Below are 70,537 nucleotides of genomic sequence, written 5' to 3' on the forward strand. Positions count from 1 at the left end.
TACGAGCTCCGAGCCAATCGCAGCGTAGTCTTGGCATAATAAATTTAACACAAATTGCCAACTTTAATTGGGTTCATGATCTGTGGACTGGAGTGTCAGGAGACTCCAGTAAAAAAGAAAAGAAAAGGGGCCTGACAAATGGGACACACAGATTTTCCAGCACCGTTTAATGCCGTGATAAAGCTTGAGGAAATATTGGAGGTGTCTGCCCGAAAGAGACAGAGTTGATGCCCGGCTTGGTAGCACCTGGATGGGGAAGTCCAGGAACTGTGGACCAGGGACTTCATCCACACAGTCTAAAAACGTAACTATTCTCTAATATTTAACTATGCCATTACAACAAAGCCATCACTGCCTTTGCTGTGATACAGTACCTTAGATTCTCATGAACACAGACTCTCCTGCTGAAGTTCTTGCGTTCTGATTATCTTCATACAACAAACGACTATGGATCTCGGTGAGAGACCGGCCTTGAACGTACATACTGTAGCACTATGTTAAAATTGCATGGGAAAATAATGAAAAAGAATTTACAACCTGTACAATAGCAAGTCCAAACCAAGGCAAGTCTACAGTTAAAAGCCGCAGAGTCTCGTTGAAAAGATGTCCACACGCTTCCATTGTAGGCAAACCCTGGGCAGATTATACATTACATTCTTAAAATGTATGAAAAAATGTCAGCACTTTATCCTCGACGAGTCTGCACCTTTGAATGAAAGTGCTCTTACATTCTCTGTGGGAAAAAAGGAAGGATGAGAATTTTTTTTTAAAGGACTCTGACTGCCTGGACGAGGTAACAGGAGGACAATCACACAACATCTGGAGAGTCATGAGGGAAATACAGTAGCATGTACTCCTACGCTCAGATCCAGCAGGCAGACTGTGATGCAGACACACACAAACCAGAGCTGCTGGCGACGAATAAACTAGCAGTGCGCACAGCTGGCTGCACACAAAAGGTCAAGCCAATTGTAGAAAAGTTGTGAAAAAGACCTTGAGACTTGCTCTCTGCGTCTTTAATTAAGAATGTAAAAATTCATACGGCACTTCAATAACGTCAAGGTCCGAGGATTTGACAGAAGAAAAAGATTCAAAAAGATTTCTTTCCAACGCTTTGAGCAGCGCAAATACAATTCCATACAATTCATTGTGTTGGGATGTTCAAAAAACATCCTCTGTTCAAAAACTTTTGAGTCTCAAGACACCAGGGATGAGATGAGTGAAAAAAAAATGCAAAATGATTGTCTGGGAAAATTTCACATGAACAATATTGGTTCATACCATTATTGATAGCGTGAAAGCTCAGAAATATCAACCTCCTGCTGGGAAAAAAAAATTATAATACGAATTATTTGCCTTCTATTGATCATGACAAAAATGTCACTTTGAAAAAAGATATTGATGAGCAAAATAAACGTCCCCCCAGTGTGTAAAGACCACTGTATCACAATCAAAGTCAACACTTAGCACTGTGTCTACACAGTCATTCAATTTAAACACTGTGAGAGAGAGAGAGCAGACTTTGCAATAATGATTTGATTAGTTATCATTTCTCATTGCAGAGGACATCGTGTCTGTTTTCCGAAGCCAGTCAGACTCCCACAAAATACGTGGGTCAGCAGAGACTCCCATCTTTGATCGACACTCATAAAAACTTGATCCCCCAAAAAGGACAGACTCACGTGCGACCAGCGGACGTCCTTTGCCCCGAGGGAGCAGCTCAATGTCAGTTTTACTCAACAACAAACACATATACACCTGCGCACACACACACACACACACACAAACACACAAAGTCTGGATGGGGGTCCTTGGGGGGGAAGAAGGATGTGATATGGAAATCCCTGTCCACTGATATCTCCCTCTGATAACGATGTGTGAAGGTCATTTGTCCCCTGGTTTGGCACGACGGTACATAAATCACTGTGGAATTGGCATGATGGGTATTCGTGGAGGCAGCTCCTGCCTCCTGGTCTTTCCCACCCAACACCCCCCGCCCCCATCTTCTCCTTGTACCCCGTAACCCAAGTAGATGTGTAAAATAAATAATGACACGTGGACAATTTCATCTATTACAGTACACTCGGAGCAGACATGCCATGGCCAACATCCCACCGGATGGGATCTCCATTCTTTTCTCTGACTTCCAGTATCTTGACATTTTGGTTTATTACAGTACCAGCTGATTTCAGAAAAAGTTTGAAAAATATCCGAAATAGAGAAATTGCATGTTTATTAGCATTGAAGGCCTCAAGGAGACCAAAAAATATACTCTATAGTAGGCCACATAAAAAAAAAATATCATAACAATTTAGATTTAATATTTCTACATCATTGATACAATGGGGTTACATTTCTTTTCATTTAATATTTACTAAGAATTGCATGAATTGTGACAATCTGACATCTGTTATCGCTGGTGGCTCATTAGTTACCAGAGGTTTGACATCTTTGTGTCCTAGTGTCTTAAAAAAAAGTAGAGTGGTAAGAACACCACGGTTCTTGATCATAAAAATTCATATCAAACACTGTAGCTCTGAACACATTCGGAAGGTTTATCCATCTTCGAACTGTTTAAAAAAAGAAATTTGCATCGATCACAATTGTTGTCGAATAACCTAGAATTTTAAATCAGCCCTTTATTCAACCTCTGGACCAGGAGGCTTCTGCCTTGTTTCCCCACACAACAGGAAGACACACCGATGGAATGCAGCCATGCTGAACCAAAATGGTTTTCTTATATTCTCATGCAGATGGCAGGCTGTTGTGTATGTTGTTCATGCACACGTGCACACATCTGTCTCTGTGCGTGCGTGCGTGCGTGTATGTGTGTGTGTGTGTGTGTGTGTGTGTGTGTGTGTGTGTGTGCGCGCGCGTGCAGTGGGGGGTGGTACCTTTGAGAGCGGCAGGTTTGGCCCCCGAGGCGATGACAAAGCGATCAAACTCTACGTGTCACATATAAATTGCTTTGACCTTTTTTTTTTTCCCTCTCAGACTCATGGCTCGATGGCAACAAGGGACATTTTACCCAACTGGAAAGAGTGCTCATGTCCGCAAAAAAAACAGAGGAAATGGCAAGCGAGGAAATTAACGGTGGTAAGTGTTTGTCCTCTACGGGGTCGAAACGCACTTTGTTCCCTCGTGATTCTGCTTTGCCAATTTCCCAGAAGACATCTAAAAAACCTTGAGCGTTTATTTGAACGCCGTGTGTTCCGCAAAGAAAATTAAATTTGCTCTACGGTATCGGAAAGTGGGATTGTTCAAACAAAAATGTTGCCCTGTATCACAAATTCTTGCTGTAACAAGCAGACGGGTCAGCAGTGTTAATCCATGTGCAACCGGGCTGCCCACTCATGTGGCATTTACCATTAACCCTATTAAGTAGAGTGGCCGTTTTGTTTTGGAGCTCTCCGTTGTCACACTCGTGACCACTCTAATACATTTCGATTCTTGACGGCTGCATAAGTAGACTTCACAAAATGAACCTGTTGTCTGTGGCGGCCATCTGGCCAGAAGTCATGTATATAAATGGACCTCTAGACACTTGACTGCTGTAGCTATCGGCCGTGATTACTCTCTTGGCCTAATACAATATTCATGCATTAGAGTAGGCATGCATTACCTTCTTTCTCCCCCTCGTGCTGCCGTCGGTAATTGAAATTTCTGAAGTGCGGCGTGTTTAATAATGGAATTAATTTCCCATGGAAAGTGTATATGATTGACCATGCACAGGGAGCAGGGGGAACAGCCTCCATTTCCAAAGCGAGGAGAAAAATAACAGGTTGTGAGCCATATTGTGAGATTCATGAATTGATGACAGAAATAATTGGTAATAACATTATTTAGGATGATACTTATCATGACCTTTTATTTGTATTGTTCTGTATGTACTGCATGGTACATTTGATGGCTATAATACTGCAACAAAGTCTTCCTCGCCGTGAACTGTGGCAATTTCTTCAAAACATACAGATATTTTTTGGAAGGAAGGAAAATGTTGTAATGGGGATTGCGAGGGCGGGCACAGAAATATGCAAAGCCCTTCAGAGGTGGGAGGAAGACTGAGCTCCATGTGAGGGCTAATAATCAAGCCGGTTTCACTTCTCAGGCGGTTAATGCGGAACGGACTGTTCCTGGCAAGCCAAGTCCAGATGACATCAGATCACAGGACATCACAGAACAAAGGGGCGGCTCTCACAAGAACACCATTCACCATGTTTAACGAAAAGCAGTAAATACATATGTCCAAAAGCCTATGTCTTTTTCGGCCAAAGTGAACCTTTGACTTGCAAACCTGTTAAGAACCAGTCTGCCTTTCCATATAGAGCCACGTCCTTACGTGACTGCATGTGTAAGCGGTTCTTTCTTCTTGACCAGCAAAGAGTTGTGGTGCTTCTCAGGGAAACAGTTCTCTGGCTGATCGAAACACAAGGAACTAGAGATTGAGACCATAAACTCCTCATTAAAAAATGTCTAACTGAACTTCTTTTTGCAACCAGTGAGTCGCCCTCTGCTGGTCATTCCAGAGCATACAGGTTTTAGGCACTTACGCATTGGCTTCACTTTCCGGACCCCGTGACTACGTCCATTTACTATATACAGTCTATGATTCCCACCTACTTGTCCCATAGCCATGTCATACTTGTTCATTTGATACTTCTCATATTCATTTTAAACCGGAAAGGGACGACTGACCTTAGTGCATCATGTCCAAAATCAGAAAAATGTAACATAAATTGAAACGTGAGATCAAAATCCAGATCAAACGCCAATCTATGACTAAGTCTCATAAAGGTGAATTTGTCAAGCAAGCACGGAACCAACAATTAATTTTGCGGCTTTTCAGTTGACAACACGGGGTGAGGTTATCATGAGGGGAGGGGTTAGCGCAATGGGAGTGTGATGAAAACACCGGGCTCAGCACAATAACAGTGTATGTCCCAGCCAAGACATATTAGCCTAATGAAATGTTCACAGCCTGTAATTGTGGTAATGAGTGGATAGACTCTGAAGAAGGATGGGAGTGATACAGCTGCAATCAGACGTCAGAGGGAGGACATTACTGTACACTGCAAAAGATAACTACCATCTCAGGTGAACATTTCAAGAATTTCATCTTATTTTAGTATTTGTCATGCAGACTCTTTCTACTTTTTATTTTTACTTCTATTCATCTACAGATTTTGAACACACCCCAGGTTCTGCACAGTTCTGTTCATAAAATAGACAAACAGCCAGGTTTAGCAAGAAGAAGCTTCAGTCTCGTAATTTCCAATAAATAGCCCCGAATCCTTTCAACTATAAAAGGTGCCACCCGCATACTCTCTGACAATTCCGCTGTTCAGAAATGAACACAGATCAAGAACAACACTAACGGATCATAAAATGCAAGGATGCGGCAAAGGAGCCAAACAATTCACAACGGGAATGAGTGGGTGGCTACGGGGAGAGAGCGAGGGAGAAATTAAGTGAACAGGAGAAAAAAACACAGAAAGAGGTGAGAACGCATCAGAGACTGACAAGAGAGGGAGTTACAGAGAGACATTTACGGAAGAACTGAGTTGAATTCAAATACCCAATGATTACATCTCTTAACGTGTCAAGTACATTTCCATTTAAAGTGCTTGCTTAAACACCCATGAAGAGGTGTTCTGCGGCGACTATGCACACAGTAATGACTGGGGAGTCTCCTAAGACCCTCAAGCCGTGCAATTGTCACCTTGTTCCTCAGTGCATTGGCTCATCAGCCCCAGCTACACCGTGGTAGATGCCGGTGCATCCAGGACCCAAGGACGCCGGCATGCATGGGCTCAAGCAACACAGCCGACTGCGGTTTCCAGCGGACATGAACTCTTTGCTGTTCACATTGGAAGAATTGCAGCAGACGATTGTCCGAGAACATTTACGGGACATTCAGGCGGCAACGCCCTCTTGACCCCCTTGAATATTGAAGAGATATTCCTGCTGTATTCCCACATGAGCTCAATCAGAAATTTTACTATAGGGGGCTCGGAGGGAAAAATTACATTTCCATTTACACTCTCACATACAGCCTCTCTAGAAAAGTTCAGCAAAATGTCCGGACTTCAGTGCATGTCTGAAAGCAGCTATATCGTGAAATGAATTTTTTCTCAGTAAAAGCAAGGCCAATGAGAGTTCTAAGAATGTACAAGGGCAGTAAAGTTGTCCTGCAGGTCCTGAAACCCCAAAAAATTGAGCCGTTAAAAATGCTCCATAGAACAAAAGGGAACTGGAGAGAACTGTCGGGTGATAACTCTCTAGTGTGGCGTTGTCTTTATGAGTGACCCATTTGTCATTTGATCCATTTATGAGATTAATTATTCATTATTATATTAATTAGTGCAGCTTTGGCGCGACACAGCTAGTGCTCGAACAGTGGTTGATGTAGTCACAAGTGATAATTACAGGGTAACGATAAGTGCTAAATGTGGAGTAGCACAAATACAGTAGAGAAGAGTCACTAGGTCACTGAACTGACTGTTAGTCAGAGAAAGCCACTGCAGGAAAAGCAGCAGCTGCAAAGCTGACCGGTGTATTGATTTGGGCAAGCATGTCTTTTATATTATGTTGTTTATGTATTTTAATGTGTAAAAGTATGAATATCCTATTTTGTCCCAAAGTCAAAAATACAGAAACTTGAAAATCAGCCAACAATCCCACTTACGTGTCATTTTGAGAAATATGACATGTTAGAGACAACGTCCTCATTCTGAACCACCTTGGAAGCAGCATTCCTACTAACTACGTCCAGCATTGACAATCCTGTCACTCCCAGCAGGTCCATGTATTAAAATGCAGTGCTGTCGTTTGCCTTTGTGAAAGGCCTTTATTATTAAAGTGCCCTCACCATGCTTACACATTGCTGCCCGTAAACAACATGAATGATGTGCTGAGGCGCCGCAGCCGAACACACATTTATTAAATTACACTTTTCAGCCACACATCAGCTTTCTCCTTTGATTCATTTCCTTTAATGAGTTTGCTGATGTAGACTGGCATGCTGTAATGAAAAGGTAAAGACAAGCAAGCAGGAGAGGCATAAATAAGTCTCCGAGCATGAGGAATAATGACAGGAGTTTAGTGTCCAATTAGATTAAAAGGCTCTCTGACACAAAAGCAGGATGCTGAGTGCACTGCTCAATGAGCCCGTGAGCGACATTGATTAAAGCTAAACGGATCTATTACTCTCATCCGAGGTACTGATCAACAGTTCTACCTACCACCTCTCCAACACTGTGTGTGGGGTTGCACTGCATATCTATTAATGCGAATGTGTCTACCCATTAAGTGGGTTATAGATTAACATGGCTGGTAACTAATGTTCATTAATCTCAAACGAATTTGTGTATTTCTCAAGGACCTTCAGAATATTTGGGGTTTCCACCCCGTTTTGCTTATTAATTCAATTTGTAGAGAAAAGTCAAATCTGCAATATCTGATATATTTGATTCATAAAAGCAAAAGCCCTCCACATTCTCATCTTTTAGCATAAAAAAGGATATGATAGTGGGACGACATGTCGGTCCGCCACTAGACTCAAGTCATGGGCCTCAGCTTTGCATCTTCCGTCTGAGCTGAATATTAGCGATGGGCTGCGGAGGTGTTTAAATCCGCTTTGCTGCAGGGGAGGGAAACTACCTTTCTGTTGTGACGCCTCATTATTCTGCTGACAGAGCTTTGTGGCTCTTCACTGTGTGTGAGGAGAGATAGATGGGATGATGAGAGACGTCCTCCTGTGGAGGAGCACGTCAACACGTTTGACATATAACACAGCCCACATAACATTAACCACCGAGATCAAAGAGGCAATATTATGTAACAGACTCTATTGTATGTGCATAATTTGTAGTCTTTTTTACTTCTAAACTTGAGGTCTGAGCCCCCCCCCCCTGAAATCTGTGCACTATTTATTGCAGGCCAGAATCCATGTGTGACTCATTAATAACACACACAAGAAAATGTTAGTTGTCTGCGGTCAGACTTTTCTTATTTTATTACAATGCAAATGTGCTCTCCATCTTTTAAGAGTGACACGATCGTCATTGTTCTCAGGCTGGTTTCTCGAATTAATGCAGCATGCGTCATGTGTCATTTTCACAATTCATGCGGGGAATAATTTCTCCCCCAACACTGTAACAGCAAAACAGCAGGAAGGAAAAATTGCATTATGCTTTTTTTTTCTGCCAAATGCAAAAAGACAAGGTCTTGAACTAGAGTGGCACACTGATTCATAATGGGAGAACTGAACTGAGACAGCGGAAAGATTACAAAGAATAAGATCAAGTCACTGTTAGTGTAGTCTTACTGTCATAGCCCTCCTCTCCCAAGAAAATAAAAGAGACTGGAGTAGAGTCCCTCCCTCAACTGCCCGGCTTATGGGTGGCCCTCTATAGCCCCTAGTTGTTTTGTATAAGGTAAGTCATCCCACAGTGAACTCGCAGCCTTATTTACAAATGGTATCCAGATACCACACTAAATACATGCTTATATTAATGCCCAATGTCAATATGGTTAAAAAATATACTTGCCATTGTTTGCAATTTAAAGAGAACTACACCAGGAATTATTGAGTATTTAATAGAGACAATAAGAGACAGATCTGAAAAATGATGGAACTGATGTGGATGATTAAGGTAAGTCTGACCTTCCTTTGTCACGCACGAGGGCATAAAAAGGAGTGTAGCAAGGAAGTCTGAGTAACCCACAAGGTATTGATAATTTGACATTTCGTGTGTTTATGGTGTCATTTGTGCGTCCCTCGCATGTCTTCTGGGAGATGCCGCAGGAGCACTGCAGGCGGTATTGCACTGATTCGGTGTCTTTCTTATACTGTAACAAGAGCTGTGTCCATACCTACGAGAGGCTCATTTCAAATGGATGTTGCCCAAGGTTATCCTTTTTTCCGCTTTTCTGGTTATGATTTTCACAGACAGAATATTATTTCAACAAAAATCTACCCTGATGCCCAACATGCCTGCCATATTTATTTTGGATTCCACAATTTGCGCCTCATAAGGCTGCATTAATTGATTTTTGGCATCCAAAGTAAGCAGACACAGATACCCAACCTCACGACATACAATCGTCCGAGTTGTGTGGACTTCATATTACGGTCTTTTTGTTTGCCATTGCTGCTGAGCAGGTAGCATTACGAGGATTTATCAGAGCTTATTTTCTGGAAACGGTTGCTTCCTGCTGTCAATAAAGGGGTTGATGGGTGCAGTGAAAGCATTGAGTCACGAAGGGGAAAAAAGAGGCTGAATAGCATCATGGCGCTGCAGAAGTCAGTGATGATTCTGTATGTAAATATATCCATGTTGTTTCCTCTTTTTTTGGACAAATGCCTCCGAACAAGCATGAACACTTGGATGCACTTTTTACACATTTCACCGGCACACATTTTTTACAAATGTTTCATGTCAGAGTCGTTTTATCTGGGCGAAACATCAAATTCTGGGGAGGTTTTGAGTAAGCCAATGGAAAAAACCTCTGTGAATTCCTTGAAAGTAAATATATTTCAGGGTATTAATTTTTTTCCACATAAAGAAACCCCACAACCATATTGCAGATTTATGACTTCTAGATGCCCTAAAAAAAACACATGGTTTGCAAGGTCATGCCTCTTACCTTGTGGAGTCTAAATATTGAGCAATATGAAAAAAAAACCACACAGATACTTCTGCTGATGTGCAAAAATAATGCGGTATTAGCACTGTTGTTTCATGTGAATTTTTCAACATAGGTTTGAATAGATTTGTGTTTTCACTCATCAGTGCCTCGCCAAGCCAATGTTATTGTTTAATTTATTTCTTGGCAGTGGATAAAGTCACACACACACACCCACACAATGGTATATCTGGATCTTCCCTTCCACCTCTTCACAGCCTTCAAACTCCATATCACCAAGACAACTCCACTGCAAAGTTCATGCGCTCAGCAAAGTTTCTTCGGAGACTTTTTCCTTTTACTTTACTGTAACTTTTTCCGAGAGACTAATTTCTGGATGGCGAGACCCTGTTCTATTCGTGGCATATCATCTTGTCATTTCAACTCAAGTAAGAGTAAGAGCGATAAATAAATAAATGTTACAGGTTGGTGATGTATTCTATAAAAACAAGGCATCGCATACAGAAGAAGTAATGTCTATCAAACCACTCGGTGCCAGAAGAGAATGGGCTTTGTGCAGCAGTTAAATTACAAGTTACATCGTTGTTATGGCAGAAAAAACTTAATTAACTAGGTGAGCCCCAGGGGCTCTTACAAAAAGCCTCCCCAAGCAACAGCATAGAGCAAGAATGACCCCCAGCTACCACAGACCTGCTTACTGATACAGAAAATATGATTGCTTTTCATATTCCAGTGAATTTCCAACGTTTTACATTTTACCTCAGGACACAGACTCTCGGCGTGCACCAGAACGGGCGCATTGCAGGAAAAGGGGCAGTGCATGTGGGCGTTATTAGCTAAATTAATTTTAATAAATAACACTGGAACATAATGAAACATAAGACAATGTGAAAGATGAAATTAAATGCTTGTTGGAGTATGCAAGGCAGATAATGGGATACTGTAATGAAACAGATGAGTTTAAGGAGGTGCGTAACACTGCATGTTCAATTTATATGTAAATCAATCCACCTAATAGAATGACCTCGACCAGGTGCCAGAGGATAGGAAAACGATCCCACCCAAAAGCGTTTTTGAATTTTGAAATCTCATGAGCTTTTTACGGGAAACACGGTGTCTGCCTGGTGCTACAATAACCCATTAGAGAACAGGTTAATGAGGTGATTTATTCGAGTTACGCCCAGAATAGCGCACAGCACCCACAACAGTCTACACATGTCGGAGTCAGTCTGCACAGGGTGGCCACAAACAGGTACCTGCAGCAGGGGAGCAAGCTGCCCTTTAAACCCATGTGCCGTGAGTGTGAGGCGGATGGATGGGTGAGAAACATGCCATCACTATCTTCCACCGCTCCATGTCACCTTTTTGTCCTGAAACGGATGCACTGTACGTCTGCCACACTGATCCTCCTTGTTACAGAGACAGCAGAGGATAATCAGAGGAGAAAAAATGATGTGCTGCGAATGCCCTGCTATGTGACCTTTGACCATGTACGTATACTGTACACATGGGAGCCTGTCTATCTGAGGTCCGTGACTGTGACATGCTACAACTACTGTTTGGATGATAAGTAGATGGTATACAATCAGAAAATTGTACTGTACTTGTTATTTTTCTGTAAAAAATCCATATGTGGGCGTCGCAATAGTCGCAATAGTTCCACTGTCTATCAGTCACTAATGGTGCGGAGCAGTGGGAGGCCAGGACACCTGCGTCTGCTGCCTGATAATGAATATGATGAAGATGGATAATACTTTGCCCTGTCTGAAACCGTGCTCTCAGCTAGGGAGTGATTACTGCGGTAATTGGGGTCCATGGTGGCGGCCGCTGGAGATACTGATCATCGGGCCGCCTCGACTGGAATGTAGATAACATTGACATTACTCATAATGGACCCGAGAGTTACAACTTCACAAATCTCCTGTGACAAACCTCAAAGTCAAGTCTGTGGCCTCGTAGTCTGTTTCCCTGGAGTTTCATGTAAATTTGTGCCGTGGAATGATTTTTTGTGATTTGCCGAACAGAAGAAAGCCGACCCCCTACAAACTGACCCCGTCCTCATGTGTCCTCGACCACACCTGTCTGGACAACAGCGCAGTCTCGGACACAATTACTATGCCAGTCATGTAAAAGACTGTGGGACAAAAGCCCTTAACTGGGAAAGGAAACAGAGCAGCAAAGCACCGATGATATAAATCACTTTTTTGGGGAGGGTAGGGTCGTGTCACCCCTATGTTGTGTCACAGGGTTTGACATATTGATTATGTCTGCTTCATGTGCCATCTCCATACTCCATGCTGCTAGTTTGAAACATTTTCAAAAGGAGATTTATGAAGACCCCAGAGTGATCATTACCAGGAGGCCTTGTCGGGCACCGCTTCTTCTTCTTCTATTCGCGGGATTCTCGGGGATTCCTGAGGGACGACGGGTGTCCTCTAGGTAGTGTCCTAGTGCATAGAGGGTGTCAGGACTCTAGAGCGGGGGTGCTGTTAATGACCATCTGCTCAGAGAGCAATCTTTTTAATGAAGACGGATGTTTGGAGCATCTTACCAGGGGGGCTTTCAGGCAGGGGTCTAATGACACACCCTCCTATGTCTGGACCTCCAAGGTTTCTTTTACACGCCTCACCACCAAACTGACACCGAGAAATTCAGACAGGCCTCCTGAAGTTGTACCAGTCCTATCAAGTTCTCAAACACACCCACAAGCCCGTTCCGCACTATATAAGTGTAAATGCAAATGTGGAGGAAAGTCACTCTAAGCTGTTTTGAAGTCTTGCTAAACTATTTGACAAAAAATGTAAAACTGTTATAATGAAGCAAGAGGTGTAACTCAGTAAAATTCAATACAGTAATCAATGTTTTCAAATAACAGATGTCATTCAGCAAACTTCAGTTTTAAATGCAAAGCCGCTACAGTATTAAAACCTTCTGTCATTTCTTTGATGCCACATTTTGGGACCTTCAGATGAGTCAGTATACTTGCGTCGCCACATGAGGAAGTTTGTGGTCGTGTGCATAAATGTTTAACATGCTCTGCTCTGCAAACATATACTAAGCTGGGTCATTATTATTCCCTTATGCTTTGTCATTGAGCCACATCATTTTATGGTTGAATAACCCAGATTTAATTGGATTCCGGTTACTTAAATTAAATTTCCTTTCAGTCTTGATCCACATCTATTGTTGTCCAAGCTTCTTTTCACTCTTTGTGTTTATACTGACGTCTTGGGAAATGTGTCTGTTGATTTGGCAGGCTCAGAGTTAAGTCCTGTGATTCTGCTCCAGTGCTCAGGCCTCATCAGCCTCCTAGATGTGATTCCAGAGACGCAGTGTTCATAATATCCAAAAAGGAAAGAGCGAGCTTAGAGCACGCACGCCCTTAGGCTTCACCCCAAATGTGCGCTTAAATTAAAAACAAGCCTGTGGCCTAACAGCGGCTTTAAACATGGGGGCTGTTGTGTCAGCAAACTTTTATTAGAGTCATGCTGTTCGAAAACACAGCGGGGAAGGGAACAAGACAGAGCCTTGCTCGACAAGACATGGGCGCCTGTGTTCGCCGCTTTTTTTCATTTTTTTTTTTTTCATAAGCCATCACTTCTCTCTAAAGGTTATTAGAAAAGTCGACTGGGATTGATGGATGGAGAGCGAAGACCCTCACAATCCCATTTCTCTCACACTCATCTTCATCTGGGTTTTGGTTCTGACAGCAGAGGGGCAGAGGAGGAGCTGGATGGATGGATGGATGGGTCTTTTCTGTACTTTATGTACAAAGGATAGTGCTGCATTCCTACAAGAGTTTAGACATCTTTATAAAACATTCATTTAACACCATTGGCTTCCAAACAAAATGAGTTTTTTTAATGTTTATGAGAAACTTTTGATGCGCTGTCAGATACGGCCGTGTATAGAACTGCATTTATCTATTAATATGCTGAGAGTAACTATGTGAGGTGCTGCAGGCTAATAGGAGCCGTTATAATGAGGGATGATACCAATAAATTGATATCTCCGACACTCACCACAGTCGTCTCTATACAGCTGCAGTTAAAAGGACTGACTCAGCCTTCACTAACCTTGTATTTGACTTGAACTGTCATTAGAAAATCAAAGGTAGATTAATTAATCACAGGTCCACGGGGGTGTGCATTACTTTAAGTGACTATTGTAATATAACTTAGAGAGAAAGCACCCATGATTTCTCATCTTGACACCGGAATGAATGCTTTTCCTCTTCCAGGAGTGCTGATGCTGTCATCAACAGGCGGAAAATGGATTCTGTAAGTGCTGGAGAGTCTATTAGAGCATTAATTCTACTACAAATGGAGCTTTTCACAAGTGGTCAACGCTCATATGTCGTCTAGTCTTCTATTCCCCTCTGCTGCACCAATTATACTTAGTTCAAAACAAATTCTTTAACACCTACAGTGCTTCTGTTTGGAGGAGGAGGACACGTTGTAGTGAAATGTTGTCTCAGTTCGACCAAGAGGTTTGCAGGGTGTAAATGTTATCTAGCATGACCATAGACATGGAAACACTGCTGCGTGCGTCAGTGTTCGTCGCAAGCAGAAGAAGAAGAGCAAGTGGTTACATATGTGTTGTTGTTCTGCCTCAAGCTCAGACACTTTACCATCCTGTTACACTGTGACATTTGGAAACACACTGTGACTCACTCAGTCCAGGGAAGGAGACGCCAAATGGCCACAGTGGGGCCAGCGGATCGCTGCTGGAAGCGAGGAAGATCCAGGGAAGTTGTTGAATATTTCTTTTTCCTTTCTTATGCATTTGCAAGCCCATTTTTCTCATCCTTTTTTTTTTTTTTTGTACCTTGAAATTTGTGCACCCTCTGTAACATAAAGATTGCAACCAACCCCATTGGTGTACTAATACTATCCCCTGCTGGCAAAAGAGGGAACATTTGTCACACAGATGGGTATAGAAAACTCATCTGTTCTGGAGAACATCACTGCTTTTGAAAAGGCAATAATGAGATGTTTTTTAATGAAATAAGATTATAGAAATATTAAAGTGAAAACGAAGATTGTGATGATCTTGGGTTACTGAAAAAACTGCCTGAATGTACTATAGGCCAACAAGCATTCCCAGTGTGGGAGCATGGTAACTAATTGTTACCTCTGTGGAGCCACCAGAGGTCACTACGACTTAATATTCAATGTTTTCATTAGTTTTGTTGTTAAAAAAGTAAAGGTTTTGATTCAGCAAATACACTGACTGGTGTCTTAAAAAGAAAAAAAAGCGCAGTGAGAGACAGATCTCCCTGATTGACGCATATGTCAGTGAGAGGCCCGGCTGCAGAATCCCACCTGCTCTTCACTAAAACATTAGTAAGCAAGTAACTAAATGTACACACGTTTACATTTAGTGGATACTGTCTGTCAAACTGTCAAGTTCATCATTATTATGGATTGTAGAGAAGAGCCCCTCCTCCTCCCCTCCTCCTCGTCCCTGTTCCCATGGAACCGCTACCTTCCCTCCTCCTGTAAACATGCTGGTTTCCATGGCAACCTGGAGTAGGATCCGCAGAGCAAACACTCCAGCAGCGAGAGGAGAAAAAGTGCCTAACAATGGGGTCTGAGCTGAGGTGGACGGTTAGAGGAGGAGAACTGGGAGGAGGGAAGTCTTAGCGGGAAACAGAGTAGGTAGTAGCTTCGTGCAACATAAGAATAAAAATAAAAATCACAAGCCAGGTTCAAATAATGAATTGAAAGGAAGTGTGGTGCAAAAAAAAAAAAAAAATCTTTTATCAAACCAACTTGTCATGTTTTGCAAGAGTTTGTCAAAATAATAAAATAGAAGTTATAAAATGTCTGCAATTTAGGATTTGGACTATGAGCTGCCATACTTCCATTGAATAGAATTTGTTATCTTTTTCTGAGAAACAAAAATGTTCATCAATACCACTAATCAAAGAACACTGTAAATGTGTGCATGTTACTTAGCCTAAAGCTGGGTCACATGGCAGAAGGGTCAGACTCATTTAGTTCATTCATACTGTGTATGCATATGCAACATGTTGAATATATATGTTGTGGACATTTGTTGTTTGATACCAAAAACGCTTTCACCTTGCAGTACAGAGTTCCCTGAAGTCATAAGAATATGATTTATGTATGTTGTTTTTTTTAACTTCCGCAGAATTGTACTTTTAAATAAAAAGGGTGTTAAAAATGACATAAATGTTTGGTTTCGATATGTAAGTTAACTACTGATAAAAAATAAAATATCAATATGCAGATCTATCAATATGCAACTAAAAATGTTTTAATTATTTACTGCTAAGGTTCAATTCACTTTGAAAGTCCACAATGAGCAGTGTCAAGGGCGAAAGGGCGATCGAGGGAAAGAAAAGAAGAAAAAAAAAGAAAGAAAAAAGTTCCTGGTAACAGAGTGGTGAGTGAGAGGGACGTGAGAGATTCCTCTGAGGCTTGACTTCTCCGCTCAGGGAACACCCATCACAAACTCTGAGACGAACACGACAGCTGATCCCCCCGGTGTTACCCGGATCACATTCACAGCTCGGCGGACTGGAGCAGCCACTTTCATCCTGACGTGCCACTTTGGGAGAAGTGTTTGCGACAACAGCAACAACAGGTAAGTGAACGCATCGCAGAAGTGAAATGAAAAACTTGACTGCCAAGGTCAGATCTACTTTATACTTACTGTTTGACAGTCGGCTTCTCTTGTGGAAACCTTTTTCTTCTTCTTCTAACTAAACCCAAAACATAAGCTTGAGTCATTCTTGTATAGGCAAATAGTTGCAATTCATATTTTATAGCCAAAAGTTAAGATTTAGGTAGAGTTTTTAAAAAAGTTGCCTAAATTACAGAACATGTGTACCTCTGTCATCCTAATAATATTTGAATGAAATATATTTTCTTATAATAGTTGTATTTATTTATAAATGCTTAAACCTGAAAGAGTCCTGAAAAGTATGCACATAAGTTGTCGAGTGGTACTCTACAAGTTTGAGGTATGAAGACTGTGTATTGTTGGATTAATATTTCATAACTCCATATTTTAATTCAGTGTATATATTTTTTCTGATTTCTGGTAGTGCTGCAACTAGCGATTATTTTCATAGTCAGCTTTTTTCCTCGATGAATCGATTAGTTGTTTGGTTCATAAAATGTTATAAAACAATGAAAAATAGCGATCGAGGTTTCCCAAAGCCAAACAAGAAACCATTCACATTTAAGAAGCTGAAATCAGAGAATTTTGACCTTTTTTCCATAAAAACTACTTGAACCGATTAATCGATTATCAAAATAGTTGGCGATTAATTTATTAATTGATTAATTATCGATAATAATCAATTAACTGTTGCGGCTCTAATTTCTTGTGTTTGAATCATCTAGGTATGAGCTGCGTACTACCAGTTCCAGTCTAATGAGAATTTCATGATTTGCTAACTATCGACTTTCATCGTGAGCAAGGGACTTCCGTGGAATACGTTTCAGCCATGAGCGGGAAAGGTTGTCAGCTCCTGGTGTCCCCCTGCAATGCATCCCCATCCCTGAGCATGATCAGAGGACACCAGTCGCAGTCCATCAGGATTCCCGTGTCCCCCGCGCCGCGGGCCAATCTCAGTCCCTCCTCGGGAGTGGAGAAAGGCAAAAAAGGAGCCATTCAGTGCAGAGGCCAGGTTGTGCTGCCAACCCTGAGCCTCCGCAGGCGGGTGCTGATTAATGGGAAACCTCTAAACCTGCCGACTGCATCCCCACAACAGCAAGTAGCCGCTCATCATCCTCCGACCACAACGGTGACTAACATCCTTCAGACAGACCTCTGCTCCTCAAACAACAGCTTCAAAGGTAAAAAAAACAAAAGTCATCAACAGTTAAAAAGAAAAATCTAATCAACCCAGGGTGTGTGTAACTTTACCCTCCAGTAGAGTATTTTAATATTAATGCAGTATTCTCAGGATGTACTGTAACTCACAGCTCAACAGACACATTGCCTATGTTTTTATGAAAGAAATCAGAACCGACATCCAAAAAAAGGAACAGCCTGCCAAGAGTGATGTTGTGGGCAGACGTTACCACCATCGCAAGTAATTTGCTGTGCACATCTTCATGCTTCCCTCAATCCCAATGTGCTCTTCACAACCTCGCTACAGACTTCTTGGTCTCGTATTTATTGATAATTAACCAAGCATAAACCTGTCCTTAAATGTCTACTGACGAAAACTGGAAGGAGGTGAAAAGCTCATTAGTGATTAACAGAGCAGAAACTGTCTCTGGCCTGCTCCGGCTGGTGAGGAGAAATTCCACTGAAATTCTACTGTACAAACCCTTATTAAAGCAGACTAAATGTGATTTAGTATAAGTTTGAGTTTTAATGTCCTTTTCCAGACACTTGTTTGATATCATGTTAACACTGAGCTGATCTGTGGAGATTTGTTGAATGTGGAGAAAAGTTGTTGCTCTGTTGTAAACCTACATATTCTATTAAGGTATTTCTCACATGGATATTCTGTTTACTGAATTTTGGGCTCATATCCAGCAGGTTGCCCCGTGTCTCGGCCCACCATGGAAGTATTTGGTCAACCAGCTGCTGCTTACCTGACAGTGACCAGTAGTCCAATGACTGTTGTCACAGGCCAAACATACACTGCAGGTCTTGCAGTGCCTCCTCCTCCTCCATCTCATTTACATGGTGTAAATATTCCCCACACTGATGCCAGGTGGGCAATATCAGCAGTATATGATGATGAGTTCCCTTAACCTTAAGAGTGTTTCTAAAGTGGATAACCACAATGTGTTTCAGATCCTTACTGTCCAGAGAATCCCTGGCATCCACCACCCTCAGTCTGTTTGAAACACAGTCAGTGTTTAGTGGAAAACATGACTGGCCATATGGCTACCGTGTGCTTCCTCCACTGGGACCACCTCAGTGCTCCACCCAGGCCAGCGAAGGAGGTGAGCAGCTGAGCGCTTCACCAGGCACAGCCATGTCCGGCACAACCATGTCAGGTGGCACGAGCCACTCTGCCTCCCTGCCTTCTTACCTGTTTGCAGGTGAGGCAGGAAGCCCCAGGGCGTCTCGTGCTAAGAAAAGAGCCCTCTCCATGTCGCCTTTGTCAGATGTCATGGGCACGGATTTCAACTCGATCATACGCACCTCGCCTACCTCACTTGTGGCTTATATCAATGGGTCCCGCAGCTCTCCAGCCTCCCGTTCCACACTCTCACCTGTCCAGTCGGAGGGTTATGGTCACTTCCTGGGTGTGAGAGGGCGCTGTATCCCCCATGTCCACCCTTACAGCATGCCAGGCTCATCGAGGGCTTTGGTCCCACAGACAGATTGCGGCCTCATGCAGGTGCTTGAAGAGGGCGGGGTCCTGGAGAGCCAGATGGCGAATATGGTGGTGGAGCAGCAGTGCCTCCCAGAGGAAGGAGGGGCGCTGGAGAAGACTTCAGAGACCCGCAGCCAAACCGCCAACAACCTGCCAACACCTTTACAGTTACAGCCAGCTCTGTTGACTACAGTCCACGAGGCTGCTACTCCACAGGGGCCTCCACCACCCTACCACTCCCACCAACACATTCACCTCTCCAGGCGTCACTGCAAGATGAAGTCTTTATCTCAGGACCCTCTCACACAGGCTTCCATGCTTCCCCCAAGACATGGGGTGAGCTTTTTACCCCAGATACCAATGCTGGAAGAAGAAGAAGGAGAGCTGGAGGACTATGGGGCCCACTGCTGCAAGTGGTCGGACTGCAGCGCAGTCTATGACCAAAAGGAGGAGTTGGTAAGGCACATAGAAAAGCTACATGTTGATCAGCGGAAGGCCGAGGACTTCACATGCTACTGGGCGGACTGCCCACGCAACTACAAGCCCTTCAATGCCCGATACAAGCTTCTTATCCACATGAGGGTCCACTCAGGGGAGAAACCCAACAAGTGCACGGTACACCATGCAAAGCACTTCTGTGTCTCTTTTCATGCAACTGAATATCAATTTTGTTGTCTTCGTTTGATACCCGATTTCTCTCAAATTAGAAAAAGATATCTCGCCTCCTATACACAGATACACACAGCTCCCTCCCAATGAGATGAATATTAGTTTTGCCCATTTGTCAGAGTGTATGCTGTCAAAGCAGGGACATGGAGAATGTCAGGCGCTCACTGAGTTCAATTGTAAGTGTTCATAACAACAATATCCAAAGCTGGGGTTAAACTTTTTTAAGGATAAATGCCTTCATGTGCTCTCTGTTTATGACTAGAGCTACAAAAGTTAATCGCTAACACTTAGTAATTGACTACTACATGAATCGCCAACTTTTTTCATAATTGATTAATTGGTTCAAGTAGTTTTATGAGGAAAAAAAGATTCTACGATTTCAGCTTCTTACGTGTGAATGTTTTCTGGTTTCTTTGCATGCTGATGCAAGGCAAGTTCAATGTTTATCGTATTCCTAATCTGAATCTAGAGTGTTAGCCTGCTCACATTTGTTAATCAGCACCAAACGCAAATTACAATAATAGTTTTAACCTAATAGTGGATTCACTGTTGATAAGCTGTTGAGAAATTTCACTAAAATTCCAAAAATCTAACACGATACATCTGGGCCGTATGGCCAGATGATGTGCCAATACGTGCTGCTGATTTTGAGATATTTCAAGAACAGGACAAGTGAAAACATTTTACCTTCTGGTATTTGTTATAGGAAAAGTCAGGGTATCACCAACGTCTGTAGGATTCATTGTCTGGCCAACATGAGATTTCATGGCAATCCATCTCATTAAATCTGATTGCACAGTGTAATGTAGTTAGCCAGATAACGAAGTAGGAGCTTCAGTGTACATATATCTTTCTTATCCTTCTTTACTTACAACATTGTGTTGATACCTTCCTCAGTATCCGGCTCTGAGGAAAACTACCTGTGTCTTACTACTGCAGCATCTTTACGACAGTACCACATAATAATACCCGCTAGGTGCACGTAAGTTGTCTGTTGCCTCTTTAAATTACTGTCAGTCAAAAATATCGACCTCGTGCCAGTGCTGAAGGAAAGTAATTAGGATACATTGTCTGGAAACAAGAATACCTGGAGTACATTTCATGGAGATCCATTCAACAGTTGTTGATATCCCGAGATCCATGGCCCTAGCATGGCTAAAAATAATATGCATGAGGATTGTACACAAACATTTGCTCCAGTTTTTTTGTCTTTTTCTCACTCCCACTGGGAAAATACTGGAGGACTTAGACAAGTAATTGACAAACCACTTGCCAAACATGGTTCATGTCGCTGCTTTGAACAAGTCAATTATTAACGCCGCGCATACCTGCAGTCAACCTTTTGTACCAAAATACTCACTTATTAGTTGAAGCCCACTCTGTTGCCATGGGGCTACATTTTGTTGGCTGGGTCTGTGTCCCACGAATCATTCAATAATGAGGAAAGTATTCATGGTCACAACCCATTGCCAAAAATGGAATTGATACACAAGTGCCACCCGTGTAGAGTAACTTACTATACAGGCTGTTTCTAAGTAATTAGTAAAAGAGACATTTAGATTCTGCTTGGATTTTCTTCAGGTAAAGTCTGAGAACAATGTCATGTCTGTACATGACCATTTTCATAGACCTGAGCATGATTCTGTCCATGTGATTACTTCTATACTGAAAGTCTGAGAAGGTGAAGAATGACCTAAATTCTGGATAAAAAACTCTCAGATTCAGAGTTTACATACAGCCATTCAGATTATCCAACTATCCAAAGTGTCGAGCCCAGTTTTTTCCTGGGAAATGATTGGCAGGGGAGCAAACTGATGCATGACAAAAGAAGTGCAATCCAGCAACATAACAATGAGGCAGCTCTTGTTACACAGTGAACATATAGGGCAGGCCCAGACTTGTACTTGTCATTTCACAATCTGTTTAGTGATGATTGAACAGTTTGCTCACATACCCTTGACTCGCCAGTCTATTTGCATCTTGTCACTGTGATTTAAACATATGAGGGTTTTAAAAGCATCAGTTGAACTTAAACCCCAAACAAAGAGAGAATTCAAGAATCGTCATAAATCTGTCTGTTCTATGACCATTTTGGTAATTGCATGAGTCGCTCTCCTCAGGCGGTGGAAATATGGATGCCACCCTCAAAACTGAGAGTGCCCAAAAATTTCCTCTCATTCATTTAAGTTGTAATATTTGAGTGCATTGTGACTTATTGTTGGTAATTTTTACCGAATCCAAAATATATAAGTTAAAAAAAAAGATTACCACTAGTAGGCATCAGTTATTATCACCGTTGAAAATGACACCTCAGTTCCTTCCTAATCCATTCAAATTCCCTATATGAGCAGCCTGTAATTCAACCCTTGCTATGTCAAACCAGAGGAATAACAACAATGTTAACGTCATCCTCGCAATTGTTTGGAGGGAACTCGGTTTTCAAATATTCTATTGTTCCTATTATCTTCTTCTCTGGTAACACTTGTGTGTTTCATAACATATATTTTTTAGTAATTCTAGGATGTGACAAAAAACCTATGTCTCATTAAGAACAGGGAGAGAAGAGTTTTAAAAAGACACAGTATAAGGAAACAGGTGAAACACAAAGAGGGGAGAGGGTATAAATATCACAAGTGAAACAGAAAAGAGTGGAGTCCAGAGTGAACTGACCTCAGAGTACGACTGGGCACTGGAAAGACGCTGCTGGCACAGACTGCAGCTGTCACCGCACAGCCAGGGCAAGAGTACCTGCCAGGGCCTGTCAGACGCTGGCTGTAACACTGATCTACACTGAGGAGACACGCTGCTTTTGTTTCGGCCCAAACGTCCCCTTGCCACAAACTAAAAAAGCCCTCCGTGCTTTATGAGCGCTCCATGAGACAAAGAGTTACCTTCTCCTGGCGAGTCCTGGAGTCCAGGCAGTATTTTAAATTCTGCCTGGTTCTCGCATGTCTGCCCGCTGTGGTTCTGAGAGACTATTTATCTCGATGTGTTCTGTTTCTGTGTGTGTGCGTTGTTAATTCCTCTGTGTGTGTATATATCTAGGATTGGTAACAGAATTGGAAAAGAAGTGCTCGGGTCAAGATTTTACCCTTGTGTGTGGGGAAAGGCTCATGGGTTAAGAGAAGCGTTTCTCATTTTGTGCTACTCAATGGTTCAATTTCCAATTCAGTCAATTTCCTTTGACAAAATGTCAAGAATTCTTCATATTCACTGCTGAGCAACCAAGACCTTATGCAATTATAACATTTCCAGAATACAACCAACTTTCAACATTCAAAATGGGATTGCCTTAACAACGGCTTTTCTGCAACCAGGTTTTAGTTTAAGATTATGTTTTTTTAAGAATAGATGTTTACAGGAAAATGCTTTGTTGTGATGACAGAGAATGACAAGCATCTCTGTGTGGAATCCAGAGGAATGCTATTAGTGAATTATTAATGGGATTTTTTAATTTGGCTTTGGCCGTGATGACCTCGAGGTATCGGTCAGTATGTGAGGAATCCAGTCTTGGAGAAAAACATAACAAAATTGGACATGCTCTGTTTGTTTTCGCCATAAGGTTTAGTAAGAAAATTCCAAACCCCCTGTGAGCAGGAAGAGTAAAGTCCAGGCCTTACTGTACGAAAGCAAAGCTTTGATGACTCACATATTTCTGCAGTGAAGTCACTGTGGTCGCATCACACTGTCACTTTATATAAATATAAATGTATAAAAAATTGTCCACTAGTCCACGTAAAGTGACAATTTCTTTGCAATCGATAGCTACCAGCTGCAAGGTGATGCCAGATAAAATGTATTATTATTATTATTATTAAAACGGATTGAAAACACAAAATGACAATACATTGATGTGTGTATAAACACTGACCCCTGCTGGTGACACTAATGACCATAAGAGAGTTTTTACTGAAAATACTTTGAGATATTTATTATTAAAAAAAAGTGTTTACAACAGTTTATTTGACACAGGTTTATTTGTTGCCCTCTGGGGAGTCCTGTGGTTAATTCCTTTTCATATTCATCACTGTTTTAAAAGCACAAAGCCTCATGATTGTGCCTTTTGCAAACCAGTTTAATATCAACTTTGTTGATATTAAACTCCCAAGAGAGACCATGACTATTATCAAAAGGGATCAAGACTAATGTAAATTACAAGTACAAATTGTCAAGATGAATTCCTTTCCAAGTAGCTATTATCTGATGTTCTGTCTGCGGTGATTCAAAGTATAACTCTATAGCTCAGAGTCTGTGTGCCAACATCAGGTTAGAGATGATGGGGCTAGTGAATTTGACTGTTTTTATTTGTGGTTACAGTTTGATGGCTGCAAGAAGGCTTTCTCTCGGCTAGAAAACTTGAAGATCCACCTGCGCAGCCATACAGGCGAGAAGCCATATCTGTGTCAGCACCCAGGATGCCACAAGGCCTTCAGCAACTCAAGTGACAGAGCCAAACACCAGCGCACACACCTGGACACAGTGAGTGGCAGCCCAGCGGCCAGCGCAGACATGTGCAATAATGGATGGTGTTTCATATCTGTGTGTGTGTGCATGGATTCCTACCAAGCTTCCGTAATATCTGTGGTTGTACAGAAGCCGTATGCGTGCCAGGTGCCTGGCTGTGCAAAGCGTTACACTGATCCCAGCTCCTTGAGGAAACACGTGAAATCCCACTCTACTAGAGAGCGACAGTTACGGAAGAAGGTAGACACGACACAAATTCACAATCTCTGACACAAATTCACAATTTTTACTCTTGTTTTTACTTAGCAAACCTTTTATTCCTTGAACGTTTATTTTAACTACTTAAAAAACAAACTGAGTGAATATGTAAACTGAGATTTTATTTTTCTGACTAAATTGTAAAAAGATATGTAATCTATGCATCCTATTTTAACCGTGCAAAGACAAGAGCAAAGGGCGCGTGATCTGTGAGGCCTTCTTCACTCACTTTTTTGGTTTGATTTGTACACACACACACACACACAAACAGGATTGATGTGCCGCTGTAATCGAACATCTTAAATAACGAAACTCCAGATCATCAGTGGCAGACTGTGTGTGTGTAGCTTTCAATGAGCTTACTGTACTTTGTGGCAGCCTGATGTCATTTGCACATGATTTGATAAACAAAGGGTGCAGATTTATCTGCCAGCATTGGGCTCTTTGTTATCGATCGAAGAAGCACATGGTTTAAAGCAGATTTCAAGGTCAGCAAATTAGCAGACTATCAAGAGAGCTGCTTGGACCAGTCACAGTCTCGCCATGAAGACAGGGCCCATTAGGTTCATTAGGTATTTGCAATCATAAATAACCGTCAACCTTGACCAAATCTCAGTAGTGACGATTTCGAGTACACTTCAACATTACAATTATGAACAAAGCCGAAGCTACATTTACACATTTTCACGCTTCATTTCATTGTGCTTTCATTTGTCCCAATCAGCTGATGGCACGGAGTATATTCTGTGGTGTGCTCCTCATTCCACTCTACTAAGCTCTGCATCTTAATTGCATAGAGAAAAATGTAATTAACTTTCATTAACTAATATCTCGGTGTATATGCATTCAGATGAAATTACCCACCAAGCTGTCTTGTCAGTTTGTACTGTGTATCAAACTTACAGTATGCTAACACACACACACACACACACACAGAGGTAGGTTGCAACGATGCACAGTTTTGATTATAAGTATCTTTGTCCTGTTTTCCCTCGCTTTATTTGCCACGTAAGGATACAGATTTTCACATTATTGCAATTCCGCGTTGCAGTTAACATTTTTGCAACGTGCGTGAGATTCATGCTCTTTAGCTCTTACCGAGGGTTATGTCACCATAGATACAGAAAAAGGTGGGAGTTGCCAAAAAAAAGTGACATTTTACAAAGTCTCCCACACACACAGCTTCTTTCATCAAAAACTCAAATAACAAATGTTTATTATAAATGTGATTTCAACCGTGCTTCTCAAGGTGGAGTGCATGCTATATTTGTATGGTGCCAAGACAATGGGATATCCTACCTTACAGTTTATACTTCACATATCTGTTTCTTGTCACTTCATTGTCTTTATTTGATCGAAGGTAGAGTAAAAGGAAATGTGGAGAGAAAGAGCGACAAAAGCAGTATGGCATGGAAAAAGATTTTCCTGCAAAATTTCCATTTAAGACGCCTTATGTTGGTTTCCTAGATTCTTTTAGATTTGATTTTATCATGATTTTCTTATTGTTAAAGAATGAATCCCTTGCCCATGGACTTTTATGTCCATGCTCAGATCTAAAAATGAAGCTTTATCAACATCTAGCGACAAGAAGTGCTCAAAGTGACCTGCCAGAGGAAGAATAATAACAGAGGTGTTGAAATATCTGACGATATTGATCTACATAATTACACAGTTTGCTTATGAGCATTATAATTTACAGAGGGACACCACACTGTTACTAAAGTTAGCATTATATATTATATTATATTATATTATGCTGACTAACAGGAAAATATGCCAGAATCATTCATGCTGTCCACCACTGTTTATGTTTATGTACCATTTTTTCTAGATGAAATCTATAGGTGAAGTGACCCAGGACACACTAACAGACTGTTTAACCATCCACACTCTGCAACCAAGCCTCTCTCCTCTGGCAAGGATAGACAAAAACTTGAACCAATCCCCTGGTGCATCCTATGACTCATACTCTGGTATGTTTATTAATTAATGTGTTTAATATAAAAACTAGATGAATAAATACACAGCATCCTCCTGCAACCATGTGCACATAATAGTGTTCGTCATCTATGTTCCCCAGCTGCTCCACAGGGACACGACTCATCCAGCAATCCTCACCTGGAGCTGTTGTGCTCCTTACAAGATATTTACAGGTACTGATGATTTTTTGTGTTTTGTTATTGTGTTAAATCTGAAGGGTTCATATTCTTAAGCATTTAATCTATCTATAAACTACAATGGCATTCAATAGGAGCGCATACACCTCCTCCAAGGCCAAACAATGCTACACATGATTGTATAGTTCTTATAGTAGAAATACAAAAGAAAAAATGTCATGAAACATAGCCCTAAACAAAGGAGAAATCTGTGCATTATTCCCCAAAAATGTTGAAAAATGCCCTGTGTTGCAGTGTTAAAGAAAGTGAAAAAAAATAATATCTGTATCTACCTGAAAATCAAATCCGCACCCAAATGGCTTCTTCCCAGGCCCCGTAAATTTAGTAGTTTTTGTGAAATCCTGCTAACAAATAGAACAACAAATAAATAAAACAACAAACAGACGCAGGGGAAAAAAACCTTCTTGGCAGAGGTAATCATATAATCAAAAATAAATAATTCAAACAATGTTATTATTCTTCAAATTATGTATACAGTACATTATGTGATGGAATATTGAGTATTTATAAAGGCATTTAAAATCCAGCCAGTAGTAAAGGTATACGGAATATATAGTATATGGAATTGCAGCATGGTAAGAGTCAACAGTTGGAGCAGTTAGCTCTACTCAGCAAGCCAACTAGCATTTTCTTTTCATTTTGTATTCCCTGTTGGCACAGTCAGAGCTTCAACCATGACTGTTTTAAATGCTTCACAAATCTCTTTTTCCTCTCTTCGGTGAACTGAAACAATCAACTTTAACTTTGGTTGTCATGGTTTCAAGGCTATAAGCTCATTATTAGAATCATCAGTTTAAAAGAAACCTCTATTTGTACCCTGATTTAAAAAAAAAGAAAGTCTAAAGGGTTGGATTTTTGTTGTTTTTGTTGTGTGTGGGTGGGTGCTACGGCTGTGAAGAAGAGAGATTGGTGATGGCCAGACACATTTCCCTGGTCAACCCATAGGAAAACATCCCTTCATCTATACACTTCAAAGCGTGTGATAAAGGATTTCTGCCACTCTAAGCAGCCAGATGCTCATGGTTCCCTCACTGGCAGTGATTGTTCTCATATCAGCAGTAGGCCAAAGCATTCACTGCAGGATTCTGGGTAGACAATTGGGCTGTGAAAGCAGACCTTGCTATGCCTCATTGGTCTCGACCGCTGGTATAAATGGATGCTATAGCCACCGACAAGAGTGGCTAAGGAATTCAATAAGTGAATCATAAAGTACAAAAAAATACCATTTAAGGACCAGTGGGAGAAGAAAGACAGTGTAATTACTTATTTAGATGTTAAATCGATTGTAAAATCTTTGTTGCCATTTTTGTTTTTTGGGATTTCCTCTGGGTTCCGATTCAGTCCTTCTGTATTTTGACAGCAAACTTTGGCTCCTTTAATATTCTTGTTATTGGCAAGTAGACATTCATATTTGCTACTTGGCCAAACCTAACAGCAGGGGTGTCAGCTGCCATGGCCACTGAACAATATTTAATTTGACTTGTTAAATCCTCTGTCTGACAATGAGTTACACGAAAAAGTGTCCTTGTTTTTTTTCTCTTCTCAATGAGTGGCAATGGTGTGTTTCAGTGGTTTAAAACAATATAAAACAACTAATAGAATAATATATTCAATGAAAATAATCTGTTCTGAGTGATTTGCTTAGCTGATTACACTAAAGACAGTAGGAGCAGCCGTGATCCATTATTTATATGAAAGAGTGATGAAAGAACAAATTGCAAGCATTCACTTTAATTAATGTGTTATAAAATACAATGAATAAGCTTTTGTTTAATATATAGACTACAGACTGTAATATCATGGTGCCATAAAGAGTGCCCCTCTTGCATCTTCAAGCACAGAGAATCAATTGTGTGGTCGTGATTGATGATTTTTATTTGCAGTCTAACTGTTCATTTGGGCCTTTGTGTATAACTGTGGCAAATATGGAACAACTTTTTTGATTGTTTTTTATTGCAAAAGTTTAAGACAAATTTATTCAAATTGTGACGTTGGATGTTTGTGATGTGGTGTAACATGTGTGATTGCTTTAATGGCTATGTTTTCATATTGTGTCATAGGAAAATCAATCAACAATATTCAGAGCAGATTGATGCAGTAAATGCAACACCTACATAATGTATTACATTTCAGTAAGGTAGCCCTGGTACAAGTCCTTATTGATTCAATACACAGAGTCATCATTTTTAATAATGGAGAAAAAAAATGTATAAGTAATGTTTAAGTAATAAAAAACACATATTGTTCTTTTTTTTTATTCCATGAGCGGAGTATTTAATTCAGTCTGAAATATTTCAGGTTTGTTGATCCTTCCCCTCACCAGCTCTTCCCTGGGGACCAGTGTGGCCCTTGCTCTTCCACCTGCCTCCCGTACTCTCCCAATGGGACAACCCTGCAGAACGACCAACATCTGAAGCGGCCGAGCCAGCCTCCTGATTTGGCAGATCACAATCCGGGTACTCTCCTTTTTATTGTCTGTGAATTTTCCTGGTTTGTCAAAGAATTCTCCCTCCGCACATGTAAATACAGTTGTGCTGAAGGGGAGGTTGGTCTGAAATTGGTTTATGGTGCAAGTTTCTCATCTGAGCCTATTAGCGAACGTGTGGGCGGTTTGACAATCTGTTTGAACAGATTTTCTCACATGCACATTAATTGTGCAGTATATCTTTACGATGTGAAGCAGGTGGCTGGTGGTTTTTCTAGTTAGACGGAATCAGGCAGCTCCACTCAATGCACCTTTATATAGATATCACCTCCGCACCTCCCCCCAGACTTGACAGCAACAGTGGTGTTGACAAGGTGTTCAGAAACACACAGTTCAGTTTTAACTGCTGAGACAAAGGCAGTGTTTGAAATGACAGAAATGCGCAATTTGTATCTTTTATGAGGTCCGATGCCGCTTTTATTCCGGAATGTTAAATTTTGAGGGGAGAAGCAATATACTTTAATTGAGCTGCTCGTTACAATAAGAATAAAAGAGCGAAGATTTCTCTTTTACCACGTAGAGCTCTTGGGACAGATGAGGGTGCTATTTTCTCCTCCACAATATGGTGGGATCACTGCAGAGACCAGTTCGAGTCACCTGATGCAAGTTGATGCCTTTGGTGACAGCATCGCTCCAGCAGTCAATAATCCCAATAGGGTGGCAACCGCACAAACGACTCTTCCCTGCATTGCAGGTAATGAAAATACAATCTAAACAAAATAGCACCTTATTGCCATCAGATGTAACAGCATGCATGTGTGTGTGTGTGTGTGTGTGTGTGTGTGTGTGTGTGTGTGTATGTGTGTGCGCGTGTGTGCACGGACCGGCACAGGTGCATCTGCAGAGTTTAATATCCACAGGCAAGCGCCACACGATGTGGCTCCTAATCAACAATTACACGGAGGAGATTTCTTCACTGCGGCTGACCATTTCACAAGCCAGGGCTCCTGCATCTATACAGACGGATAATATTACTCAATTGTGGGTTTTGCTCCTTTGCACTATTTTGTGTCCTTGTTCCATTTAAGTCGGTCAATGGGAGGAACACTTTGGATAGCATTGCAACCTGGCGGCAGCTTCATTCAGCGAAATAAAAGAATACGGGATGATAAAAAAAACATAAAAAGACGCTGCTCCCTGGTTTATATTACACCGATGTTATTGACTCTTACATTCTAAATATGTCTTTCTCTCTCTCTGTCTTTGACTAAATCTCTGGAAATGCACTGGCCTACTAAACCATCTGGCGTCTTCCTCCATAATCAATGTATAGTAATGACTGAGCCTATCAGATTTTAATGTTTACTTTTTTGTTTACGTTTTTTTACACAGCCTGTGTGTAGCATGCAGCAAGAAACTTCTGGTGACATTTTGCTAAATATTCAATGCTGCAATCAAAGCAAAGTAAGCAAGGGATCATTTATCAAGTTTTTTCTTAGAACCGTGGCTTTGTAACTATAGTAACAAGACAGCCTTACCATTTCACTGTAATGCTCATAGATATAACTTGAATATACAGTAGTACTGTGTTATGATTGCTCTTGTGCCTACACCATGAGGCGCATTTCTGTAGGTGAGCAGGCCAGTGATTTTGTATGAGAGTAGTTTATTTATGGCAAAATACTTTCTTTTCACATTACAAATAACCCTATCTGAAAACAGCATACTGCAGCCAGTTATTTCTATATGGTGTGAAATTTTACTTAAGGAGACTGCACAGCTTGCTTGAGATAGGAAAACTGTCAGTGATAGCTTTTTTGTGATTTTTTTTTGCATTGCAATGCAGTGCAGACCTTTCCATCGAATGTATAGTTGCAGCTGCATTACCATGCAACCACAACACAAGTACAAGATCAACAATGGAGACTCGATGTTCACCGTGAACCAAACTCAAAGGACTTGAAATGATTGATAAATCTTTATACCGCTCAACATATGTTTTATGTTTTATAGTAAATTAGCTTAATTATGCTAAAATGCTGCTAAAATGCCTTAACTCGTGATCAGGGAAAAGTTCATTAATTCTAATTCCATTTAGGCAAATTAAATGTTTAGAGCTAACTACACAAATGACTGTCAAGGCCTATGTCAATCTGCAAAGCACTGTGCAGTAATACAGAAGACATGTACTTCCCCTTACATACTGAGAAAGCCATGCAATTATAGTTTCATAAATGCCACAACTTAGTAGAAATGGAAGGTATGAGACATTAAGTGGGCAGTGGAAATCATAAAGTGTTATAGTTGACACATATGCTAAAGTAGCTTTTTTCACATAATAAAAATATATAATTGTTCAAGTCACTGTCTCTCTGCAGAGTCAATATCTCTATCTCTATTTGCATCAAACAAAAGAAGACAAAGTTAAAGGTCACAGCAAAGTAACTTATTTGTGGTAGCAATACAAATAGCATAGCACGTAGAAATTCTGGAGGCAATAAGCTAATGTAAATCACAGAAACTATTAGCAACCACTGCTGCGTACGTGAACAGTATTGTTCAAGTCCAGCAGGCCCCAGTCTTCATAGCAGTGTTGTTTTTTTCCTTTTTTAATCGAAAGGACAAACTGTTTTACTTGAAAATAATTCCTTTAGCAAAAGAGTGTCATGCTTCAGATGGGGTTTCACTAGTTGCTTAGCAACAACAACAGCTTTTCCAAAAAGCATCTGTCTAATACAGCTAACCCAAAAAGTGCTGCGCAGTGGACACAGGTGGTTGGTTAATATTTGTATCCAGTAGGAAGCTTCTGAACAATGCTGGCTTTGTTTTATTCAATGTTCCCAATTTTAAATGTCCTGCATGTTTTAATCCCCACTCATGCTATGCATCATATTTAATATCTCGTAAATATTAATACGACCTGTGTCCTTCTATATAAACAAAACTTTTGCATATATACGAAAATGAGGCCTAATTGTTCAGGCAGAGAAGTGAAATCATTCAGAGAGTCGAATCCAAAACCAAGAACAACAGTGAGATTAATGGCGAGGCAAATTAAACATAATGGCCATTAAATACACAGCATCGAAGAAAACTAATAATGGCATTCACCCCTGGCCTCTCAAGCCATCTGCTATGGTTACAGATTTACAGAAACAGTGTGATCTGTATCAGGTTAAGGGGAGGCCATCGATCTGTCATTTTAAGTGGCACCTTATTTTTCTTGCAGAACTTGGCTTTACTCAAACAAAAGGTAGGAAAACAAAAATCTGGTTTTCATTTGGATAAAATGTAACGCAATCCACTCAGATTTCCAATCCAGGGAAACAAGAAATGACTGGAACATGTTTAAGTGATCTCTTTTTCAGGACTTTTCATTTTGTTTCATTCTTTTGGAGAGGAGCATGAATGTCTGAATTTATGCTAATTTGATTATGGCCCACTTCTGCAAATTCAAACTGTTTTAACTCTGGAGATCGGCACAAGGGGTTCTATGGTAAACCACTGGAAAGGTGACACCCAGATGTTACACCAGAATGGGTAAACACACAGTAGTCTTACGGACATATACTCTGCCATTCATTGCAGGACTTTGACAGGCCTGTGACCTGTAGAGTGCATGTCGCCCCAACACACATGTTAAACCATGACGAAACCTCCTCAGTCTCTTTGGCTAAAAATATAAAGTAACTTCAGAATCTTGCAAAAGGAAAATAACATTGCAGCAGAAAATGAATTCAGATTATTAAAAAAAAGGCAAAGGCATCACTATGATGAAAATACAGTAAGATTTAAGTTGTGAAGGTCTTGGATCATGATAAGGTGCAGTGGTTCCCCTAGGTTTACTGGTTGGGGGGGGGGGGGGGGCTGTTAGGGTTAGGGCTCGTTAGGGTTAGGTTTCACAAATCACGTTTCCTCCACAATCTTTTATACAGGAATGACTTCTGCTCGGCATTATATGTAAAATACAAAAAAAGGGGGGGGGGGGATAATTCAATGGTAGGGGAATCAAATAAAACTTAATAAAACGAAATATGCAGCATGTTGATTACAGCCTTATAAGAATAGGGTGAACTGACCCCCCCTCCCCCTTTGGATCAAACTTAAAGTGATGAAATGATCCAAATAAATCAGATCAAACGCAGGGGGCTCTGGTTGCAAAGGCCTATAAGACGAACTGAAACGCATGTTTATTAGAGTGTGATTTTTTTTTTTATTTCCCCCTTAATTCTGCGCTCGGTGCGCTCTCTAATCTCCTCCCACCTGCCCGACGAGGGTTGCGCGCTCCCGGTGAGTTTTATAGCAACTGTTGCCCAGTGAAGCAGCAGCGCCATAGTCACCGTAGCCCTGGCGACTGTAACCCACCAACAACAACCTCTCGCTCCATCATTACCACCACCTCCTCCTCCTCCACCATCCTCATCCTCATCCTCCGGTCCACAGCTCAGGTTTGAATACATTCCTTACTATTCTTAGCCACCAGCTCGAGTCCCCTCGTCGTTTCTCCTCGCGGGGACCGCGCGCCGGAGGAGATGTACACGCCGGGCTTTATGTTTGTCGTCCGCCGCCGGAGGAGGGCTTCGCTTCGGGGAAGCCGGGGCAGTTCGCTAGCGACGGGGTGTTTCTTTGTAACGCGTTAGCTTGCTTGGCTAACGTTGCCCGTAGATACCCGCAAGATGCGACGGGGGTCCGGCTCGCTAGCAGGGGGGGGGAGGGGGGGCGGGCGAGCGGTGTCCTGCGACCGGGCCAGCACTCGACCCCCCCCCGGTGCGGTCAGTTGGGCCGAACACGGGCTTTTCGGCGCAACTGATTCGTTTAAACTCACCATGCTTGCTGAGCGGTAGCATCGGTCCTGGGCTAGCCGCGGATGCTAGCTGGTCAGCTGGAGCAGGTGTCTGTTGTTGCTAGGTTGCTAACGCCAGCGTTGCCTCCTGACAATGCCTGTTGGTGTCACCCCCCCCCCCCCCCCCCTTTTTTTTTTTTTAAGCTAACGTTACGGTAATATTGCGAGTTGGTTCCCGAACCTCGTCGGTTAGACACCGTCAACGACGTCGACGAGCACTCGCCTTGTGCCGTGAGCTAGCTTCGGCACACGGCGAGTGCTCTGGACGAGAGCTGAGCCATTACTTTCCCTTTTGTCTCGGGGAGCCGCTCCGCTAGCCCTCTTTGTGGCTTCAGACATGCTACCAGGAGCTAACAGTTCGTGCAGCTGTGATGGGGTGGGTGGGGGGGGGGGCAACAAACACCTGCCCGACTGAAATTAAAATATCTCGAATTGATAGTCCACGTCTTTTCTTTCTTTTTTTTTTGAATCCCGAATCGTTGCGTTATTCTGCCTTGCAACAATCTGTGTCTGGGCTCCGTCGAGGTTTGTCCGCCCCTGCTGCGATACAGGTTCACTGCAGAGTTCATCACTGACGCTGAGAAGAATAAATACACTTTATGGTTATTTTATTATGGACACGTACTGCATGTCCATAATAAAATGTGTTTCCCAGGGAGTGTAAGAAAGAGAGGGTGTGTATTCATCACACTGGGGGGGGGGGGGGGGGGGGGGGCTTAGCTGTGAGTTAACATCTCATTGTGTAGGATTTGTTTACATGCCCACTTTCAATTCGGTGAAATCAGTCTCACTTATTCCAGTCGAATTATACTTAAATCCTTTTCCTCACTACAGACCTGTAAACTTTCATTTGAAGAAATCCTTAATAAATGTTTTATAGAGACTTTGTTTCTTACTGTTGCATCACAATTATTCTTCGTCTTGGGTCCGCTGGGTCTCCTGTACAGCTGCGACCTGAGAAAACAGGTGTGTGTGTGTGTGTGTGTGTGTGTGTGTGTGTGTGTGTGTGTTGTGAGGTGAGGTGAGAGGAGGACTGGTACATGTTCAGAGGTGATGGGACTCCTGGCCATCCAGGCCTATGAGTATGTGTCCGCCACGGAATAGGTATTCAGCAGTGAATAAACTTCAGTTGTCCATCGCTTTCATTAAAATTAGACTGTCTAATTGATAGTAAGTCATCGCTCATATATTTGTAGCTGCTCATGTCGTTGTTGTTTTCGAAAAAGACCACCAAGGACCGCGGCGGCCTCAGAGCACTTTAAACTAATTAGGTCAAATACTAACGATACCATTTTTTATTGTGCCTACTAGAGGCAAACACCAAAATAATGGAAAGATGTTGATCTATTGGCATACACAACCCAATATCTCTCCCAAAACATGCAAACAAACGGGGGCGCGCGCACACACACACACACACACACTCACACAAAACAGGATGTTGGGAACTGCTAGTTATCAGATCATGTTACCACTTACCTGGAGTCCAGTAGGGCAGAAATAGTACCATGCCACCTGCTGCCTGTATCCTGTTGCATTTCCAATCACTTAAAGAGGGGCCGATTAATTCAATTATTCACTCATCCATTTTCATGGATTAGCCGAATAAGGCTGTTTCGGTTTGTTATTTCCCCCAGCCTGCAAGAAATGATGTATATTGTTGATGAAAGAGGGGGACTGAAGCTCCCTGGTTTGTTTGTTTTTCTTCCTAAACCCAAATCAGGCAACTAGGCTAATCACTGTACGTTTAGACTTGCTTTGTTGACCTGTGTCATGATGCACATGTAATGTGTCTATGTCCCATGGTCCTGTCTTGACACCAAATCAGATGAAACGTTGGACGTGTTGTTACTCTGATGACTGAACATTAACAGCATGCAATATATGAATGCTTTTTCTCACACCAAAAATTAGCCTCAGTAAAAAAAAAAATGCAATTCACTGCCAGTTTACTTTGCAATTTAAAACCCAACTCCTAAACAAACAGTACTTTGCATACCTCCCCCCACTTCAGCTCCCTCTCCCATCTCCCTCCACCTGTTCTCCTGCTGCACTTGTGGGTGATCATGCTCCCGTCTTGCCCTGGGTTGAATGTGTGTGAGAGGGAGAGATACTGCGTATGGTGTGCTTTTCAGGCTCGTTCACCAGCTCATGTTTCTGTACTTGGTGCATCAGACTCCACCTTTTATCATGCAAGATCATTGGAGAGGCAAATGGAGATTCTGTGAATTCTCCTGTCGCTGCGACTGTGAATCTAGCAGTCTTTACTATTTGTTGCTTGTAAGGTTTGCCAGAAGAATTGGGGGGGGGGGGGCGTAGGGCAAAATGTTGCCCTCCTCTATGGCTTTTGTTCCTCTGTGTCTTTGTAGGGCTTGCACTTGCTCAGTGGAGCAAAGCATTTAAGTGGGCCACAAGGGAGTGCCTGAATGGTGAGGCAGGAGGTGTGCTGTTTGTACGTGTGTTCGTGTGTGTTTGTGTAGGGGGGTTGGGGTGAGGCGACAAGAGTGTGTTGTGATGCAGGGGCACTTTTCCTCGATTAGGTGGGCTAAGTTAAGCACATATACTTTGAAAACTGCACTGTGGAACACAAGTCTACTTTCTCCTTTCCCCAAGTCCTTTTGTGGCAGTGTGCTGTGGTCAGCTGACGGCTGCAGTTTGACTGTGCAGAATGACATTTTCATCAATTTGGTAGCCTCCAACCAATGGCTTTCACACTTAATTGATAAAGTTGTGTAGTAGTTTGTTAACCATATGTTTAATCAGGTTGAGACACGTCGTCATTTACGGTGTCTTTGCAAAATCATGGAATATAAACATTGGTCTCTCTAAATAGTAGTTTATACACCAGCCAAGACCACAGCCTGTCTATCAACAGTCTGCTTACATGTCTGACAGTGATGGTATATATGCACTTATCTTCCCTCCCAGTGTGCAAAATAGTCACGCCGAAAAGCAGATGGCATTCGCCTTAATGAATCTGCTGCTTTACTCTCCCTCACAATCTCAGTGCACCGGGAAAGACTTGACTCTGCGCTCTAATCACACTTTGAGGTTTGTCGCCGCAACACAACCGAAGTTACTAGCCGTCTTCATCGCAGGAAAAAATAAAAGGCCATTATGATATTTAAGATAAAGGGAAGGCTGTCCCCGGAGGGGCTCGATGCTGTTCGGAGACCCAGCTTAATTAACCAAGAGAGGCCTGTTCATGGAAACCGTGATGGGGAGGAGGTGGCCTTCCCCTGGAAGGAGTGACTGATGTTAGCTGTACTATTATTAACTCACAAACACAGGTTCACCAAGTGTCTCTCCTCTCACTCTATCCTTATCTTGAAAATAGATCACTTTACCCTTGATTGGCAAGTACTGTAGTCATGGTTTCTGATTCTTCTCTTAGTGGAAATAATTTTTATCAGGTAAAGTCAGTTAAAAAATTAGATCATTTTAGTTTTTAGTACACTCTGATCTAAGTAACATCAAACCTGTAGAAGTGGGGGACTGACAGAGCAACGAAAAGAAGCTATCTATTTAGAGTTTGTTAAATATTAACTTGTTTTATGGCTGTGACACATGGAGACAAGTCCATGTGTCACTGATGCATGAGGCTTTTAGGACATTGAGTACCACCAGGCACAAACAGGTGCTTGGGTAGAATTGCTCCAGAGCAGATTTAGCAGCATTGATTTGGGCAAAACCGACAGTCTGTGATGAAGCCTCGCATTTTGTCTCATGCCTTGATTTGTATCTCATTTAGATATTTTTTTATGCCCTGCAATAACCAATCCATGAGGATAAATATTGGATGTACTGTCCTCCTATACAAAGCTTTTAGTCCAAGTTTAATGATTGATTTGTCTTTTTGGTTTTTCATGTGTTATGTTCTGAACACAGTTTATGTTAGGATAAGTTATTTGAGGTTCATGACCCTGATTTTATGACTGTAAAAAGTGTGGTCCTTTTTCTATTAGGTACTGTTTAAAAATGTATTAGTTTATTCCCTCTATGTTTAAATGAGTTGCTAATCTTTTATGCCACATGGGTGTTGGCTCACCGATGCATCAAGGTGTTGTTGTTATCGAGTTGTAAAGTTGCTTCGCCAGTTAGACTGGTAGGCTCAGTGTGCTCTTCTTTTTTCTTATTGTGGCCATCATGTATCAACAGTAAGAGCGCGTATTCTCAATCTCATTTAGGCGCCATGCAGACCCCTGAAGCAGGCGCTGACTCCAACGCCACTGTCCCTCTTCAGACCACCGTGCCTGTCCAGCCTACCAGCTCCACCCAGCAGGTGTCTGTCCAGCAACAGGTACATCCAGTGTGTGTGTGTGTGTGTGTGTGTGTGTGTGTGTGTGTGTGTGTGTGTGTGTGTGTGTGTGTGTGTGTGTGTGTGTGTGTGTGTGTGTGTGTGTGTGTGTGTGTGTGTGTGTGTGTGTGTGTGTGTGTGTGTGTGTGTGTGTGTTAATGTGTGAATGTGTGTGAATGTGTGTGAATGTTCCTGCGCAAGTGTGCATACTGTACCTGCCTTCACGGATTTCTCGGTGCAAAATGTAATTTTTTCGTTCAAGTCAACTCAGTAATTAATTTTCAAATGTCTCAATTCCTCTTGCCTGGCCCAGACTGTTCAGCAGGTTCAGCATGTTTACCCAGCACAGGTGCAGTATGTGGAGGAAAACAGTGGCGTCTACACCAATGGCAACATGTGAGTCACTGCTACTTGGCTCTGCTCTTACTCCACTCAACAAATATTAGCGCTGCGTCTCTGCAGCCTGTTCTTTCTCCTCTTAAGTCTCTCCTCACCATCATTCATGTCACCAGCACATGATGTTGGTGGAAGAGCGGGTTTTTTTGTGCGTGTGTTTGTTTTCTTGTCTGAAGAGTTTGCAATTGTGCGTTTGATTGTGCTCAGTCACCTGAACATGACCAGAAGTAGGCCTGTCTTCTAAGTGCTGACGCTACGCGAGGCTCCCCCGGGTCTGTGGAATGGGGTTACATACACACTGCACCAACAAGCCCGAGCTGCGTTTGACCCACAGTGATTCACACATTCACACATACACACGCACGCACGCACGCACGCAAGAACAGACAAAATGCACAATGGCTGTGTGACCTTAGCTACCGGTGGAAATACTAGACATTACTTACACATTCTAAATCATGCATATACCAAACAGCTACATTAGCTGAGTAAAACATAATGTGAAGGTTATATTTAAAATCTTCCCAAATCACATGCCAAACACATTATATCACTTTATAAATATTTTATGTTACTAAGCCATTCAAAAACTATTAGAATTATGACATTTTGGATAGTTCTCAGTGTGATAATAATTGTTCTCAGTATTTTACTGTGACTAGTACACAAAAAAAAATGAACTAGTTCACTGTATAATTGTTACCATATACCCTCAACAGGTGTCTCACAGAAACCTTACTTGGACCCAGAAACTAATTGATTCCAAGATAATGCAAAAATAACACCGCTAATTTTAAAAAGCTGCAACAGTTGTACTTTGTTATTGTCTCCCAGTTTTGTGTTCCAGTTTGGGGCACACTGACTGACCGCTAACCTCTCTCACGAACAGAAGAACCTACTCGTACTCGGAGCCGCAGCTGTATAGCCAGAACAGTGGAGGGAGCTACTTTGACACGCAGGGCAGCTCATCGCAAGTGACCACTGTGGTGACATCTCATGGCATGACCAACAACGGAGGAGGGGGCAGCGGAGGAATGAGCATGGGTCTGGCGGGCGGTCAGGTAATCAGCAGCAGTTCTGGGTCTTACCTCATGGACAGCGCTGGACCGCACCCGGCCACCCAGACCGCGCGAGCGTCCCCGGCTACTGTAAGTGCACAGCGCCCGCTGATTGGGTTCCTCACCTGCCTTTGCCCGCCTGCTGTTGTGTCTGACTAGTATTTGTAGTGAGTTTGTGGTCACTTTTAAAACCTTTAACATTTAGATCCACACAGCTTTCAGTTTGCTTACACTCTTCCAGTTAGAATAGCTGCTCTGTCTCTGCCATACTTTATTAACCTATGTACCAGTTTGATCCCAAAATGTAAGTAGAGTTCCATATTTGCTTTCAAAATGTCAGTGCTTAACATTACACAGAAAGCTTTTTGTGTACACCTCCTCCGTGATGGTGTGCGTCTCTGGCGATGATCCTTCGCTGATGTATGCGATGAACTGCGTAGGCTGGTCCTGAGTCTCCGTAGTGATTTAACCACTGGCAGTTTCCATCCCTCCTCTCATCTGTTAGTTTATTAGCAATCTATGATGAAGAAAACAGGGAGGGGCTAAAACCTGAGTGGCGGGTGTATCAAGGAGAGGGAGGAGATTCTCTCCCAGCTCCACAGATTCTCACACTTTTACCGAAAAGTTGTCTGCTGGACAAACCAGTGCATTTAGCTGAAAAGTCTTTGCTCTTATCACTGTAGCAATGATGTGTAGGTCATTATGTGGGTGTCAGTCATGGCGGAGACTTTTAAAACATCTAAATATGACATAGGGAAAGTTACCCGGTAAAATACCATCTCGTCATTGTTTTAAGTGATGTGCTACGTGACAAGATGAGTAGGGCCAACAAAACAAGTTTGAAATACCAAGCAGCAGTCAGTAGAGACTGACGCTGCTAAACACTGAGCTATCATGCTAACCAACAGGAAATACATTATGATATGGAATCGCAATAACTCAAGAAGCTAAAGAGTGAATTTAGCATTTTCCAAATACTGTGTATTTCACTTTGTAAGTACTACAATGAGCTGAGGCAGCCACATATACCCACCTCACAGAATTTGTAGTATTCATTAGTCTTTTTTAATTGTAATGTACTTTTATTGTGCAGCAGCTTTTTCTCTATAAGTAATAATTGTTATAAGTGGACCTATGCTAGTGGAATCTTGAAGAGTTGTGTGTTTGAATTGTCCACAACTCAGTCAATCATTGTAGAGCCTACAGTATGTCCCCGTTTCTCAACAAGGCAAAGATTTTCCTGAAATGGCAGGTAGTCCTGCTGTGCTTGGGTTTAGTGGTGCTTGCTTTGGGATCTTTTCTAGATTTACTTTTTTTTCTTTCTTTTTTTTCTTTTGCTAGTGGCCACTAATATGTCTACATCAACGTTTTACTTTTCTTGATTTGGTTTTGTTTATTCCACCCCCCCCCCCCCCCCACCACCCCCTTACATTTTGTTGTCTTGTGCTTCGTGGTTTATCAGATTGAAATGGCGATTGAGACGCTCCAAAAATCTGAGGGTTTATCCAGTCAGAGAAGCTCGCTGCTCAACAGCCATGTAAGTTGTTTTTTTACGAATGCTTGCCCTCGTCTTACCTTGACTTTTGCTAAACTCCCTCCCGTAACTCTATACATTTGAGTTTGGTGTGGTGCTTTCTATTTCTGTTGCTTCTTTCACTTGTTACTGTTGCTTTAAATTCACCGGCTGCTATAGTAATGCTTTTGCAGAGCTGTGATGTGGCAGTTTACCTCACTGTTGGTCTGAGTTTTGCGTAAACCAGTGTGATGATTGAAGCGACACGCGTTCCCTTGTAGCTCCAGTGGCTGTTGGACAACTACGAGACAGCAGAGGGCGTAAGTCTACCACGATCCACTCTCTACAATCACTACCTACGGCACTGCCAGGAGCAGAAACTGGATCCTGTAAACGCAGCCTCTTTTGGCAAACTCATCCGCTCCATCTTCATGGGACTCCGTACTAGACGCCTTGGCACAAGGTTAGCTTTTCTTTATTTTAACCTTCTCTCCGCTCTCTCTCGTGTTCAAACCGTTTTTCCATCTATGTGACCTTTTCTTTTCACCTCACCAGGAGACTCTGTCAATATGTGCTCACTTTTGGTTTTTGTCTTGCAGAGGCAACTCCAAATATCATTACTATGGCATACGTGTAAAACCAGACTCCCCACTCAATAGACTTCAAGAAGACATGCAGTATATGGCTCTCAGACAGCAACCGGTGCAGCAGAAACAGAGGTACACAGGCAGCCAGATATGCATACAGACATGCAATACGGATCACATTTTTCTTTTATCGATGCTGAGGTGTAGCCGTGCGATTTCAGGTTCAAGCCGGTGCAGAAGTTTGATGCCGGCTCTGGGGAAAACTACTCAGGTGGAGGCCAGCACCAACCCGGTGCAGCAGAGCAGACGGTCATTGCGCAGAGCCAGCACCACCAGCAGTTTCTAGGTTGGCAGCTCCTCATTGTTATCTCAACGTCTGCACTGCAGTGATTCCCGTTTTTATGTTTGTCAGATTATTCCGTGGTGGTGAATTTTGTTTTTCTAATCGCCCAACAGATGCATCGCGGGCACTCCCTGACTTTGTGGAGCTGGACCTGGGACATAGCAATACAGAGAACATCAGTCCGGAGGACGTGAAGGGTCTCCAGTCCCTTTACAGGGAGCACTGTGAGGTTAGATAACAGGCTTTACGACATCGACCGCAGCAAACATACAGTAACTCAATACTGTAGCATTCATTGAAATAATCATGTCTCACTATGCAGGCATTCTTGCAGTACATTTTTGCTATTAATCAGCCTGGACTCACTGTATTTCACCACCACATAAATCTATTCCTATTTCCTATTGAGATTTTCATTCTCTCCTAAAGTCAATATTTTCCCCATTGCTATCATCACAGAAATTTAGTAGTTTAATCTATTAGCTCGAGCACTATACTAGTGCACACGTGTGTTTACAGTTACAGATTTGTTCTCTATATTTGAAGTTTTTAAATCATAACTCTCCCAACGTCCGGAAAACTAGGGATCGGGTCATTCTTATGAGCTAATGGTCAGGTTAAAAAAAACAAGCACATTTCCTTCCACACATCTAGTGCTTTTCATCCATTTAGGTAGTTTGGTTGATGTGCACAGGTTGGGAGATTCCTGCTGCCACACATACAATTGGGGCGAATAGAATTTTATTTGTGCCCTCGAGAGCACTGACAAAATGCACTTGACAACATCTTGGTTCTTCTGGATAAAAAGCTCAGACCGTGTTGTCAACAGGGGACTATTGCTTCTTCTCTAAGCAAGTAATTCAAATGAAAACTGCTCACTGTTTTTTGTTCATCCGCCGCTTTTGTTGCAGGCTATCTTGGATGTGGTTGTCAACCTCCAGTTCAGTCTAATTGAGAAGCTGTGGCAGACGTTCTGGCGCTACTCCCCCCCTGACTCAGTAGAGGGTGCCACTGTAACAGAAAACAGGTGATGAATATTTACAATGTTCATTATTTTTTGTCATGCATATTTAAAAATATAATGTAAATTAAACGTAATTTATCCGATTCCAAAAGCATTGTTTTTAAGTCTAATCTGTACGTTCCGCAGCAGCATTAGCGAGATCGAAGCACGGCTCCCCCGGTCACAACTAATGGTGCTGTGCAGAAACGACGCCGTCCTCAAATGGATGAGCACCTGTGACCATCTAATGTACCAGGCCCTTGTGGAGATCCTCATCCCTGATGTCCTGAGACCCATTCCCAGTGAGTCACAGTCGCCTCTCGTGTTTTTTTCCTTGTTTATTGTTTGGCTTGTAACGTCATAATTGAGTCACTCCATTCTTTGTTGTTTTGTTTTTCAGGTGCCTTGACTCAAGCCATTCGCAACTTTGCCAAAAGCCTGGAGGGCTGGCTTAATAATGCTATGAATGCCATTCCGCAGAGAATGATCCAGACCAAGGTGCACTACAGCAGCATTCATACAGACTCTACCCTAAAAAGTCTCCTGCACTAAATATACAAACAAATACATGACAGTCATTTTTGAAAGATGATGACTTGATGACTTCCTGTCGATAAAACTGGGGCTTTTGTGTGTGTGTTGTTTTCACAGATTGCCGCTGTTAGTGCCTTTGCGCAAACACTGCGCAGATACACATCTCTGAACCACCTGGCTCAGGCGGCGCGTGCCGTGTTGCAAAACACGTCGCAGATCAACCAGATGCTGAGTGATCTCAACCGTGTCGACTTTGCCAACGTACAGGTCAGAACAGCTCTTTGCGTTTGAGTATCCAGCAGTGGTGCTTTTGTTACGTGTTCTATAACCCTTCTGTCAAAAGAATATTTATTTTTAAAAATAGAGATATTTTACGTCGCTGTACAGGAGCAGGCATCATGGGTGTGCCAGTGTGAGGAAGGAGTGGTTCAGCACTTGGAGCAGGACTTCAAGGCCACGCTACAGCAGCAGAGCTCTTTGGAGCAGTGGGCAGCGTGGCTGGAAAACGTGGTCACTCAGGTGCTCAAGCCCTACGAGCACCGGCCTAGTTTCCCCAGGGCGGCTCGACAGTTCCTGCTCAAATGGTCCTTCTACAGGTCTGCAAAAAACCCCCCCAAAAAACTGCATCTCTGTTTTGAAGCAACAGAACACTTAAGTGTTTTTTTCTGTGTCTCTGCAGTTCAATGGTGATCAGGGACCTGACCCTGCGCAGTGCCGCCAGCTTTGGTTCCTTCCACCTGATTCGCCTGCTCTACGACGAGTACATGTTTTACCTAGTGGAGCATCGTGTGGCCCAAGCTACTGGAGAGACGCCCATTGGTGTCATGGGGGAGGTACAACTCTGGCACCTTGTGTGTTGTTGTTTTTCAAAAATATATATTGATGCGGGACTCATCTGTTTCTAGTTTCTCATTTAAATTAGGAACTCAATTCATTTGTAATCATGATTTTTGTCTTTGTCTTCAGTTCGACAGCCTCAACACCCTCTCGCTCTCTAACCTTGATAAAGGTATGTGGCACAATTTGTACGCAGGATTTTATCATTGCCAACTGTTATGTGACTTATGAAGAATAATAATTATGTCTAATAGTCAAAGGACTTAGTTTGTGTATTTCAATTGGTTGAATCCAGTGGTCATTTAGGTCAGTGATAGACTGATATGATGATGTAAAATACTGACATTTTCAGGACATATTTCAATGAAATTAGACAGCAATCTTTGGCTAAAGCTCTACTGAAGCTGGTCTTACATAGCAGACGTCTATGTAACACAATAATTTGTAGTTGCATGCTGAAAGTGTTCACATGAAGTCTTTTATGTGTACGTGAAAAAGCCTGAAGTGTAGAAAAAGATTTGTTATCTATTAAACTGTGTAACTGGAATTTTAATCTACATAGTCACAGGCAGCAACAGTGCATTAAGTCAGCAATCTCCTCTTACTCTTTGAGGCTTGTTGTCGTCTCTTTGGTGGTGAGGGACAGGAAGGAGGTGTGAGTGAATACTCCATTAATTAGAAAAAAGTTAAAAGACTTTTTAACCTTAACATCTTCTGTAAGGTCTATACTGTAGTTTGACATACGTGTTGCTCTCTCCTGCCTAGATGAAACCAGCGGCATGGACAGTGACTTGGACGAGGACACAGAGGACTCCGGGGAGCCTCTAGCCAAGCGGGAGAAGTCGGAGCACGAGGTGATCCAGGTGATCCAGGTCGGGGCACTGGAGGACGGGTCCCACCCCGTGGTGGGCGTTGTCCAGCCGGGCGTCCTCCACTCGCTGCCCCAGCCCCCGCAGGATCACACGGAGCACATCCTCACCCCGTCAGCCGGCACTCCCAACATCCGCCACTGCAGCACCACAGGCAACACCTACGCCTCAGTTTGAGGGTCCCAGGGGGGCGCGGCCGACCGTGTCTGGCCTATTCTCGCCGTTTCACTCTCTCCAACATATCTCTGTCTTTCTCTGTCAGTCTAGATGTCTCTGTCGTCTTCATGCATTGTCTCTGTCTGCACCTATGTGGACGCACTCGCCTCTCCCTCTCCAGCCTGGCCAGTGTAGGAGGGGCTGAAATGCTGATACTCTGGCCAAGTTGTGCTGTCCCGTGTCCGACTGCTTAGCTTCTGGATGTAGCGTCATCCGATAAGTCTGTGCTCTGCCACAGTGCGGCAGCAGGTGGAAGGGACCTGGAGGGAAAAGGACTGATTTGACCCATTATAACGTTTCCTGGTTAATCATGACGCAACAGCAAAACCACTCTGTGCACACAGACAAGTTTAACCTCGAAGGAAAATTTAGACTCCTTCATACTACTGATGTCTCAGAGCTCAAATCCACGTCACCAGTCCCACAGGAGCAAAGTCATCGATTGACTCAAGACCTTTCGACTATTGTACATAGATTTGCTGTACTTTCAATTGGTATTAGCCAAACCTCATGGTGCTATCATTGTCTTTCGCTTTAAGTTCCAGTTATCCCTACTAATTTCAGTATGATTTGTGTCAACATGAATTCCAACGGCTGAACAAAATGTTTGAGTATTGTATGTAGCTAAAAAACAAAACAAAAAAAAAGAAGAAGAAAAAGGATCAGGGGGCAGTTTTGTCTGTTTGGTTTGAAAACGTTTTGGTAGCCGCCCACCGATAACCACTTAAAGCTTTTAGCCACAGAAGAAGACGCCCCCTATAGGAACATCTGTGCTGCTACTCGTGTATATAGAGATAGAGATAGAGAAGATCAGCTGTACAAAGCCGTTTCCTCAACATTAGCTTTCCTATGCACTCTGTGCATAACGCTTGCCTTTGTTCGTCTTAGATGCTCTGTAGTGTGGTTGAGCTGTAATCTTGACAAAAAAAGAAACGTACGTTACGTTCCCCTGCTTTTTTTCCCCCAGTTTCTGCCTGAACGAAATTTTTCATAACTTTCACAAAAGGACCAAAAACCAAACCAACAAGAGGAGGGCCGAGAGCGCGCCGCCCTTTTGGGGGGCCGCCCCCCCGAGAGCCGTTTCCTGTCCCACAGTGCCATGTCGCAGAGCAGAAGGAATGTCAGGGATTAAATGTACCTCGGCTTTATCATAGTGCCTTATCCTTAAAATGCAGCTGTCCTTGTCGTCCTGACTGTGTGGTGCGGAGTGAACCACAATGCCCCCTCTGCATTGTCCCAGCCACAGATTTGGCTTTTTTCTGGTGACTTGTGGCTGGATTTGGGCGGGGCTCATCAGCGCCGAGACCAAGGAATGCAGGCACACATCTGTTGTTTTTTCTCTGGATCAGCTCTACTAAGCTTATCACTCGTATGAATCGTGGTCTTTAGCCTTGCTCCTGTCCTCACTCTGCCTTCTCGAGGCCTATTCTTGCGTTAGTCGTTGTTATCTGGGTGAAGTGTGTGTGTGTGTGTGTGTGTGTGTGTGTGTGTATATACATGGATGCATAGGTCTGCACTGTGTTTGTATATATATACCTGTGTCTGCGTGCTTGTGTGTGTGTGCGTGTGTGTGTGTGTTGGAACACATCCATCAGTCACCCTACCTCAAACCAGTGGTGCCAGCCCTTTGACGCGTGCAGAACAGTCACCAAACTATTATTGCACACACACCTCTGTACTGCACAACTCTCAACGCGATAGAGAAAAACCTGCATTGCTTTTTCTCTCACCTCTGATACATTGTGATTTCAGTTTTTAAGCCCATAAAAAAAAAAGCTTCATCCTTTGTTCCCTGTGTAAAGATCCTCCTCTTTGTACAGCGGACCAAAAGTAGATATTTTCTGATATTCAAAGAGATATATAGATATATATATATATATATGTATAGTATATATGATGATGATGATGATACACTACGCATACTTGTTGCTTTTTACGTGGTTGATCGGATTGTTTCTCTAAGTGACTGTGTTTCTTTTGGTAGCTCCTCTGTGATTAGTTTAGAGACTGAACAGGGAAAGGCGTGGGTACTAACTTTTGGTTCACTGGACTCCATCTATACTTGAACTGTTACATCCTCGTGTGTCGTGGAGACTATTGAGATTAATCCTCTGAATAGGAAAATGTTTTGCTACTAAAATAATCTTCTTTTGTTCTTTTTTTGTCCTTTTTCCGTGCCTGTTGAAATGGTCTTGTACCGTTTCTCTGCAGAAAATGTTAATTTATTGATATTTATTGTGTTTTTTGTTGTTTTGTTTAAATGCATTTGTTACAGGGGAACTGATAATGAAAATTATACCACTGCAAAGAGCTGACCTACTGTACAGAAGGACCATTTGTTTTTTTCCCCTCCCTTTGTAAGCTATGTGTTGTGGGTTGATTAAGGTTTTTGAAGAAGGGTTGGCACTATTTTTGTTTGTTATCAGGCTGGTAGGTTCTATTACTAGTCCAAAAATTCAGTACATGAGTAGTACACAGAACTTGACATTTTTTGTTGTTAGGTTGTGCCTGTGTAGAAAACATGGTTAACAGTATAAGTAAGGTGGGAAAGTGCAAATATCGTGTTATTTAGGTTACTGGCTCAGTTTGCCCATTCTTATAGGCGTTTTGTTAAATCATTTTCCGAGACACTTTTTTTCGGGTATCTACTGGGGGGGACACATTCCTTATTTATTAAACCTCACGGTACACGTCTTATACTGTAGCCTTACCCTGATCCTTATTGGCTTGAAACGTCTGGCATACAAGATCTAGGAACCGAGCGCACACAAATCTGTTTTTTCTTATCACATCCCTTAAAGGACAGTTAGAAAAAGTCTGCGAGGAAAAAGGCTCAGCAAACTTAAGTGGCTGGAAGTTGAAGGCCCAGCGATAACAGTACATCCGACTGTGACCGTAACGACCTTGCATCACCAATCGCTCCCTGACTCCTGGTATTTAAGCTGCCAAACGCACGCCGGGAGAACACGAGGTGAAAGCGATGAATATACACATAAGCCTCTAGATCGTCTTTCTCCGGAGCCCCAACATAAATCTGTGTTCACATAGTAACGGCGACAAATGAAACTAGCCCACTCTCAGGAGCTCACTTGACTCGCTGTTTTTTTTTTTTTTTTTTTGAGGTTGTAAAAAAGTGACGGTTTTCCGTTTGTGACTGAAATTTTTTTAAACGTAGTAAAGTGTGTACGGGTTAGGGATGAAGGTTTTTTGCCGAATACCTTATGTTGCCTCTTACTGAATGTGTTTTTTCTTCATTCTCAGCTCCCTTGTCATGAAATAACTACAACGCTGTAGATGGTAACATGTCTGTTCTTGTGCCTGAAGTGGCAAAATGGTTTTTTTTCTTTAAATTTGTATTGTGTGCTTTCTGGTCTCGCACGCCTAACATGTGCTGCTAGAAACTGATTTTGTTCGTTTCCTTTTCTTCTTTTTTTTTTTAAACCACATTTTGTTTTTCCATAGACTGACGTGCCACACAGTGATTTTAGCTTTCTGCATCGCAAAGCCTGCCTGGTTAACACTGGACTGACGTTAATGCTGCCAACACCATTGTACTTTATTTCTCTGTCTTGGAAATTGAGAAGTAAGATTGTTTTTTGGGTTTTTTTATAAAGACTGTGTGCAAATTAGCCCGTTTTCAACCAGAGAGGGGGAATAAAAAGACATAAGCTATGTCATAGGAGTGAAAGCTTCACCTGGACAACATGGCAGCTTCACTGACCCATAGCAGACTCCAGTGCCTTTAATTTTTCGCCCCGGCCAGAGCAGATGGCCTGGGTGACTATTGGGTCTCTGGTGGGCTACAGATCGAGGTGATCAGAGCAGACATTTCATTGCACGGGTGCTGCCACTGAGAAGACGACGCAACTGTCCTCACACTGGACTGTTTATTTCCTGGACATGACACACACACGCCGAAGGGTTTACACATGGTACATGACCTGTAAACGGCTTTTTAATGTACAGAACTGCATAATGAACAAGGAGAGTTACTTTAAGTGAAGAGGGAAAAAAAACGCTCTCTTACGACTCTCATGATCGTGATTTTCTTTTGTCAAATGATATTTTCTGAATGCTGTGACCCGTTTTGAGATATTTGTATTTGGTTGTTTTCAAGTGCCATTTGACAGTCCAGTGAGTCGTGGCCATCTGTAGCACGCTCTAATGCAAGCACAAGCATTTGGCAGTGGCATTTGGGGAAGGTTTTTATTTTGATTCACCCTAGACAAAAATATGTATATATCAAAAACTGAAAAGGTATATTTATTTGTGTCCTGATTATTTGATTTGTTCTTTCGGTGAACATTTTATCGGATATGTTGGCTAAAGTGCTTTTGTGATAAAAAATTTTCCCCCTCCCTCTTTTTGGGATAATGTATAGTATCTGATATAATATATACACACAATTTTCATGTGACTTTCTTTTTGTGTGCCGTTAAGTTTCCTTCATATCTTCTCAAATTGGCGAGCAAACCAATGCGTGTAGGGTGATTTGTATTGTGTATTTTGCATAAAAAAACGAGGACAATTGGGGAACTTTTATATTTATAAAGATATTATCATTTAGTGTGTCGTATTGATGAATATAGAAACTATTAAAGACACATGTAGTTTGGTTTTCTGAATATTTCAGATCTCAGCTCAGGCTAGCTTCTTAGTGTTGTTTTCTTAAAATTTGTGACACGTCTTTGCAGTAATAAATGTTCTCTTGTTCAAAGTTGCTTGTCCTCTCTTACACATTAATCCAACGACTCAATGAGAGTTTTAGCCCATTCGATTTTATTCAACCATATTCATACATATAAACACCAATATCATTCAAACTCAGTTATGTATTCAGAATGTAAGACAATTGTATTACGATGAGCACAAACTTGCATTTCCTGAAAATTGTACAGCATTCCTTTGTTTTTTTTAAATAATTTTTCAATTTTGGCCAGAGTGGTTCATCACTGTAAAGGTAGCAAAAAGTATAAAATACTGCAACAGCTGTAAACAGAGCTCCAAATACCAAAAATAGTTTTGAATAGTGCGGAGCGAAGACTAACCTCGTTCTGTTGCTAATGAAAACCGACCTTTTAGAAGCAACATGAGCACTGAAATGACCACGGTCTGATAAAACCGTTCCATTTTAGGCATAGATATGGCTCCGCTTCCTCTCACAGTTCAATCCTCACTTCCTTTCCTCAGCTCCTGTCTATGTCAACCGTTATCTGAGTGACGCTCAAATTAAAATTGAGGCGAACGCACAGTGATCCTCCACCCGTGTAGTTTGAGGGTCAAAGATTCACTGCCTACTGGTTTGTAAGGTAGTTCTTTAGTGGTAAGATTCAGATTTCATATACCACGACTCCATATGTTACAAATAATCAGCATTATTTTGCCAGAAAACCTTTCAAACCAGCTGTTGGCGAATGATTTGATACTGAAAACATAGAACACTTAACTACCGCAGGGGCCAAAAGCAGTCTTGGACTTTTAGAACCCAGTGTACACGTTTTTATTTTTCACTATGCTAAGCTATTATATGGATACAACAAGTAACCACACACGGGACAAAAAAACAAGACAAAATAATAAAGTGCTAATGGACACTATATGGGCATCTAATAAAAAAAAGTAAAGAAAATTACAGATATTATGCATATGTATAATAACCTTTTCTTTTCAACATATTTCATCATTTCAATTAAATCTGGAGTTTGTATAACAATGAAGTCAAGCTCAACTAAAAGTGGGCCTATTTATTAAAAACAACTATTCAAAATGGGAATATGAATTTAAAAAATAAAAAAACACCAACAAGGTCTGTCAGCTTTGAAAAAGTATTTAACATTTTGCAAGAAAATTAATAACATGATTTCACCCAAATGTCCTGATCTGCGAGGGAGGAAAAAAAACCCCACTTACATGAAGCCATATATCGGCACCGGAGAGCCGACAAGGAGGACTGGAGCGGCAGTGTACACCAACTGAAATCACATTTCAAACGTTTAGACAGGGTACAGGACAGGTTTGCATCAGATACAATGTGCCACCATTGTGCTTCTTAACTCAGCTGTTATTGAGCCAAATATTTTACTAAATAGTTCAAAATGAATTTTGTCAATTAATCACAGGGACTCCAAACATTGCGAAAAGGAATCATTTCCCATTTCACATCCTACAGTCTCTTTGCATTTCTGCTTTCGATCAACACTCAATTAAAAAAATGTTAATCTTTTAAACAAGTTTTTTTCTTTAGCTGAGAACAGTGAGAGATTATTTTTGTAAAGATTTGAGCGACATGCAGCCTTGTTCACTTCCAGTTGGTGAACAATGTCAGAACACTGGCTTTGTTTTAATATGCTCATCCTCTCGGCCGCTTGTTTCCACTGCTACGACTCCACCCAGTGTGACTCACATGTTCCTCCAGCTGTTGCCTGGAAGTCGCTCAACTTAGAGACCTGGAGTCTAATTCAGTATCCTGACAACTGCTCGCAGCGCTGGATTTGAGAAAGCGGTGTGATCGGCGTATACTGCCCGCCTTTTGTGTCCTGTAACCTACTCAGCATCCCCTGTAGTTGCAGTCCTCCTTCGGTGCTCCGGGGCTATAGGTGGCGTGATCTGTTAAAAGTACAGTCTGGTTGGTTTTTTGTTTTCTTCCCGTTTGTTTTCTACAATTAATGTCTTTGAACTTAGTCAAGAGGCTGAGGGTCAGCTATGGGCATGGTGTGCAGAACTTCGTCCAGTAGCTGGAGAGCTCGGTGCAAATGAATTTCAATCCAGCAGGGCGTCTCTTTAATGCTTTGCCGTGGGTAGTCGGGCCCCCAGCCTTTCACGAAGCTCATCCGCAGGATGCACAGCCTGCGCAGGTCGTCGACCCCGATGCCTGCGGCGGCAGACAGACCTGCAGGGGAGTTGTATTGTATTTTTATACAATATCAAACCTCAATTATATTTCTTTGTCATTAGGTTTTGATAACAACATCTTCATCAATTTTTAAAATATACATATTGGCCGATATATCGGTATCTGTAATAAATTTCTCACTAATATCAGTTTTGGCCCACAAAAGTCCAAATTGTCCAGACCCTGCTCTTAAGCAAGCACTGAACTCCACCTTCCCAAATTAGGAAACTGCATAATAAAGTCACAATTTTTCCTTATATCTGCATTTCAACATCAACACATAGTAATATCTGACAGATATTGTCGATAAACTTTCTACCACCACAGAGAAATGCAGTGTAACGGCAATTTTTATGCATCTGGGTCGGTTTGGGATGAAATCCAGCCATTTAGCCATAGTCACTTAATCTGAATAAACATTATAATAAAAAATAAATATATAAATAAATATCTCCTACGTAATAAGGCTGCTGAAGTCACAGTTTTGCCCAAAGCAAAGGCTCAACACAAGAAAATGCACTCTTTTATGGCAGTGCCATTAAAAGTCCCTGATCTTAGAGGACAATGCAGAGAAACAATCACAATAATACACTCGCCGGAGAGAAAGTGCAGCAGTTAACACACTCACTGATGGCAGGGGCGATGCCTCCAACAGAGCCTGGTCCAGGAATGTTACCGGCCACTGCGGCCGCCTGAGCTGCAGCTGCCGCCTGAGCTGTCGCGGCCTGCTGCTGCATCTGCCTGTGGCACTGACGCAAGTCAAACACCTGGCGGGGGACAAGACAAACGCTGAAAAACTGACAAGAGGCCGGGATATTGAAACGACCGCTCAACCATTTGACCGTTTACTAATATTGTGACCAGGCCAGGTTCAGTTTGATTAACATATATATTTCTTTTTAAAGGCCCCAGTGTGTCATTTCTGTAATTTTATGGCGGCATCTGGTGGTAAGGTTGCAAACCGCAACCAACTGAGCAACTGACAGGGACACATTATGGTGGCCCTCTGCCGATTCCATTTCTGGTTTCCGGCAGCGCTGAAAGTTCAACGTGAATGCAACGTATTCTGGACCGTTTTTTGCAACAACCGTATTCAACACGACGTAGCAAACATGGCGAGTCACACGGAGGTCGGGTCCACCTCGTGTAACTATATTTAACTCATTCAAAGTTGACTAATAAACATTTGTTCTTTGTTGCAGGTGATTATACATATATGAACACATGGTTACCGACAATTTCTGTGTAATGGGTTCTTAAAAATATCACACGCTGTAGCTTTAACTTTCCTTCACTAACACAAAGGAACAGAGGATGCGCCACATATTTTACAGCAACATCAGTTACTACAACCTTGAGCTACATTAACAGTTAACAGCTCCACCATACTCACATAAGAGCCTTAGTTGCATAATGGCTCTAGTGTGTTTTCCACCAACACTACTTCTTTTTGCTTTTCACCGTATGAGCAAGGCGCTGCGATCTCACCTTGATGTAAGCACTGGGATAGATCTTGTGAACTGCGTCTCCGGGAGCACGTCCAGCTTCTCGATCCAGGTAGTAGCTCTGCACAAACACTGCGTGGTCACTCAAACAGCGCACCCACACATCTCCTTCACCTTTGCACTCCAGCTGCACACCTTTACCAATGTGGAGCCTTAAGTTAGAGAGTAAACACAGTCAGAAAAGAGAGACATCACATCACTGCATTTACGTATTAACTTATCAACTATGTGTGCTTGAATTCAATTTTTTTTTATCACATGAGGCAGAGCACCTGGCTCTTTCTATGTTCTCTGTCCGGTGAACATTGCTCAGCTGGCCCAAGCAGAAACGATCCCCTCCTGATGGATCCACGTAGCCGTCCACGGTCACTATCGGACATGTGGACGGCACTTTAAATGTCTCCCCCACCTGGACGTCCATCTCAAAGTAAGCAATGGAGCACCAGTATTCTGGAGCTGGAAAGCAAATACAATATAGTCACCTCAGGTCAAAATGGTCTGTTATGATGTATTAAGGGTAAATATGTGAATGTTGTTTTCAATCCGCAGCTCAATACTCACCAGGGTGATTGGATATGGGGGGCTGGAACGCAATTTCATTGGTAACAGGCCCTGCGAGATAATTTCGATATATCATTCAGATTTGAGCGCACTGAACAACCATCTTGGATTTGCTACAAACTACATGTAAACAAGGTCACTGTACCACTAGATGTGCACAAAAATGTTGGCTTGAATCTTCTTTAGTTTCTGCAAATGTGAGTTATTGAAAACTAAAAAAAAAGTGTTGCTTGTTTCATGTTCATGCTTGAAATTTCAATCAGGGATTGTTCAACACAGCCTACGGATGCATGTTTGCCAAGTTATGGCTTTTGAGCCCACTATCTCTTCACACTTAACCACATCAAGATCTTAATTAATACTCATGTTATAGTACCTTATTAGCAACTAGGTGCATGTAGATTAATGGGATTGATTTATGGGACATTACAAATGAAAAGAAAAGATTTTAAGCCTAGATTTCAAGTGCATATTGTCCATGTAGGACAAGTTCCACTTGTTTTCTGTTGCTTGTGTCTGTCTCTGCCCCTTCACGTATTCCGTTTATTAACACACACAAACTATAGCACAAGGACAGTTCAAACAAAAAGGCTTCATGAGAAACAAACAGGGACACATCACTGGTTAAACACAACGAAAAGCAGTAGAGAACAAAGTCAGACAAAGACCAGATAAGAAACAGAGATAACTAACTGCACATCATCTCCACTGACTTGACAAAAAATCTATGCTCATGACTGAAGAGATGGTTTAAAAAAGTGCTTCATAGCGTTGAATGCGAGAGCTTTGCAGAACGTGACTGTGTTTCCACTCACAGTAATGCCCTGTGTGAGGCATGGGTGGGTGATGCTGTAGATGACCATTCTGGTGCTGAGGCACCGCAGGGGTGAAGCTGTTGCTCCTGCTCCAGTTAGGGGCAGGATCTGGAAATATGCATTCAAAAGAGTTGCGTTACCAAATTTATGCCAACTGTACATTTTTGTTGATCGCATTAATTCAATTCCAACAGCAATTCTTTATTACATTCTGCACATATATGTAGCATCTCACTTGAGGGTCCAGCACTGATTGTAGAGAAAGCAGATGTTGAGGCTGAACCACTGCCTTCCGATGGGGGGAGCAGAGCGGGCCCACTGAAGGGCTCTTGTGGACCGGGCCTCGAAGGCTGATGCTGGATAGTCTGCAGGTGGCTCTCGGAGCTAGAGTGAGATTGCTGGTCATAGTCATATTCATCCTTTACCATGAGTGGACCTGGCAGAGGATGACACAAGTGGTTAAGACCGGTGCAATCTCACAAAAATCAGAAAAAAGCAAAAAGGAAAACTCGGGCACCACCTCACCTGAACTTGAAAGTGTCAGTCCTGATAAATCTGGAGAAGAAAAAAAAAAGGGGGTGAATATTCAGAGTAAGAATCAGGACAAGGGCAGTTATTTTTCAACCATTCACGGCACATTATTACATCATTATCACTAAGATTATTAAGTAGCAGGAATGTTCTAATAATGACTAAAAGGGCTGTGGAATGAAGAGATTGATAAAGTGAAAATTAGATAATGTATTAAATAAATCGAACAGATACCCAAAGCAATGTAATTTGGTCATAAATGCAAATTGTAATTTAAATGAAATGTAATTTCCAAATCTATTAATTTACTAATTAAAACTACTTCATCTGAAAGGATGAAATCATGTAAAAAAAAAAATACACCAACTTATATGAACCCTCGCAATTCTTGTATCTATTCTTGTGTACATGTTATGTTATTCTACATTTATCCATAACCTAAAATAATGAGATGTAGTCACGAAAAAAACAAACAAACAACAACATTCGATTCCCACTTACCGATGCCTGGAGAGACAACCCTCTCGTAGTGGTATGGGTTGACACAAACATTGTCACACTTCAGGTCAAAGGCGTACTGGCAATATTTCACGTGCTTTAACTCGTTCTTGTGCAGATCAGGCCATCGCCACAGTCGGGCATAGACGACGTGGGGGAAACCTTTACGCCCTGCGACCTAGAGCAGAGCATAAACATCTAATGAGATAAGTAGCGTTTCTGTGCAATCGCTCACAAATTTCTCTCATCATATCACAAACCAACTTTGTACTGTAAATCAACTACTGTACCTGTAGGCGTCCATCCAAAGTTCGCTGTATGGTGACACACTTGCTCGGATGCGCTCCATTCGTAGTGATGGCTGTGATAAGGGAATCCAGCTCATCTTTTTTCTCCTTCAGCTTCTTGACAAGACTCTCAATGGCCCGTTTTGCGAAGCTCTCGCTCTCCCCTCCCTGTCGGTGGCACATGAGGCTGTGCACGATGCTCAGGCAGGCGTCATTGCTCGTGGGGGTGTTTGTGATTGACATCTTGCTCCTTGGGTTTCAACCTTGGGAAGACTTCCCAGGTGTATCCTCTATGCCTTTGACCAGTAGAGCTGATAAGGTGGAGTGACTGTTGATCGAGTGCTGCTCTCGTTTAGCAAATCTAAAAACAGCGAGGGCTGTGTCTTCTTAAAGAGACCAGAGGAGAAGGGTAACCAAACTTTCACACTGCATTGCAGGAAGTGGCACACAAGCACAATCTGTAAATGATCCCGACTTCACTCCTGGTGCAGAAAGAGAACTGATTAGTAGAATAAATGTCAATTGAAACCACTGAAAAGGTCAGATGGCAGTAAAATAACTCTGCAGCCACTTGCCACAGTGACTGGGCTTAAGGGCAAAATACAAAGAAACTCAATACATCCACGTATTTTTTGGTTGCATGGTATCTTCAATTTAACTCTGTGTGAACATACCGAACTGAAGCGAACGTGTGAAAAACAACGGTCACTTCTGATTCAAGTGTATGACCGCTGCAGTAACATCTCACACCCATGCACAACACCTCCCAGGTCGTCATCTGTGCATATGGCAATTTCATCTCGTCTGATATGCAAAACAAGGGCGGGGGAGTTTGCTCTTTATCTACAATACTTGTATAATATTAGGATAAAAATCAGATGTCAATAGGGGTTACATGGGCAGGTTTTTCTATAAGCATTTTAGCAGCTAATGTTAGCATTGATGGGTACCAAGGCTAACAAACACAGGCAGCGGTATCCTTCCGAACAATAACCTCAGTGTTATGAAACTGCAACTGAATTAAAGAATACCGATTGGTAATCTTACCTCTATTTGTTCAAATTAACACGCACATTTAGTAAAAGTACAATTGTTGCAGAGCGCTCAGCTACGTTGCCCCGGCTAACGTCGACGTTAGCCACCGCGGGGTACAACGCTAGCATTACTCGACTAACGCTAGTTTAATAAAGCGGTGGTCTCAGAACAGAGCGCGGGCACCAAACATGCACATGCTGGTTCGTGTACTCACCGTGATTTCTCGCGGCGGCGGCGTCGGTCCAGGTATTATCAGACGATGAGCGGGTCGCCTCAGCTCCCTCAGTGTCGATATGCTGCCCCCAGCCTCAACTAGCTCGCTAGCACATAACAGCTAACGCTAACAGACGTCCATCAACTTCACGCTAGCACGCTGGCTAACCCCTGCCTCTCTGTGGCGGCCCGCTTACCTACACGTAATGGTACAATATCATATTAGCTTAACACACTCTCGTGTAGGTGTTCGCCTTGTTGCACTTAATGTAACCTTAAGAATAGAGTAAACCTTCACCGGTTAGCTGACCACGAAAATAAACACTTTTTTTTCCTCCTCCACCCACCAGGTTCCATCTGCGCATGCGCGCGTAAAAAAATGTGACAGGCGTGGCGCTGCTGTTTGTTTTCTCATGAAAAAAAAACACCTACTGTTTGCAAATATCAATGTCAATACATCGCACACCAGAAAGTCACTGTAGAGTGATGGATCTTTTTGGATTAACATAAGGGTTCCTGTACATTGAGGATTTGTTTAATTGTGTTCTTGGGCCTCCAGATGTGTATCAGATGCATGTGAGTTCGTTGAAGGGTGCACTGCGCCAGATGTTCAGTTGGACCTGAAACCATTTCAAGTAAATCAAACAAGCAAAGATAATAAATACAACTTGCACATTGGGCTGGGATTGTGAAGTGGGCCACAGGTTCCAGGTTGTCAGAATATGTACAACTAAAGCACATGATCAGCTGAAGTGATGGGGGCCTTGAAGGCTGGTTCTATACTATGACCTCATACCGCCTGATTTGCAGAATGTCCCTAAATCAAAATCTAGTTTTTTTGCCAGCACTGGTTAGTGTAGCATGCTGCGTGAGTTTTACCCCTCAGTCATACTTAGGGCACATACTGTACTACGAGTAGGATGAACGGAGGGATCAGCTTCTCTGTGCCCTGGGGTCACCTACAGTAACGCATTGATGAACGACAATTTTAGGCTTTATTCACAGAAGACACTTTGACAGGAAAAGAACAGCTGTTACTCATGACAAGAGCTCTGTTCTATCTAAGTATAAATCTGTGACAGTGAGTCAAGCAACACCCTGAAACTGAACTCAGCCAATTTTAATTTTATACCATGTATGACTTTATGAACTTTTACGTTTAAATATGTTCCATTTTCTGGATGTTTGACTTAAACTGGGTGAAGACAACAAACTCAGTCAATTTCCTTTACTCAAACAGTCTAGGTGAGTAAAATTCTATACCTTGTGTTTGATTTCTGAAAGACATTGAAAAACATCAAATGACATCAATATCTCCCATTACACTCTAATTATGAAAATGTAAAACTGGTATGTTTACTGTAATATATGTATATATATATATATTGAAATAGCCCTGATTATGAGTCAGAGCTATTTCAGTGAGTGCCACACAAACACCATCTGTGAAGTTCTGAAACTAAATTTTTTCTGATAAGCACAATGCATAGGCTAATAATAAATCACAAACAAAGAAAATATCATTTTTTCCTGCATCCCCAAGAAAGCTTATAATAATAAAGTTTCTTTTCGTAGTGTGATGGTTTGTACTGTAATAAAAAGTCTCCCCCTTGCGGATATACTGTTATTTAGTCTGATATTATAAATAATAGCAGCAGTTCCCCGCCCTAACCTTTCTTCTCAATCTTACATATCTGCCAGCGAAATGAGTCATGTGTTTATGGTTCAAGTGTGGTGGTTTTGTTAATCCTTGCTGGATTAACAAAAGTTAAAGATATTTTCTTACTCTAAATCAGTAAAAAAGGCTTTGTCAATAAATACTGGGTAATTTACAAACTTGGGCAATTCCTATTGACGTTTTTATTTCAATCAATTTGTTCACTCACAGTCAATATCTCTGCCCTGCAGACTCGGCCCATGCAAATCTACACACCAAGCGAGGATCCTATTAAGCTAGAAAGTTCCACAGCGTTACGCGATTATTGTTATCTGCTTCCGACTGTTAACAGCAGAAGCTAGGTGATGATGTGACATGTGTTTTTTTCCATTTGTACTGTTGCTGTGGCCCTGATAAGGGTGTCCGCATGCCCATGTCAGAAAAAGGAAGTGAGAAGGGTTCAGAGGGCACCAAGCAACCTGATGGCAGGATTGTCAGCAGAGCATGTTGGTGTTGGAGACCAGGAATCTGACACCACCTTCTGACAAATGACACCACTTGGAGTGGCGTCTCATCCTGAGTGACGGACTATGAGACTCCAGGCTCTGACACCTCCTTATCGCTATGGCATGGAAGCGGGTAAAGAGAGGCCCGCAAGGCATGTGGCGCTAGAGGGATGGGGATTAAGGTTTGTTAGGTGGGGAGTGCTGTGATCACCTGGCAATGAAGCAAGTGGTACAAGCGGCCAAAAATTGCTACATAATCTGTGAATATGTCTGTTTTCAGATATTTTATTTTTACAACCATGACAACATTAATGATCATGTGAGAACCAAAAGCAGGCTATGAATGGACGGTATAAAGAAAGATTTCACAGCAGCCGACAGCAATGTTGGGCAAGAGAAATTTGGATTTGGATTTTTTCAGACAAGAAGCCGCGAAGAGCTCGAAGACAACGAGAAAATCAAAAGCCATGAACAACAGATTTTCTGGCGAGCCAATAAAAGGGAAAATGTCACAGTCTTTAAATCATTTCCATGGCTCCAACATGCCGTAGGGCACAGAAATAATATATATATATCTACTTACTAATAAAGCATTTTGGCATCACTGTGATTCAATTACAGCTGAATTTAAGAGACTTTAATTTAAAAATAAAAAACATACAGCATACTAACAGTAGTGCAAGTCATTGTAGTATGGTGGCCATGCAAAGATGTAGATTTTTCATGACAGAATAATTCAGCTTGGATAAAAAAATGGAGAAAATCTTTTGAGGGAGATCCACAAAAAAATAGTCTATTTGGTGGGGTTTTGTTTCATCACCCACATTGAAATTCTCTAGGGTTTGATCTCTTCATTGACTTATACATATTGGTTTTGTAACAGATATAAGTACAGCGATATTTAACCTTCTGACTCAACATGGAACATGAAAACAGCGTGAACAGATATTTTTCCCAAGATGTTCAGATATTTGCGAAAATATATTTTTCATGTTCATCTTGTCTGATGTTACACTCAAAAACATTCTGATATACAAAAAATTCACCAAAGAATTATCACAAATCATGACAGACTGTTTAAGATTTGCAGCATTACTTTGAAAGCTTCATATTCTACATTCATATATATATTAACTGATATACCTTTATACAATTGCAAAAATTTACAACAATTAGCACAAATTTGTGTCCATCACTAATTTACAACTAAGTCCAGAACTGTGTCTTTACACGCCACTGTATGAGATCTTAGATATTGTGGAAACATGAGGAGATGTGGGCAATGTGCAGTCTCTATCTCTGTGTTACGGCCTCGCTTCCAGGACTATCTGCATCCACACTCTGCCACCACCATCCCCTCGTACTTGTGATTGAAAGTGATCACTCCGTTATCAAGATAAAGAAGTGATATGGGCTCCAGTTTGGTGGGCACACAGCAGGCACGCGATGCTCTCTCTGGGCTCTTCACACTCAGCAGAGTCTGCACTATGGCATGCTTGGTAGGCGAGACTTCGGAGGTCATAGGTGGGTTACACACCCCGCTGCACTCATATGCCTCATAGCCCAGAGGCTGGATGATCCATGTATCCCAGCCAATGTCTTTAAAATCCACAAAGAGCGGGGTCCTCTTGCACGACTCGCTCTTAACATTGCGACGGATTCGGGGAGGTGTGTCATAGATAAGGTTGGACTGCAGTTGCATGAGGGACTGTTTGTCCAGGTCGTCCTGGTTAGCATGGCCAGTGTTGTGATTAACATGCCCCCAGAAAGCTTTTTGGCTCCGGCCCATGTTTTCAGGGAGGTCACTCTCGTGCTCAATCATCTGGGTAAGCTCTTGTTTATCCTGTTTGTTGTCTCTGCTCTGATCATCTGAGAACACGATCACCACCGCATTTTGTTTCCCCTCCAAGCTCCTGTCGATATCAATCTCAACCAAACTTTCAACGTCCTGCATGGCGGCTTGCATGGCTCCGTCCTCCTCTGAAACCAGAGTTGTGATGTGAACCTCCAGTCTGTGAGTTGCAGACCCCGATTTCCGCCAGAGCGTAACCACATGAGTCAGGTCAAACGACACCCAGCTGTTATCTTTGGCATGAATATGCTTTGTCACCAGTTCCTCCAAATCCTTCATCTCCACCACCCCTTCTTTATCCCTCCTTCTCCCTTCTTTCCCCACCTCTTTTGTCCAAACAACGCCCTCATGTATATTGAAAATGGTCACCTTGCAGTAGAGGCCAGAGTATGGTCTTTGGGCCCTCCGGGCCAGAGTGAAAAGGCGAAGCTCCGCTAATGTTACATGCTCATGGTGGGGCATGGAGATGTTGAATTGCAGTGGAAATATCCTCACACCCCGGGCAGTTAAACTGTAGGGGGAGGAATCTGAAATTAAAATATCAACAAGTGTGTCTCAATGCATTTTTCATGCGTGCGTTTTCACGTTAAATTTTCAAACATTAGAATGTACCCATGTATCAAATACTTTACAGCTACCATAATAAATGTATTTGGTTTGTTCGAATCATATCATTTATATAATGTTAAAGTTAAATAGCTTTGTTATGTTAAACAACACTTTAACATTTAGATCAATTTGATTTCTATAAATTAAAGGTTTTTCAGTCAATGATTGAAGTTTTAAAATGTCAAATATGAAGCAAGTGATTTGAACGCTAACCAGTAAGGTTTTTTTGGATAAACAAGAAGCAAAAGGTGTGGCAGTTCCTCAAGATTTTTGTGACGTTAAATAAAGCAAGTTTGTACCTTGATTCTTGAAACTGCGCACAATGTTGGCCGAGGGCACAGAAGTGCGGTCTTTGGCGAATCGGTCGTACAGCTCCAACATGTACTCTGGTGGCTCCTTACGGGCAGCGAGGGGCCTGGGCTGGGGCCTCGGCTCTGTGAGGTTCAGTGTGGACAGAAACTGTCTCATAAAGTCCTGCGCATCAAGAAGCGGATTATCACCCACATCCCTACCGACTGACGCCCTGCGGTGGTTCTCAAGAGACCTGATGGGACTGCTGAAGCTCAAGCCAGTCAACACCAGGAGTAGGACATTCAGAGAGCGGATAAACCCGAGGCTGGAGAGGACTGAAGCGGTCATGGTCAAGTGAAGGAAAGGTTTTAGATCCAAAGACTAAGAGTACCAGATGAGAAGATGTTATGGATCCTTTGGAGAAGATATCCGCAAACAGTTTTCGAAGGAGGACTGACCTTCGTCAAAAAGGACAACAGGTTGCTGTTGGGGGCAAAGAAAAAACAGCTTTGCCCTTGTTGATCTTGTGGTCTGGTTCTGAGGGCAGGGCTGTGCTGTCCAATGTGCTGTGCTGACATGTGTGGAGATGTCACCAAGGCCCTACTCGGCCCTCCTCTCTCTCTCCCCACTAGGAACTTGTGACCTTAATTTCAACTGATATTCTGTCTCTTTTTGACCAGCGCCTTTCTCTTCATAAACCAACGACAAAACCCACCATCGCAGTGATTTTATACTAACATGACAGCTGATTCATGAACTGCTATATGTTGCACCATGCTATAATCAAAATAATGACAATGTCCTGATACATCATTTGGTTTAAACACAGCAGAATGTAGAGTTATGGAAATGGTCTCAATTCAGTACCCAACAGTGTTGACAGATTACAACGGAAAACATGTTGCGTGTACTATTTTCCTATTTAATGCAGGAAATCAGTCACCAATTAACAAAATTGTTTTATTTATGCTTTGCAATCTCCACAAGAGGCCAGTGTAGACCTAATATCTGTACCTGTGCTAATACAAATTCCAACTAATTACTGGTTTTGTTTTCTAATAATGTCTGGCAACTCCCATATGCAATCATCGGCATCATCATCATTTCAACAATCGCCCACACACAAAACAATAGTGATAAATTAGGTAGAAAATGCACTCAATGTATCTGTTTGATCTCAAATCACACATCTCATGACTTTTGGGGATAAAAAGTGAACAAAAACAAATTTCATTGATTGTAGTTCTTGTATGCACTACTACTTTTGGAAGTTAATTCATGATAATCTCCTGCTGGGTCTCTGATAGGTCATTTTGCATTATGTTGCTGAACTCTACAATCAAATCACTTTTTGCAGACTCTATAGAATATATATGATATATTCTGTTAGTAAATCAAATGTACAATGAGATTTCGAATCAATTTTTCAATGTGTTGATTTTATATTTTATGTCAGTATATTGCAAACTTTTTTTTACAAAGAACAGAGCATATACCCAGGGTAGACAAAGTAATCTGAACAATTCTCAAAAGTATATGTATTCTCCACTACTGCAATAACTGCTGCAGGGTTGGATCATATTATAGTGGGTTGGATGCTAAATAACAAAATATTTGCTTCCTACTGTGTACATTATATTCCTGTTTCTAAGCTTCTAGGAAGATTCTGTGTTTTTCAGATTGCTCTCCTTGAACAACTAAATGAACAACTAAATTGAGTCGTCTGTGTTTTTGGCCAGTGCACCTGCAGTTTGTTCAGCACACGTGTGGCCTCTTTGGAGCTCTGTTCACCAACATTGTTGTACTGACCTCTTTTACAGATGACAAATGATGCTAACTGGCATTCAGCCCAACATAATCCACCTTTCTAGCCACATTTGAAATTAGGATTAAGCTTCTTTAAAGCTCAAGTCTTTATCATTTTGTTCCCCATGTATTATACAAAAATAGAGCATAAAGAAAATTGAGAAATTATGCACATCATTTATTTTAATTTTTCATTCAACATTGCAATGCAAAAAGGGACCACTGCAAAGCAGAGTTGTATTGAATTTATGCTTACTTACTGGTATTAGCTAATGCACATCAATAACCTTTAATTAATAACATAGGTATTACAATAAATATAAATGCCTTCATTTAGAATATTAACAGTCCTTTGTTACACATTTACAATCTCATTTTGCCTTTCAAGAAAGAAATAGAATAGAGACAGTTTGGTAATGACTGCACGTCTAGTCTGATGATAGGTTTGGCAAGAATAAAATTAATTCCAAACAATTTGCATGATTTTGATGACTATGCTGACGAGAGCCCTAATGCTAATGATCTCAAACATTGACCAAAGGTACTTTAAAATTGTTTTATACCAGAATCTTCCTTTGCCCAGGGAGATGGACAACAACAGATCCACATGTCACTTCAGGTCCTAATAGCTTGACAAACTACAAGTATTATAAATCATCTCATACTCGTGTAGCAGTAAAATTTAATCTGTACATGTCATAAATTCTTTGGAGTCATTCACCACAGTTGCATATTTAGGCTATTCCAGTAATCCATCACGAGTTTCTGACATAGTGTGTATCATCCTAAATGACAAAATCCATCAAACCTATTGCCAAATAATCTCCATAATAAATACATTTAAATGTTTGGCACATTATTTCCTATAAATGAAGGAAACTGTATTTAACTGGATGCGTTTCGCTGTCTTCACAAGAATGATCAAAAAGGGTGCAAACAGTATTTCACCAATGGAAAGTGTCTCTGCAGGATTTAACCGGCTTGAGTGGCCATGTTGTCATGTTTACACCCAGGAGTCCAGTGGTGGAGGCTTGTTATCCATGAGGCCCACTGCGGGTCTGCCAGCTCTGATGAAGTGTTTTCGTTCACTTGTGGCCTGGGTCAACATATACAACAGACAGCTTTAGCCAATTTGCATGAGAAGCCCTGACAGTTACAAACGCAAGCAAAATTGTAAAATTGTATCAAATAAAACCCTTGTATCTGCCTGTCTTCCATACCAGGCATATAGGCTATGTAATCAGTAATAAGTCAAATAGACTGTATGCAAATTAATTCAGTACGTATGCGCTGTCATGAAATCATTTAGCTCTTCAGAAATTGTGCATTTATTCAGTACATTGAAACAGTAGATTACCTGGAGAGCATCTCTTTCCACAACGGGTGCTTTTCCATCTCCAACTCTATCATTCGGCTCTAAGGTGGAATATACATCTGTAATATTAAAAATGATCATGTTAACAGTAGTTCTGTCACCTTGGTATAAAACTATATACTGTAAAAATGATATATGTCATTGAAGATTGATTAAGGAACTTCAGGGTTCTCTCCCCCAAATCAAATAACAAAAATATTGCATGTGTGGGGGCAGGGGGTGAAGGTGTGGGGGCCTGGCTTGTCTTGGACACAAGCAAGGGGGGTTCAAAAGAAAAAAATGTATTCCACTCGTCTGAATGACCTTCTGTATCTGCATCCATGTTTCTTAAATAGCGCAATGCTATTTTTTTTTTTTTTTTTGCTTCTATCACTCCAGTCGCGAGTTCCCATGTAAATGAGGAATACGTCGTTTCGGCCTATGAATACCAATCTCTCTCAAACATTTCACTATGAAAAAACACTACAACCATCCAGCAGTCATTTTTCACAACAGGCCTACTCATCAAGACGCTGTCAAAGAGCAGAAAATCCTGATGGAGAAGATGGAACAAGTGAAAGTTTATCATTCATTTGCAATAATGGATTTAGCTGTGTCTTCTGCATGTATATAATTTATATACAAGCAAAATAAATAACAAATTAGAATGAAACTGGCCTGAATTTTTACTAAATAGAGCACTGAGCTAAGATGATTTTGGCATCTTTTTATGACCACATTAACTTAAATTAAAAATGGCAGGCTTTGGAAACTGAGGGGGACTTTTAAGAACTTTGATGACCTCGATATAGAACCACTTGTTTTCTAGTTCATGCTGCAGATCCGGTCCAATGCATTCATAGGCTGTACACCTATTGCCCTTTTAAGAAATACAAGGTCTCATCTATTCATTTCAGACTGACACACCGGATAGAGAAACAGGCAAATGGAATGAAATAAATCATTGAAAGCCAAAAGAGAGAGAGAGAGAAAAAAAATACAATTGAAAATCTTTGTTTTATTGGGAAGCTAGAGGTCGCTCTCGATGTGGGTGCCCTTTTTGGAATAATGTTGGAATAAAATGTGACTGGTGATGCGTGAGCCTGCTCTGCCTCTGGGAAAGGCTGCTCGGGCTAATAAGCCAAGTCTGTGCACTGATAACCTAGGCAGCACATCATTGGTTTAAGGCTATTTCTTCAGAAGAAAATGGCCTAGGACTAATTGTTTCTTTATCCCTGACATGACAAGAACCACGGTATGTTGAAAATCACCCTTTGTTCCCTGAGCAAGAGGACACTATTCTCATATGTAGATGATGTTCAGATAACATTTTGCTGAGAGAGTTCATGCACTGATTTGCTCACCTTGGCTTTTGTCCATGAGAGGCAAGGTGATGTCATCGGCACCTTGCTTTCCACTCTTGGACTTTTTAGTCACTCCTGTGGTTGTTGGCTTCGAAAGACACAAAGGATTAGGTTACGGGGTGGCAGCAGAATTGTATGCTTTCCTGTTGTTCTTAGTTTATGTAAAAGGACATAACATTGGTCGTGATTGGAATTATTGTGTTTCTATTCGTGTTTTGGATGTGACGGGAACTAGGACGGGAACCAGGAAAAGTAAGAAATACCTTAAAGTGGCTCTTGTTCCAACCTGCCTTGTTTAATGCGTTTCTCAGGTCCTTGTAGGCCCATATGGTCTGGAGCACATGGGAAGCTGCCTTGGTCTCCCGTGCTGATTGGCTGACAACAAATCAGCAGACATTATGGTAAACAACAGATGACAGCTCTGAGACAGTACTGTCCCTATGATTAAAATCCACTTTTGGTTGCCCTAGGATATGATGCTCATAAAATCACGAGCCATTGCATCAAGGACATGACAGAACCAATGCAGCAACTAATACTTTCATACTAATGCATTAAGCTCGATTTTTTCCCCATCTTATTTTGCATAAAATGACAACATTTGAGACTTTCACTTTGGATTTAGCTGTTTAGCAAGCTGTACCATTACAATTCCATATTTTTAAGTTTAAAGAGATTATACATACCTGGACTTGTTGATGGCCACCAGTTTCTGTACTGCATGACCCTGTATGAGTGCTCTGGCATTCTCTGGGCTATCTGTGATGATCTCATGGATAGTATTGAGAATAGACACCACAGTATCGCCCTCAAGATTCTTCGCTGGGAGTTGCTGCCCACACGGAAGATTGCCGACAAGGTCCCTCAGCGCATAACTCCCTGTAATTACAGACAGCGAGGCAAATTGAGAGTGAGCGTGCAGATAGGGTCATGCAAAATTTGATGAGGATTGCAAGTCTGAACCTATTAGGTCTTTATTCCTTCTATCCATAGCCAGGTTGCGAAGAGCAATGGCCACAGCTCGCACCACTTTGTCCACATCCGAGCGCAGTAGCTCCACCAGAATGGGAAGCCCTTTCTCCTTTCTCACAGTGGCCCGGATGTAGCTGGACCACTATTAGCACAAACAGAAAATATATGACGGCTGAGTGAACTCAGCCGTTGCATTTTGGCGGACTCTGTGAGAGTTTGATTTGGGGGCTCGCTTTCAAATCCTTAGCAGCAAATCATTTCCTAACTTTTTTCCAAAAAGCACTAATATTACCAAAAGTGACGTTCTATTCCTACGACTGCTCTGCTGTGTATGATGTAATTGAATTTCTGTGTTTTAAACCTCCTTTTATCTGAGCCCTGCCTTAATATTGATGTTGAAATATACTGACATTCATGGCACAGTATATCCAGGCAAAGTACATCATTTGACAGCAGTGTGGAACCACCTCGGGTACTAAGCAGTGAAAGTGATTTTTTTGATCATGCAGGCTGGTGACAAAGTCAATCTAGAAAGTCCATTTAACTGAAGATGATCAAAGCCATATTTTGCGATTTTTTTTCACATTTAAAAATGTATGCAGCTTCAGAGCGAAATCCTGGATATGTTCAGTCGACAAAGGAAAACCGAAAAAATTATTTTGGGTGCATCTGAGAACATTTTCAGCTATGAATGGGCCAACCGAGTGTCACTTTATCTACCACTCACAGCCCAATGTCCCGCAGCAAGGTTCTGCAACGCCCCTGCGGCCGCCTCCAGGGTGTTGTGGTTGTGACTGCAGGTGAGAAGAGAGAGGTACAGCCTCACCACCTCTGGCTGGTACAGCAGCTCCAACCCTTTAAGAGAAAGACAGAGTAAGTCAGGAGGGACATTCAAGCAGTGGCAGATCACCTGCATCAGTGGCCAAAGACTAAAGAGATGGTGATATTATCAGTGCCATAAAAAAGTACCTTTCTTCAATATACTCATTCAATTTGTATGAACGCAAATGTGTTAACACTGTCACAGAATTTCCTCCATCTATGTTGGTTTTACGTGAAGAGGTAGGTCAAAGAATAAAAATAGAAACATAGATTAATTGGATGAAACTGTATGGAAGAAAATCACCACTCCAACAGACTCCTCCAGAGGTTTTTGTTGTTGTGTGCCAGCAGTAGAGGCTGCTGGATGGCTGACAATTGGTATAAAGCTGACCCAGGATCGTAACATGCATGTCATTCTGATTTGCATTCACTGGCTGCAGCGTGGGAGGCATGAGCATAGCTCTGCTCTCTGTTGGCCAGATTTCAATATACAAGTATTCAGCCCTATAGTACTATTGTGGAGTTGTTTTCTGGAAACAGAATGGATCCATGATGGAAATCTGCAATAAGCTATACAGAATGTAAAGACAGTTTAGCGGTTCCAATTTCCGTGGCATGTACATTCTGGAGGTCATGCAGAACCTTGAGCAAATCCCCATGCCTGGCAGAGTAAATGTTCCTCCTCTAGAATAGATGTTAATGTTGTAAAAAATGTTATCAATCTTTCAGTTGGTAGGTCTTTCTGTTTAAGTAATGGAAACTCGTCAAGTGGTGCTGGTGCTGATGTGTGGCTTTAAATTTAAATGAATTTCCTCTCAGGCCATGCCAGCATCATGCATATAAAACAAATAACATAACACTGAAGGCAGGTGTCAATGCTTCATAAAAGAATGATGATGATATATGATGAAAACTCTTCATAATTTATCGACCTACAATCTATCAGTACTCAGCATCCTGTAACATTATTGTACTGTATTAAATATTTTGTCAATTCTGAAATGTAATGTTTTATGGTAAAGTTGCTATTACGTTTTCAGATATCATATACCTTTCATTTGTTCTGTACGTTTTGGTAAATCCAATGTACCGCACTTTCTGTCCATAAATCCATTTTTCCAACCTGCACATCACAGACGCACACATGCACACAAACACAACACCAGTTTTCAATGTGGCAGTAAATGCAGAGATAATGTCAGCAAATATGGAATCATCATATCACCGCCATGAAAATATGCATGTGTGTGGGTAAGAGTAACCAGCAGACTGACCTTGATTGAACCACTCCTCTGGTGAATAAGGATTGAAAGAAAAAGAAGAAAAGAACAGTGACAAAGATTAGATTTAGCTGTCGAAGGACAAAACACAGCGGTCGTCTATGTGGTACAACACTGCTGATGAACTTGTAGATCTTGGGCAACATTTGGCTCTGTGTGGCATTCGTCAATTTTGTGCAATCACCTCTGGAATGTTAGCATCAGTGAAAAGCAGTAAAACTGTAAATTAATTCT

General features: G+C 41.8%; 5 protein-coding genes across 16 annotated transcripts in view; 2 read left to right on the plus strand and 3 right to left on the minus strand.

Annotated features, from left to right (window-relative positions):
- The first annotated feature begins 15,981 nt into the window (after positions 1-15,981).
- Positions 15,982-31,321, plus strand: glis3 (GLIS family zinc finger 3). 5 transcript variants are annotated; one of them, XM_035607767.2, is made up of 11 exons: positions 15,987-16,260; positions 17,025-17,480; positions 18,175-18,352; positions 18,436-19,579; positions 23,951-24,112; positions 24,227-24,337; positions 26,187-26,328; positions 26,436-26,508; positions 28,831-28,988; positions 29,538-29,711; positions 29,850-31,321. In XM_035607767.2, exons 2-11 carry the CDS (start codon positions 17,129-17,131, stop codon positions 29,984-29,986), a joined length of 2,631 nt encoding a protein of 876 aa, XP_035463660.1. In that variant the 5' UTR covers positions 15,987-16,260; positions 17,025-17,128; the 3' UTR covers positions 29,987-31,321. The 5 variants fall into 5 exon arrangements, with proteins under 5 accessions (XP_047185333.1, XP_047185332.1, XP_035463660.1 ...); XM_047329375.1 differs by having other exon boundaries at positions 15,988-16,260; positions 17,103-17,480; positions 18,172-18,352; XM_047329374.1 differs by having other exon boundaries at positions 15,989-16,260; positions 18,172-18,352.
- A 1,886-nt stretch (positions 31,322-33,207) lies between these two features.
- On the plus strand, positions 33,208-46,113 carry rfx3 (regulatory factor X, 3 (influences HLA class II expression)). Of its 2 annotated transcripts, none has more exons than XM_035607769.2 (17): positions 33,208-33,405; positions 37,988-38,100; positions 38,411-38,493; positions 39,383-39,641; positions 41,014-41,088; positions 41,346-41,527; positions 41,664-41,783; positions 41,873-41,997; positions 42,108-42,223; positions 42,906-43,021; positions 43,148-43,299; positions 43,398-43,495; positions 43,649-43,798; positions 43,919-44,127; positions 44,211-44,364; positions 44,498-44,540; positions 45,134-46,113. In XM_035607769.2, exons 2-17 carry the CDS (start codon positions 37,993-37,995, stop codon positions 45,412-45,414), a joined length of 2,271 nt encoding a protein of 756 aa, XP_035463662.1. In that variant the 5' UTR covers positions 33,208-33,405; positions 37,988-37,992; the 3' UTR covers positions 45,415-46,113. The 2 variants fall into 2 exon arrangements, with proteins under 2 accessions (XP_035463662.1, XP_035463661.1); XM_035607768.2 differs by having other exon boundaries at positions 33,210-33,405; positions 43,145-43,299.
- A 4,096-nt stretch (positions 46,114-50,209) lies between these two features.
- smad4a (SMAD family member 4a) lies at positions 50,210-58,146 on the minus strand. Of its 6 annotated transcripts, none has more exons than XR_004784946.2 (11): positions 56,546-57,785; positions 56,259-56,433; positions 55,752-55,781; positions 55,435-55,662; positions 55,227-55,334; positions 54,412-54,462; positions 54,123-54,306; positions 53,834-54,002; positions 52,974-53,112; positions 52,001-52,342; positions 50,210-51,425 (listed from the first exon to the last, which is right to left on the minus strand). XR_004784946.2 is itself a non-coding variant. In XM_035607780.2 (11 exons), exons 2-11 carry the CDS (start codon positions 56,783-56,785, stop codon positions 52,131-52,133), a joined length of 1,536 nt encoding a protein of 511 aa, XP_035463673.1. In that variant the 5' UTR covers positions 56,786-56,928; positions 57,792-58,146; the 3' UTR covers positions 50,210-52,130. The 6 variants fall into 6 exon arrangements, 4 of the variants coding, with proteins under 4 accessions (XP_035463673.1, XP_035463671.1, XP_035463672.1 ...); XR_004784945.2 differs by having other exon boundaries at positions 51,857-52,342; XM_035607780.2 differs by adding an exon at positions 57,792-58,146 and having other exon boundaries at positions 50,210-52,342; positions 56,546-56,928.
- Positions 58,147-60,286: 2,140 nt separating this feature from the next.
- On the minus strand, positions 60,287-63,176 carry LOC118285004 (bone morphogenetic protein 10-like). Its single transcript, XM_035608269.2, has 2 exons — positions 62,714-63,176; positions 60,287-62,332 (listed from the first exon to the last, which is right to left on the minus strand). Exons 1-2 carry the CDS (start codon positions 63,051-63,053, stop codon positions 61,278-61,280), a joined length of 1,395 nt encoding a protein of 464 aa, XP_035464162.2. The 5' UTR covers positions 63,054-63,176; the 3' UTR covers positions 60,287-61,277.
- Positions 63,177-64,664: 1,488 nt separating this feature from the next.
- The window catches only part of arvcfa (ARVCF delta catenin family member a), a 15,112-nt gene continuing 9,239 nt past the window's right edge, over positions 64,665-70,537 (minus strand). The window contains exons 8-16 of one of the 2 annotated variants that reach the window (XM_035609235.2): positions 70,298-70,315; positions 70,075-70,146; positions 68,929-69,056; positions 68,193-68,343; positions 67,916-68,108; positions 67,493-67,604; positions 67,230-67,317; positions 65,869-65,945; positions 64,665-65,607 (exon numbers count right to left, since the gene is read on the minus strand). In XM_035609235.2, the coding sequence (XP_035465128.2) occupies positions 65,515-65,607; positions 65,869-65,945; positions 67,230-67,317; positions 67,493-67,604; positions 67,916-68,108; positions 68,193-68,343; positions 68,929-69,056; positions 70,075-70,146; positions 70,298-70,315 (932 nt within the window). In that variant the 3' untranslated portion in view covers positions 64,665-65,514. The remainder of the gene's footprint in view (positions 65,608-65,868; positions 65,946-67,229; positions 67,318-67,492; positions 67,605-67,915; positions 68,109-68,192; positions 68,344-68,928; positions 69,057-70,074; positions 70,147-70,297; positions 70,316-70,537) is intronic. The other variant, XM_047329638.1, reaches the window with a different exon arrangement.

The sequence above is a fragment of the Scophthalmus maximus genome, chromosome 20 (assembly GCF_022379125.1).
Source record: "Scophthalmus maximus strain ysfricsl-2021 chromosome 20, ASM2237912v1, whole genome shotgun sequence".
In the NCBI taxonomy this organism is placed as follows: Eukaryota; Metazoa; Chordata; class Actinopteri; order Pleuronectiformes; family Scophthalmidae; genus Scophthalmus; species Scophthalmus maximus.

Excerpts from the sequence above, each read along its gene's own strand:
- glis3 (XM_047329375.1), top strand. The coding sequence starts at position 17,129 with ATGAGCGGGAAAGGTTGTCAGCTCCTGGTGTCCCCCTGCAATGCATCC. Across the intron at positions 24,113-24,226 it reads AGCGCACACACCTGGACACA|AAGCCGTATGCGTGCCAGGT; the intron begins GTGAGTGGCAGC and ends GTGGTTGTACAG. Across the intron at positions 24,338-26,186 it reads AGCGACAGTTACGGAAGAAG|ATGAAATCTATAGGTGAAGT; the intron begins GTAGACACGACA and ends CATTTTTTCTAG.
- rfx3 (XM_035607768.2), top strand. The coding sequence starts at position 37,993 with ATGCAGACCCCTGAAGCAGGCGCTGACTCCAACGCCACTGTCCCTCTT. Across the intron at positions 41,784-41,872 it reads CCGGTGCAGCAGAAACAGAG|GTTCAAGCCGGTGCAGAAGT; the intron begins GTACACAGGCAG and ends GTGCGATTTCAG. Across the intron at positions 43,300-43,397 it reads TGTCCTGAGACCCATTCCCA|GTGCCTTGACTCAAGCCATT; the intron begins GTGAGTCACAGT and ends TTTGTTTTTCAG.
- smad4a (XM_035607780.2), bottom strand. The coding sequence starts at position 56,785 with ATGTCAATCACAAACACCCCCACGAGCAATGACGCCTGCCTGAGCATC. Across the intron at positions 56,434-56,545 it reads CTTTGGATGGACGCCTACAG|GTCGCAGGGCGTAAAGGTTT; the intron begins GTACAGTAGTTG and ends GCTCTGCTCTAG. Across the intron at positions 54,463-55,226 it reads GCCTCACACAGGGCATTACT|GGCCTGTTACCAATGAAATT; the intron begins GTGAGTGGAAAC and ends ATTATCTCGCAG.
- LOC118285004 (XM_035608269.2), bottom strand. The coding sequence starts at position 63,053 with ATGACCGCTTCAGTCCTCTCCAGCCTCGGGTTTATCCGCTCTCTGAAT. Across the intron at positions 62,333-62,713 it reads GCGCAGTTTCAAGAATCAAG|ATTCCTCCCCCTACAGTTTA; the intron begins GTACAAACTTGC and ends TTTTAATTTCAG.